At 39.0% G+C, this 72,089-nt stretch overlaps 1 long non-coding RNA gene across 1 annotated transcript; it reads right to left on the bottom strand.

Moving 5' to 3' along the window:
- Window positions 1-62,204: 62,204 nt before the first annotated feature.
- Window positions 62,205-63,039, bottom strand: LOC138908732 (uncharacterized). Its single transcript, XR_011415135.1, has 2 exons — window positions 62,968-63,039; window positions 62,205-62,608 (listed from the first exon to the last, which is right to left on the bottom strand). It is a non-coding gene; the product is annotated as an uncharacterized lncRNA (long non-coding RNA).
- Between the last annotated feature and the right edge of the window lie 9,050 nt (window positions 63,040-72,089).

Raw genomic sequence — 72,089 nt, 5'->3', positions numbered from 1 at the left:
GAAATAAAGAGATTGCCTCTGTGAAAGTGCTATGGCAAAACCAACAGGTTGAAGAGGCCACCTAGGAGGCCGAGAAAGAGATGAAGAAGATGTACACTCATTTGTTTAAATAACTATATATTTAGGTAGTTGTGTTCTATGAAAATGTTAAGAGCTTACCTTCTATGAATTATGTATCACTTGTATAATTGATGTTAAGGGTGTTCCTTTCTGGTAGTATATTGCTTATGAGGCCATAGTTGGTGTTATTTTCATGTTATGTTACGTCGTTGGATTTTGTATATGCTGTTAGGATTTGTTTCTGGGATTCTCTGATAGGTGGATAGGCCTAGTTATAGGGGAAACTCTACCGAAATATTTGGAAATTTAGGGAGTTAGTAAAAATTTGGAACTGCTGGTGTATGAGGTAATAGCTGAATCATATTGGATGTTGATGGTTGATTTTCAACCTCATTCGAGGACGAATGATCCTAAGCGGGGGAGGGATGTAAGGCCCCATAAAAATTTTACCTAGAACCCGGGGTTTTGTGGTGCCGAGGTAGGCTTATGTGTTGGAGGTTAGCTCGCCGCGGTACAGACTTTTTGGGTTGCACAGTACGTCACGGAGTTGAAGGAAAATTGTTGTAGAACATGGCATTTCTACGGTCCATTATGCGACCGCAGAACAACTCCACGGAGCGCAGATCCGCCACGGAGTGGAGCAGAAAAATGGGACAATTTTGGAGGTCGTTTTATGGTCAACTATGCGACCGCATAATCGTTTCGCGGGCTACACATACATCGCAGAACAACTATGAGAAAAATTAGGAGGAAGATTCTGCGATGTACTATGCGACCACATAATTGATATGCGGGCCGCAGATCTGTCGCAGACTAGACCAGGCCAGCCTAGTTTTGGAGGACCATTTTGCGGTCCACTTAGCGGGTCGCATACCTTATTTGCGGTGCACTTTGCGACCGCAGAGTTGAGTTCAGAGGGTATATTTTCTAATTTTATAAGCATATCTCATTTTTCCAAAACAACCTTGGGGGTTATTTTAGAAGGTTCAAACTTCTATTTTAGAGAGAGGAAAGTACTTTAGAGTGAGAGAAGGAGTCCCTAAGCTATTTGTTCGTCAATCCTTGCTCAAGTCTTGGAGAATTAACAAGTAAACCATGCTAGCTGTCTTCTAAAGAGGTAAGGTTCTAGCCCTAGCTTTCCATTTCGAATTTGGGGTAGAAGACGGGTAATGGGGAGTGTGATTCTTGGGTATGAGAGTGATATTTATGCATGCGTGTACCGTCAAGGTTTGTGAAAAGGTTGTTGAGATCAAATGGGTAAATATTAGATTGTGGGATGAAGGAATCCACCATATAAGAACCTTGAAATAACAACGCACGCCTAGCATTTGATAAAATACATAAATGAGCTGAACCTACGTATATCTTTCTAATTATGGTTCAATTTTATCATGTCTCTAAATAGATCGAAGTTTCTAGGATTTTCGGATGATAATAGTAATTTAAGGAAAGCTCAAAGCGAGGTATGTTGGCTAAACTTCTCTCTTAGAATGGAATCCCAAGATGTTCTCGTAAGTCTCAAGTATGATGGGCCAAGTTCTTATTTCTCACGTTCCGAGTTATTCATTATAAATTTGACTTCCGAATAAATTTTATGTCGAATGATATATGTTCAAAATGTGTTCCGAATGCTCTTATCATATTATGTTATCCTTCGAGAAGGTGTTCAAAGTATGGGTTGCGTATTAAAGTGTTATGGATTCGAATCATGTTTCAATTGCAAGTTATCATGTCAAATTGTGGAGGAAAACTCAATGTGCTAAGACTCTTAATTTCTCATATGTGTACTTAAAGTCTTGATTAGAAATGCCTTATTGTTGACAATCCATGATGATGTTTGAAAGTGAAAAGAGGTAAGCATGAAATATGAAATACGGCCAATGTACCAAGAATGATATTACATTTATGGCCATTAGTGCAAATGAAATGAATAGATCTGTAAACAATTATGAAATGAGCTGAAAATCCTTTATATAATAAATATTTTGGGAGTAAAGTTAGTCTCCGAGGAAGGGTAGGTTGAAATAACCTAACCCCGAAATTACATGTACCGGTGTAGGAGTGATTGAGGGTTAAATCCCCGTACTAATATGTTGAGAATATTCCCATTAAATGGGATGAGATTGATGTGTTGAGATTATTCCCCTTAAATCGGATGAGATTAATGTGTTGAGATTATTCCCCTTAATTGGGATGAGATGATTGCTAGCAGAGGGTGATGTCAATCCACACGGCATTGTGGTTGCTGATCGGGTAGAGATCAGACGCCATGCCGCGCACATGGTGGTGATTGTGATTGTGATTGGATGTCTTTGGGTAAGACGACATAGCCGATCAGGCTATGATCAAACTCTATGCTAAATTCACAGTGATATATCGGTACTAAAGAACTCCTAACCTAAAATATTGAGATTTACTTAAGAACTTATCTTGCTCCTAACTTGATGCTTTGGTATTGTTTGAGGCTTCCATTGCTCCTATGAATGTTTCTCTTGTATTGTTCCTCGTTCTATTGAGAGTGCGTTTAGTCTTACATACTAGTACTATTCCATATGTACTAACATCCCTTTTGCCGGGGTGCTGTATCTTTGATGGATGCAGGCGGTTCCATAGCAGGCGGCATTGATCAGTGATAGCGGTACACCTTCTTCCCAGCTGGCTTGGTGAGCCCCACTTCATTTCGGGGTCGTGTATCTCTTTTTCCTTGTGTTATGTTTGAGGTATAGTCGGGGCATTGTTGCCAGCACTATCACGGTACACTTTTGTATCCGTTAAAGGCTCAGTAGACATAGTGTGGATTGTATATTGGTGTTGGTAAAGTCAAACTAATAATGTTATAATTGTATCACATGTTTCCACTTCAAAACTATGAATGTGTCATGTAATATTTTGGAGACTTATAAATGACGTAACTAATGGTAATGAATTGGTGTTGCTCATATGATCTTATCATGGTCCAATTGATGAATTATATCTTCTCTTTATTCATAGGTAAGTTCCGGTAGAAAGTATCAAGAGGGCTTGCTTGACCGGGTGATCTCGATTGAGCGTCGGTCGCGCTCCCCGATGTCGAGGCGTGATAATACCATGCATAAGTATATGCATACATAACATCATCAAGCCTCTGAGGGCATCCCATCATATCATTTTGGCCTTTGTGGGCGAAATCATCAACATATACCAGCTGATTAGGTGGTGGTGCATATATAATTCCATAATCTTTCCCCATACCACATATACATATAATATACGTGTATATAACGCCATCTGGTCATGGGTCAATGTACATGTATAAATGAATGCAATGCATAATGAAGTAAGTCAATAAGATCTCTAGAAATGTCACAAGATCATTATGCCTTCGGATAAAATTTTTCAACTTACGTATTTTCTAATGCCCATGAATAGACTATATAATAATAGGACACATGGGGACTCTAGAACATAGGCACCCCAAGTACTTCTATGAATAGAGTCATTTATGAAAGTTGCGCGTTTGCTTGTTTCGTTTTTATCATATGGGTCATGCCAAAAGGAAAGAAGGGATAACCTTAACATACCTTAACTGTAGAGTCTTTAATACCTTCCAAGCAATTCTTCAAACAACACAACTCAATCTACCATAGCATAAGGAGATTCAAAATCAGTGCTGAGTAAAGGCTAAGTGCGCAACTTAAACTAGTAGCTCGTTTATTTAAATTTGGGGGGCATATCCCCTGTAACAAGGGCCTCCTCCGATACCATATACCAACAACAACAACTAGAGCAATACAATAAGAACAATATCTAAAATAGGGTACAGAATATTTCATTAAGAAGTCAACAACATATCACGACGAGCGGCAAGCTCTGATTGAATCCCTTTAGCACCCTTAAACCCCATTATCATTCATTCATGAACTTAGTAATATATCCAGTATAATAACCAATTCATTTTAAAGGATTTCCAACATTGTACTCAATTTCAAAGTTACCCAAAATAGCCCAATACAAGATAATATCACAGTGGAAAACTTCCAAGTGTTTTATAGCCATTTTTGTTTCTAGTTACCAATTTCCTCAACAAGATTGACATATAAAACCAACATAAACATACTAAAAATATCATAGCCAACTTATTTTCCATAATTTCTAGCCACTTAAAGTCCATAAGAGCAACTTTCAAATCAATCCATCACGAACAACAACGTCTCAAGCTAATCCAAGTACTATCTTGTAGTTTATCAGCCTAACAGCTTAACCACCATACAAGCAAGCTTAAGCACAATTAGTAGGCTGTTATACTCATCTTATCCAGTATCAACAACTTGAAATTTCATCCAAACACAGCCCACAGTTATCCTTAATGACAACACAACCTTGGAGAGGTGCTGTTCTTCACTAGAACTAACGTTTTATGTTGATATATGATGTAATCACTTTGGAATCACTTCAAACCATTATGGTATCTGTTTAGGAGAGTTAGGAGGAGTGTAGGGACGAGGTCAAGTCGAAAAATGAGAAATAAAGGTCGTCCAAATAGTTTTTAAAGTGAAGTGGGTCGACTACCGCCAAAGTGGGTCTCATTGGGATCTGCTGTGCACTCTTTCAAAAATGCGAATATCTCTCTAATCCAATGTTGTATCGAAGAACGGTTTAATGAGTTAGAAACTAGACTCGTAGATCTTCAATTTGATATGTGGATCATTCTGTAATTCCAAGCATATTAGGAGAAAAGCTTTGCTGCATCTGACCTAATTATCAGCACATTATGAGTGTAACTTCTGATGACCTTTGCCAACTTTTGTTCCACAAATCGCTTGACATCAAAACGTAACACACGACTATCATATGACTAAAATAACTCATAACATAACCTCTTTATCAGGTTAAGAACCCTAGTCTCACCCTAAAGTACGTAATATAACATTCCAAACTTATCGACTTTAAAACTTATTTTTTATTTAGCTTCAAAGCTTTCCAACCCTCTGGGTACTTTTTATTCATGATCTTAAAGATTTGTAACCTCCAAGGTAACATGATTAACTTACTTTATGTACTTTCAAAAATTATATCATTTCTGAGCTTACATCAATTGTCTTACGACGTACTCTTATATATGAAAACATGGGGTGTAACATCATTCCCCCCCCCCCCTGGAACATTCGTCCTTGAATGTTGACTGATGCACTTTTCAGTCTCATAACCTATAGCTCTTACGAATTCTTTAATATTGTCCTTGCCATCTAGGCAAGTGTTCTATGAATAAATCCCTAGGCTAGGGCATTCCCCCCTTTAGGCCTCTTTCTCACACAATGAGTTGTGATCGGAATTCTCTCAATCTCGTAACTATTGCTACCTTCTATCAGGAAGTCTGTGTGACTTTGTCCTTGTATGTGCGCCTATGCGACTCTTATCTCCTTTTTCCTCCAGCTTTTAGCCAATCTCTAGGCCTCACTTTCTGAACATATACAGACCTATGAGAAGATGTCCCTTGGAATCTATAGGTGTATTGAAGTTCTTCGCTCGGTTCTTTGTCAAACTTACGACTATTGATATATCTTGTTTAATAGCCTCAACTATCTATGTTTATGGCTTTACTACATCTAGGTAGGTTATACTATACCATAACATTTACTTCGGTTTATTATTACCGAGATCTGCTACCCAAATCCAGGTTACTCTTTCGCTGCTTATCCTATATGTATAAATCTAAGTCCTTTAATGCTTCCTCATTACTGTTCATCTTACGAATGACTGCCTAATCCCATCTTATACTTTGTAACTTTTATCCATCCATTGTTGATTCACCTTAATTTTGATCTATAATATACCACTGATAACTTGAAATGTCTTACATAATACATTGTCACTAGGGTTCACGTCTCATCGTGGAACATCTGAAGTTATTTGTTTGCTCCACTTAGCGACAATACTATATTTCAATAACCGTATTTCATATCATCCCGATGTGATTCATCTTATGGGGGTATTTTAATCCCGTGCAATTCATGAAATACCTTTTGTTTAAATAATTATTCAATCAAAGGCCTAAGCGTCATCCTCTTATCTATCCCAATTACACCATTATTCTACTACCAGTGAAGCATTCAATCTCTTCTAAATGCAGCTAGTCTTAGACTCCTCCGAGTTCATTCACGCTATACTGAGCTTTCTATAACTTACGGAAACCATCAACTCTCTTATTTTGATGGGCTTAATTCCGAGGCCTTACCTATTCTTGTCACCTTCTCACTCACCTTTTCTTATCCTTACTCCTATCTACCTAACCTTGTCTCCCTACCATATTTTAGCCTGCGACCTACACATATCTATTTATACTACTCGTAATCTTCCTTTAAATTGCTAGCACCATAAATTTCCTTTCGTGCCTTCTCAATTGTCTTTAAATATGAGCAATTACTTTTCTTGGTTGTTCTGCCACTTGCTGCATAGATACTTGGCTTATCTTAGTGCAATGAATATTGGAATTCCATGCAACCCATGTGATCTCAAACATTACTTTTGATTTTTCTTCCCAGTCATTAGTCACGATATGTGCCACTTTCTTATGGAGTACAATGTTGTAGTGAGACTGTTGTTACAAGATCATTTCTTCTTCAACCTATGCTTAGGTTGAAGCCTTCTCCCTTATTTCCTCAGCTAGTCTTTCATGGTAGTACTTAGGGGAGATCCTCTGACTCCTGTAGAGCTGTAAGCTTATTACATCGTATACCCAAAGAAGTTTTTCATGCTCTTACTCGCCTATAATTATCCTTAGTTACTTACCTCCACGTCCTTGTGCTAGTAAGGTTGCTTCTTAACTGAAATTTTGACTATCTCTCTAGTGGCACTTTCTTTTATTTTCGTAACACATATGGTACCTTTAACTACCCAACTCCTATCCGAATATTTCTCAAGGATCATGATTTCATCATATTTGCGAGACTGAATTCCCTATGTTGGGTTTCACTACATTTTTCTTGCATGATCTGTTGATTTATCTATGACCTCTTGCCTAGCCATAATTAGGCTCTTCCTAAATTAACTAAAGTCTACTCATTAGTCCATTCTAGTATCTATATTCTGCGTAATTTCTCTTGAGTTATGTCCTTTGTCTTAACTTACCCCTCGCACTGGATCCTTATGTATCAAGTATTCACTTATTTATCAATAACATTTGGTGTTGTAACCCTTACTGCCTCTCCTCGGTGTCGCGCTTGCAAAATATTATGGAGTCGTATCAAATCTGTAGGATCTGAATAAGTGCAATCTCATTCCTTTTGCCTTTCTACCATATTCTTCTTTTACTATTCCATAGTTACCTGAACCACATAAATCTGACTTAATACGATATCAAACCATCTCCCCCCTTTAGGAGAGTACTAACATTTAATGCTATGAAGATTTACCAATAAATATTTTACCTCTATATCATTGGCGTCTTTTCACATCTTCACGGACTATTACTCTCCTTGCGGTAACCCTTTTGTACCAGGGATAACTGAATTTCTTACGCACGAAGGTGACACCAAGTGTAACTGGCACACTTAGTCCCTTAAGCTCAACTCTGCTCACAATGCTTGCTTTAGGGAAGCGTCTTCTTCCTAAATGACCTTTAAAGGTTATTATTTTGTTGTCCATTCTGTTATTGTCGGAATACAATCTCTGAAATTGTCACGATGTCGACTATTATCAAATCCTCCAGTCCCTAATTTATGTTCGGTCTTATCTTGTTTACTAGACCATACTAATTTTTGTTACTACCGGGGGTCTAACTTAGCCTTCTGGTAATCACGTTTGAGTCATCAACTCATTTCTTGAAATTAGGATATGACCTTTCGCCTATACTCTTTTATTTTCTCGAAGTCTGTCACCTCTTTTCTTTTCCTTCACTTGACTATAGACTCTGTCATTGTGTCATATTTTGATTTACCGTTATCACCCATTTATCACATCTTACTCATAATGCTTCATTCACTCTCCTTTTATTCTCCTGCTAATATTTCTATCTATCACCTTATTCTAAAAACTTCAACAAAACATTCTTTTGCTTTTAGCTCCTCATGCTCTATCCACTAGCTCTTCGGGTCGCCTAGCATTCTCTCATTACTAGGGGCAGGAGCCATACAAAGGTAAATATTTATCCCTTCTAGGATTCCAATGCCAATCTTCTAAATTTTTTCTTGACATTCTAGTATGTCATATTTAAATGTACTATTCTAGAGTGCACCATCTAGGTGTCTCAAAAGGAGAACTATTACCACGTTTGCAATATCCTTCGGAAATGTTAGCTAATGCTAACAATCCATCCACCATTTTGGGTTACTCTAACCCCAGCTGGATCCTGATATCCCATCCTTCTCTTAAACAATGTTTATTAGCTCCCATAGGGCATAACTAAGATGGGTGTGGCCAATTGTACATACCTATGTTACTGTTGAAAGTAACTTAGAAAACTTATATTTCTCTGCCTGAATTGTAAAAACTGATAATCTTCACTAATTGGGTACCTCGTACCCTTCTTCACCTTGCTTCTTTTACTTGTTGAAACTTGTATCTACCTTTTGATTCTCTTGTTGCTTTTTAAACCAAATGGATGGATAGATATTCATGCCTTAGGGCTCCTTGTCAAGAAGCTTACATGCCTTAGTACACACATAATCTACTGAAGACCTTACATTTGCTCATCATAAGCATGATGCAAAATCGAGTTCCTCTAACTCAACTCGTGCACAGCCACATTAAATCTCTTACAAACTGTCTTTGTTGATGTAGGTATCATTGTATTACGAATAAAGTAGAATTTAGGAGTTTGAATTCTTACAACTAAGCTCTACCACACGATCTAGAGTAAGAAGAAGGAGTGACAGTCCTATATGCCCTATAGCCTCCTGCTTATAAGTGTGGTGCACAACTCACCCATAAACAAGACTCTACTAGACACGACTTGTAGACTCCCTAGGACAGAACTACTCTAATACTGAGTTTGTCACGAGCCAAATCGTAGGGCCGCGATGGGCACCCGGTGCCTTACTCAACCGAGTACCATCGTAACATATCTTTCTTATCATACCATCATGGGTAATTGGGCTAGAAAGGCCCTCATGAGATAACCAGAATAAAACATAAGGAAAAACTTGAAAAAGGACGACCCAACATGATATACAAACTAATACATGTGACATGCGGACCTATAAGGCCAACATGATCATTTTTACACTCAAACCATAGGCCGATAAGGCCATACAAGTATCCATTTACATAACCCTATCTACAAGCCTCTAAGAGTACATAAACATCATAATGGTCGGGACAAGGCCCCGCCATACCAATCATTATATGTCCAAAGCATACTGACCAAATACTCAACTCCAGAGTAAGTGGAGTGCGCCAACACCTTCCATTGAGTAAAAGAAATGAAAGAAACATGGAGTAAAGGACTCAACTTATAAATCTGAACAGCTCTCTGAATCATGAAACATTTATAATTTCATGCATATGTGTATAAATGTTATGACATACATAGGTATATGCGTACATAACATCATCAAGCCTCTTAGGACATCCCATCATATCATCTCGGCCTCTATGGGCAAAATCATCAACGTATACCAGTTGATCAAGTGGTAGTGCGTATAACACCCTAACCTTTTCCCATACCCCATATACATATAATATACACGTATATAATGCCATCTGGTCATGGGTCAACGTACATGCATAAATGAATGCAATGCATAATGGAGTAAGTCAATATGATCTATCGGAATGTCATAAGATCATTATGCCTTCGGATAAACTTGATCAACTTACGTATTTTCTGAGACCCATGAACAAACGAAATAATAACACATGGGGAATCAAGAACATATGCACACCTAGTAATTCTATGAATAGAGTCATTTATGAATGATGCACGTTTGCTCATTTCGTTTTTATCATGCGGGTCATGCCAAAAGTATAGAAGGGATAGCCTTAACATATCTTAACTCCGTTGAATCCTTAATACCTTCCAAGTAATTCTTTAAACAACTCAACTCAATCTACCATAGCATAAGGAGACTCAAAATCAGTGCGGAGTAAAGGCTAAGTCCGCAACTTAAACTAGTAGCTCGTTTATGTAAATTTGAACGACATCTCCCCTATAACAAGGGCCTCCTCCAATATAATATACCAACAACAACAACCAGAGCAATACAATAAGAACAACATCAACAGTAGGGTACAAAATATTTTATTAACAAGTCAATAACATATCATGACCAGCGACAAGCTCGGATTGAATCCCTTTAGCAACTTAAAACTCATTATCATTCATTCTTAAACTTAGTAATATATCCAGTATAATAACCAATTCCTTTTAAATGATTTCCAACCTTGTACTCAATTTCAAAGTTACTCGAAATAGCCCAACACAAGATAATATTACTGTGGACAACTTCAAAGTGCTTTATAGCCATTTTCGTTTCTAGTTACCAACTTCCTCAACAAGATTGACATGTAAACCAACATAATCATACTAACAATATCATAGCCAACTTACTTTCCATAATTTCCAGCCACTTAAAGTCCATAAAAGCAACTTTCAAATCAATCCATCAAGAACAACAACATCTCAAGATAATCCAAGTATTATCTTGTAGTTTATCATCCTAATAACCTAACCAACATACAATCAAGCTTAAGCACAGCTAGTAGTTTGTTATACTCACCTTACCCAATAGCTAAAACTTAAAATTTCAGCCAAACATAACCCACAATTATCCTCAATGACAACACAACCTCAGAGAGGTGTTGTTCTTCACTAGAACTATCTTTTGATGTCGAAATATGGTGTAATAACTTTGGGATCACTTCACACCCTTATGGTATCTATTTAGGAAGGCTAGGAGGAGTGTAGGGACGAGATTGGGTTAAAAACGAGAAATAAAGGTCGTCCAAATCATTTTTAAAGTGAACTAGGTCGACCACCACCTAAGTGGGTCCCATTGGGAGCTGCTTGTGCAGTCTTTCAAAAATCCGAATATCTCTCTACTCCAATGTCGTATCAATAAATGCTTTAATGCATTAGAAACTAGACTTGTAGATATTCAATTCGATATGTGGAACATCCTGTAGTTCCACGTATATTAGGAGAAAAGCTCTGCTACATTTGACCTAATTTTCATCACATTATGAATGTAACTTCTGATAACCTTTGCCAACTTTTGTTCTACAACTCGCTTGACTTCAAAACGTAACATACGACTAGCATATGTATAAAATAACTCATAATATAACCTCCTTATCATGTTAAGAACCGTAGTCTCACCCCAAAGTACATGTTATAACTTTCCAAACTTATCAACTTTCGATGAAACTTATATTTCGTTTAGCTTCTAAGCTTTCCATCCCTCTTGGTACTTTTTATTCATGATCTTGAAGATTTGTAACCTCCGAGGTAACATTATTAACTTACTTTATGTACTTTCAAAAATGATCTCAGTATGTGCAACTGCTCGGCCGTAGTATGCTCGCTCATAGGAACTCGTCCATACTAGGCTCGGTATCTCGGCCATTCTGGTCTCACTCATAGGTTCTCTTCCACAGTAGGCTCGGTATATAACTTATCATCTGATATGAGATTGCCCAATAGAGGCCTGCCCAACGATTATAGCTCGGTGGTGGTGAAAATCTATAATACCGTATATATATAGACCCTCTGATCTTTTGATTGAAAGAAGATAATACATAAATGAATATAAAGTGTGATAAGGGAGAATACTATAACTTATAAGACTAGGATAATGGAAACAAATTATGGAAAATGAACTTCTTATATCTCTTTATCAAACGCATGTAGTTATTGTATCATGCAAAAATGAAGGAAAGGGTTAGCCTTAACATACCTTTGTCGTTTACTTAACGACTCAACATACTATGCTCGTAGTCTTTCAATCTATAAAATTAACATTAGGGCTAAGATTAAACAATTGAAAGACTTAAAACACACTACTTAGCTAGTGGCTCATTTCTAGAAAATTGGGCAGCACTTCCGCTATATCATTCACTTCCTTTTAATTCAAACAAACATGAAACACAATAAGAAAAATATCAACAACAACGTATCCGAGCTACTACATCAAGAACCAGCCAAAATGTAGCACAAAAAAACCTCCAAAATAGTCCCATATGAACTAACATCTCAACAACAACTTTCAACCATTATTTCGCAAGTTTCGTTATTATACGAGGCACTGAGGGATTAAATTCATCCAAGACTAAGTCTAAGAGGATAAAACTTACGTTATAACATATGATCAGCCTTAAACTTGAGCTTACTTCACAGCGAAGAAACTTTAAAATCATCAATAGCGAGGAAGGACTTGGTTCCACTAGTTCCGCAAGAGTTCTGACATTTGTTTTGTGTTGTTTCCCTTTGGTTTTGCTCCAGAATCATGTGAGAGCTATAATTTTACCTTAAACAATAAGAATCAGTCCAAAGCCGAAGTTAATTTACATGGAATAATCCTCCAAAACAGCCACAAGATAAAGAGCTACGGTGTAGCAAGCACTACGAGATTTGTAGCGCTAGATTCATGTTTTTATCTTTGGTTTACACTCTAGATTTGTGGAGTCTACTTTAAGAGTGTTTTGGGGGAGTGTAGGGTATGGTTGGGTCAAAAGATGAACCCAAATGATCCTTGCCCCAATCTTTAAAGGTCGGAGAATCATCCACCATCTAAGTGGGTCCCATAGGGAGCTGCTTTTGCCGTCTCGTGAAAGTGCGTATATCTCCCTATTCCAATGTCGTATTGACAAATAGTTTAATGTGTTGGAAACAAGGCTCGTAGATCTCCAATTTTATGTGTGGATAACCCCATAACTCTAAGTATATTGAAATAAAAGCTTAGTGACATTAGACCCAAATTTTAGTAAAACTTATGAACGTAACTTGTGACGTCTTTCATCGACGTTTGTTCCACAACCCGCTTGACTTTAAAACTTAACACACGATAAAATATCTCATAAAATAACCTCCTTATGATGTTAATAACCCTAGTCTCTCCCCAAAAGTACGTGTTATAACATTCCTAACTTGTCGACTTTCGACAAAACTTATTTTCTTCAATTTGTTTAGATTCTAAGCCTTCCAACACTCTTGGTACTTGTCGTTCATGATCTTATATATTTGTAACCTCCAAGATAGCATGATTAACTTACATTATATACTTTTAATAATGATCTCATTTCAGAGCATATATCAGTTGACTTACGACGTACTTTTACTTCCGAAAATACATGAGGTGTAACATCATTCCCCGCTTTGGAACATTTGTCCTCGAATGTTGACTGATATCAGTCTCCAACCCTCACAATACTTCCTTAACACCTGCTTTAACTCATCATTATATTTGTAAAGGTCCTTAAACTCTCCTGCATATATTGATTCACTTAAAATGCATTCCAATATGAGAGTACGGGGTGAAACATCCTTCCCTCCTTAAGAACATTTATCCTCGAATGTCAACTCTCAGAGACTTGCAAAATTTCCGCCAGTGTCTCTTATGTACACTAAACTAAAACTAACCTGCATACAGCCAGAAAATATGCTATACATGCCACACAAGGCCAATGTCTATAAATAGCAACACTTGGCCTCACACGGCTATAAATCATAAGTAGTGCAAGTCAAAAATAAGAGCTCACCTCACAACCTACTGGTTTGAATATCGCATCTCGAGCCATGTTGATACCCAGTTTAGCCCTCATGTTTCTATAAATGTCATGTATACTTTCAAAATATTAGTTCTTGCATTATTACCAAATTTACAGGATTCATATAAGAATTTTCTATTATTATTAAAGCTTAAAATTGATTTTCTCGCATTTAATTTTTTAAATATTTATTAAGTATCCCTTCAAATTATTTTGGGATGATATAATCATCCAAATTTATTATTTATACCCACATTCATGTTTTATAACATTTTATGTCCATTTCATATAATTACATTTTCGCATTTTTTGAGCTATTTACACATTTTTTGCAATAATAGCCTATACTTTACAATTAATTGCATTTTGTCATTTTATTCAAGGTAAAAATAATTTTTTTATATTTTTATAACCTTCATCTATCATTTTAACATATTATGTTGCATAAATAATATTTTTATATTTATTTAGCTATTTTATTAAATTATTATTTTAAATTTATTGTATTTAAAATCCAGCACAATGCAAGGCTAATTTCGGACTAAAGCTTAGCCCAATTCCCCCTGGCCCAAAACCAAACGAATCTTTAATAAACCCACTCGGTACCCATTTTAAATGACCCACCCATTCATCTTTTAAATCATGGCCGTTGATCTCTCAAGATCAACGACCCTCGCTCACCCAATCCCTTTTAATTAACCAAACCCGGAAATCCTACCTCATATCCCACCTAACAGCCGCCCCAAATCCCCTGAACTTTCCTATTCTCTCTTCTGAAGAACCCTAGCCGCCTCTCCATCAATTCCCTCTCCTAATCCCGTTGATAATGGTATTCCACCATTTTTTGCTTACCATAACTATGTTTCTCCGTATCTGGTCACACGTTTATGGTATTACTTAAGTATTTGCCCAATTTTGGCATATACCATCTCTATATCAGACTGGAATCAACATCAATCTTGGAGATTTGGATAATATTTTATCCATATACATGAAGAAAGGCATGATCCTTCATACCGTTGGCCTATTTTGAGTATTAAACCCTAACTAGGGTTTGGAGTTCGATTTATTTCCTTTCCGGTTACTTTCTGATTGCATGCGATATTTTACTCTTTTTGTTCTTGTTTACTTGATTTATTTCCTTGTTTACTTGCTTGATTCAACACTATATAAACCCCCTCACACTAATCAACTACTCCTATTTGTTTTCATTGCACTGCCTCGCCTAGATAACATGCCTTTAAGAGTACAGTGTTATAAAATCAAGTCCGATTGCCAATGGATAGAATTCATGCCTATAGGATGTTGTCACTCGCTTAAAAACTTGTTTATGAGATCAACGTTGTTAATACTAGACTTTCAAGTCTGTTGTATTGCCTAAGTTATCAACTATTAGAAATCCTGCCTATAAGATACTATCACCTTCTCCATACACATGTCTATAAAATCAGCACTGGTAATTTCATAATTCTGGGATCGTTTCATTGCGCAAACAATTAGAAATTATGCCTATAGGATTTAAAAATCCTGTAGTCTGCCTAAGAATTTCTCTAAAAATTGTAGTACTGCCTGCATGATACCAGGAATCAGAATCATATAGAAATCATGCGCATAAGACTTAATGACTCAAATACGTCTTAATCCTGAAATTGTCTACTGTGTAGCCTGGAACTTGTTTACGTGCTTTGTTGTTACGTGTGGACGCTAACACGAACCACTCTTTTCCATTGTGTGCAGTCCTACTTGTTTTAAATGCGCGATTAGTTTTATCATTTTGAGCAATCTAGGTAAAGTCTAGAACCACATATAGGTTGCGGTTTAGAATTGAATTAGAGCGCCGTTAAGTAACAACTTCAACATAGTAATTGAGTAGCAGGGGATGATAGTTTGTGCCCACTGAATAATATGAGCAACCCCCTAGCTTAAGGGAGTTGCAAAGTATTATTTATGTTGCACGGGATGATCCTATATGCTAGAAACTTAGGACCCCTCTTTATTTATATACTTGTTATTTACCCTTAGTCATCTAACATAGCCCAATGTAGTTGCATCCTTATAATCATTAAAGATTTGTACCGATTCTCATGTGTTATGATAAGACTCTTCGACTTCTATATTTTTCTTTGTTTATTCGATCACCTAGCCTAATCACATTATCCACCAAATTTAAAACTCGGCCGGAACCCACAGTTGTGGACCTCGAAGAGTACCTAACACCTTCTCTTTGAGGTAATTTGAGCCCTTACCCGATCTTTGGTGACACAGACTAGTTAAACATAGTTATTTGCAAATAGGTGCCCTAATGCACCTTAAAAATCGTTAGGTGGCGATTCTTCTCTTTTAATCCCTCCCTTTAAAAATGTTGTCACATGTCAAAGACCGCTTTTGCGAGAAAATGGGGCGCAACAGCGTGGCGACTCTGCTGGGGATACACTTAGGCTCTTACCATAACGGCTTTGACTTATGTGGATTATTTTCCTTATTTTCCTATATTTTTTTAGATTGCTATGACATGCACATCCCTCCCCTTACTCTTCTTTATTTGTTTTGATTGCTAATGACATGCACATCCCTCCCCTTATTCTTCTTTATTTATTTAAATTGCTATGACATGCACATCCCTCCCATTATTCTCCTTTATTTGATAAGGCATGTATGACCTCTATTCATTTCCTTTATCGTGTCTAAGATTACTATATCCTGATTCTCCCGTCCCTATTTACCTACTCACTTCATTACGTCCTCGCACATTTTCATGAGCTAAACTGACTTCTCTTTTTGTCTTTATTTTCTTTTCTCTTCTTTTCATGTTCACCTTTACTATGTTATTTACTGCTTTTATGTATTCTTATCATGTAAATACTTGGCAACGTGTTACTATAGCATGCTCCACATCATACTCCACTCGTGCCTATTATCAACATAGCGGCGCTTGATGAGCGGCTGCGATTTCCTGAAATCACCCTTTTAAATAAAAGGCTTATTAGCGGTAGACTAGTCGATCAGCGGTGCAGTCAACGGTCCCGTGCCTTTCCCTTTCAAGTTGTCAACTTGAGAGTACCAGTCTAAACCCTTCAAGAAACAACACTCCGATTTGAAATGTATATGCATCATGCTAAACCTAGTACGGATTGAGATGCCATTGACGTAACGACCCACTCAGATAAAACGTTGTCCAAAGTTCGGCGGGATTTCCACAATCGTAATGGACATTATCATATTATGTGCATCACTTGGATAAAATGTGCCATCATGTTGATCATTACTGCGTAAGTAGTCGAATATGGAGGGGGAAAGGGTTAACCTTTGTTTGTTTGCAGAAAATGAAGCACGAAATTCCCAGGTTTGGTATGGTGCAAAACATCCCGGCTTTGCTACTTGACTGGTAGAAAGACTTTGCACCTTGTGATAAAAATCATGTGAGGAGAGTACTTGGTAACCTGCCATCTTTGATGAACATTCGACCAAATAGGCAACTAATCGAGGCCACTACTACGTTCTGGGATTAGAAAAGAGTTGTTTTCCGATTTGCAATATAGAAATAACTCCTCTCCTAGAAGAAATAGTGGGTTTCTCCAAGTTGCCATGGGATAGTCTAGGACTACTGGTGCCAAAAAATCGCATTCCCCGCGATTTTCTGAAAATGTTGCGTTTTAATAAGAATGATGAATTGCTGTGTCTAAAGCAGTCACACATCCCTTTTGAGTTTCTCTACGAGCGTTATGGGCATAAAAAATCAAATCTCGTTCATCATGACGAACTAGCCATTACTTCCTTAGGATGGATGCATCACCGAGTTTATGTGTTCATTGTCTACTTCTTAGGGTTGTTGATATTTCCGATGCAAAAAGGAAGGATTCATACTCGCTTAGCCATGGTCGCTAGGACCTTAATGGAGGGTATCGAAGGACAAACTTACGCTATCATTCCCATTATATTAGCTGAGATGTACCGTGCTCTGGATCAGTGCAAGCAGGGATTCAGACATTTTGAGGGTTGTAATCTATTGCTACAAGTTTGGTTGCTGGAACACTTTAAGAGGAGAGAGTACCTTCAAGAGCTTCTGCGAAGACCACTGCATGACTACATAGCCAACCATTACCCAAAGAAAATGATGTTTATTCCAGACAGGTTTGTAAAGCCTAGAAATATTGTAGGTTGGGTGTGTTTCTTCAGCAATCTAATAGACGAGCAGGCGCATTCGATGTTTGAATGGTTTCCTAGTAGTGAGTTCATCATCAGATCAAAAGGGACTACTCACTTGGTCCTAATCGGGCTGCGAGGCATCTATCCTTACACTCTTATAAGGGTAATGAGGCAAGCTGAAAGAAAACAATTCATACCTTGGGTTTCCAACATGGTCCAATACAAGGCAGATTTTAAGGGAGATGTCATCCCATTTAAGTTCGAAGCACAACACATGTGGAACCAAAAGATCATCGTGGAAGGAGAAACCATTGAGCCAGACAGGTATCACCCCGGCCATATGCACTACTATCTATCATGGTTAGAAGACGACGTAGTTGGGGACATCAAACCAGGAGTCAATCTAAAGGATAGGATCATAGATAAAGTGGTTGAGGCAAAAGTGAAATACAAGAGGCTACGCAAAAGGGTGTCCGAATCCAAAGCTAAGCATCTGGAGCAACATAAGGCAAACATGGAGGTGTTAAGGGAATGGAAAGAGATTGCCACTAAGTCGATGGAAAGATTAGAATACTTGGAGCAAGGACTGATGGAGCTAGGATGGAAGATGAGGAAGAAACATCGGGATTGTCAGGGCATGGACGACGATGAAGGAGGAAAGCTAGCAAAGCTTACTTATTGTTGGACATGCGTGATCTGGGGAACATGATTGATGAGATAAAGAGAGCCAAGCATGGAGAAGGTCCTTCAGGGACAAAGTAGACTAGGAGCTGATGTTCGTTACTGCTTTCTAGATTAGATTTAGATTTCGATGTAATAAGGCCTAATGCCATTAGTGACTTCATTACTATTGTTGATTTAGTGAAAGTTTGTTTTGGCTTATTTTCTCATTAATGAAATGAAGCAAAGTTGGCATCAATTTTCTCCAAGTCTATGCGTCTCTTAGGCTTACCTCAAGCACAATGAGGTCCCACAAATTAGGACGTGAATTATTGCATGACTTCTTGAAACATGTTTAAATATTGTGAACACTCTTTATTTCACCTTACTGATTTGGTTACCTTGTGTTTTTTCTTTCTTTTTGATTATTCCCATTTCCAAAGGTTGGTTCATGCATACTGGCATCATCAACATACCACACTAGATCCAGAGGTCCTCCTCCGCCTAGTGTCCCTAAAAGCAAAAGCAAGGGCAAAGGGAAAATGGATAATTTAAGTGGTATCCGGAAAGATAATACTATTGTGGCGGAAATTGTTGAAACTTCGGATGGTAGAAGCACTTCGGGGTAGAATGAGTTGGTCTTACGTTTGGAGCAAAAAATTCTGGAACTGCAGGGCGAGCTTGAGCAGGTCCGAAATCTGTCAAATCTTTCCTTTACTCTCAATGTTTCCGACATCAACCAGCAAAACTCGACTAACCAGAACCAAACACTGCCACAAAACACACAAAACCATAATCCACCACCCATAGCTCCAAATCCTCCCGCACCACACCAATATCATAATCCCGCACCTCCCCAAAACCTTAAACCACCACCAATGCAAACCCCTCGACAATATCACCATCATCAAACTCAATACCCGCAAACCACTACTTATCACACTCCCCAAAATGCACTGTAACCTATTCCCGATCCATAAAACTCAACCAACGACCACCCATATACCCAAGTTCCAGGAAATCATCAAAGCAATCCGATATATGTGGAAACCGTAACCCATACCCCGCAGCAAATCCTATACATACCCGAACCGACTGAGAAGGACCTGCTCATTAGAAACATGGTAGAGGAACTCAAGAAACTCACATGTAGAGTCTAGAGTGTTGAAGGTGGAAAAGGTGTTGAAGGTCTGAATTACGAAGATCCGTGTATTTAGCCAGATGTGGAATTGCCAAAGGGTTACAAACCTCCAAAGTTTGAAATGTTCGATGATACTGGTGATCTGAAGGTGTATCTATGAGCATACTACGACAAGCTTGTAGGAGTAGGTAAGAATGAACAAATCTGCATGAAGATGTTCATGTGAAGTCTTACAGGAGATGCCTTCTCTTGGTATATCAGTCAAAACCCAAACAAGTGGAAAAATTGGGTAAGTATGGCATCAGACTTTACGGACAGATTCAGGTTCAACACAGAAAATGTGCAAGACGTTTTCTATATTCAAAATCTCAAGAAGAAGTCGACAGAAACCTTCCGCGAGTAAGCTAATCACTGGAGATCAGAGGCCGCAAAGGTAAGGCCAGCACTCGAAGAAGAATAAAGAACAAGTTCTTTGTTAGAGCTCAAGATCAGTAGTATTATGAAAGATTGATGGCCATCGAGAATCACAAGTTCTCAGACATCATCAAGTTGGGAGAGAGAATATAAGAAGGAATCAAGAGCGGGATGTTGACTAATTTTGAGGTGCTGCAAGCCACAAATAAAGCCTTGCAATCAGGAGGTATTTCAAAGAAGAAAGAAGTGGGTGCTATGATGGTAGCCCAAGGCCCTAAGTCTCCCCTTACAAACCAAACACCTCTACCCACATATCAACGCTCACCCCCAAAATACCAATACCCTGCCACAACCTACCATACCTACAACACCCAACCTGCATATTACCATTAACCTTCACCCACCTGCCAAAACTACCCAAAGCCATGTCCAAATTCCGATCACAGAACTCCTAGACAATACACCCCAATTGCTAAAACCATAGCCCAACTGTATGAGAATTTGAAGGCTGCTGGTTACGTAACCCCTTATTCCTGCTATTATTGTGGAAAATCCTTCCCAATGGATCAATGTAAGGCCCCGTGAAATTTTTCCTAAAAACCGGGGTTCCATGAGCCCATTATTTTGAAGAAATACGCATTTCTGCGGCCCATTATGCGGCCGCATAATCACTTTACGGGCCGCATAATGGCCGTAAAGTGAAGCGTTATCTGGACCATTTTTTTATGTCAATTTCGCGTCCGCACAACCATTTCACGGGCCGCACTTTGATCGGATAATCAGCCTTGGAATTTTGCAGAGGGATGTTCTGCGGCGCATTATGCGAGCGCAAAACAGGTTTGCGGGTTGCATAACAACCGCATAGTGAAGCAGGCTAGCCCAGTTCTGGAGGCTATTTTCTGCGGCCATTTCGCGGACCGCAGAATCATTATGCGGTCACATATGCGACCGTAGATCCTGTCCCGGTGCTTCATTTTTGGGTTTTTATAACCCAACCCTACTTCGATAAAACATATGCCATAGTCCATTTTGAGCAAATTTCTGATATTTCTAGATTGAGAAAGAGTGCTTAGTGTGGGGGAGTAACCTTTAACCTATTATCCATCAATTCTTTCTCAATCATTGAGGGTTAACAAAGAAAGTCTTCATCCTAAAGGTAAGAGTCTATGCCCTAGCTCTTAATTTCAAAAATTTACAAAAATGGGATAATTAGTAAGACAATTATTGGGTGTGGGGGTTGTTATCTTGTATGCATGTATTCTTGAACATTGTGGGAAGGTTGTGAGCTAACAAATGGTAGAGAATGGGTTGAGGAATGATAGAATCTTTCCTAAAAGGGCCTTAATAATATTAATGCCCACCTAGTGTTTGATAATGTGCTCAAATGAGCTAGAATCATGACCATCTTCCTAATTTTGGTCCAACTTGTTATATTTCTAAAATAGATCAGAGTTGCTGAGAATTCCGGAATGGTTTAAAGTTTAAATGAAGCTCAATTGAGGTATGTTTGCTAAACCCCTGTCTTCTTAGAATCGAATCCCACGGTGTTCATGTAATTGGTGTAAGTCCCAAATTGATCATTATATAATTGGCTATTCCTAATGTGTTTATGTTGAAGGATGTATGTTCAATGTTTATTATAAATGCTTCATTATGACATATTTCCATTTAAAGATCTGTTCAAAATGTGGAATATGTGTTAGAAATGTTAAGACTTCATGTCAAGATCGAATAAAGGTTGTTATGCTAAATTGTATAAAAAGCCTCTATGTGCTTATGATTCCCAAATTGCTCATATGTGAATTTAATGTCTTGGATGAGAAGCCTTATTGTTCTTGATAATGATACTGATGTTTGAATATGGAAAGGGAAACTGGAATTATGAAATACGACCAAGTGCCAAGAATGGCTTTATAATTGTGGCCGCTCGTGCCAATGAATTGAAAAGATGTAAAAGAAGTATGAAGTGAGATGATTGATTGAAAAGGTAATGTCTCGGGTGAGACGGCCTAGCCGATCGAGCCGTGATCGGACGCCATGCCGCACACATGGTGGTGACTGTGCAGGAAATGATAATTGAAATTGTGGTTATGATTGATGTCTCAAATGAGATGATCTAGTCGATCGGGTCATGATCGGACTCCGTGTAGGAATACAGTGGTATTGTGAATTATGGTATATCGGCTCTAAAGATCACCCAACCTAATAACATGGAAATTGACTTGAAAACTTATGTGATCCTTAACTTGATGTTTTAGTATTATTTGAAGCTCTTATTGAATTCTTGACTGTTCCCCCCTTGTATTATTATTCATTCTACTAAGATAGTGTTTAGTTTTACATACTAGTCAACAGTACTAACGTCCCTTTTGCCGGGGGCGCTGCATATTTAAATGGATATAGGTGGTTCCATAACGGGCAATGTTGATCAGCGATAGCAGTGCACCTTCCTCCTAGCAGACTTGGTGAGCCCCAGCTCATTACGGGGTCATGTATCTTTTGTACATTTTGTTATCATGTTTGGAGGTAGAAGCCAGAGCCTTGTTGCCAGCACTATCATTGTACTCCTTTGTATCTTTTAGAGGCTACGTAGACATTGTGTGGGTTGTATGTCGGTGTTGGAGGAAGTCAAACAATTCATGTTTATGTTTGAATGAATCACTTGTTCCACTTTAGAATATAAAAAGGTGTGTATTTTGAGATATTAAAGATGAAGAAACTAATAGAAAGGTTTTGGTATTGTATTCATGAACTCCCTATTGCCTAATTAATGAAATTGTGTCTTCTCTTGATCATGGTGAGTTGGGTAGAAAGTATCTAACAGGCTTGCTGACCGGGTTCACTCGGTTGAGCGTCGGTCGTGCTCCCCGACATTGGGGCATGACAATCAACCCCAACAAAACATGTGGTTATGATTCAGGCATGAAGGGTCATGCCATTGACGAATGATGCACGTTGAAAGACAAGATTCAGACGTTGATGGACACTAAGGTTATACAAGCAAAGAAAGTTGCACTGAATGTCCGCAATAACCCTCTCCCAGATCACAGAGGTGAGGGAGTGAACGTGATATAAACTGACGAGGAATGGGATTAGGAAGGGTCCATCGGACTCATTTGAGAGGGGGACACTCTTAAAACATCTCCGGTCACCCTCACGCTATTTGTGGTACAAATCCAGGCACCATTTGAAGTTGAGGTAGATACACCCTTCACTATAATGGTAGCTCCCACACCATCGTACAAGTATGATGCCGTCCCATGTGATTATGTTGCGGAAGCAAGAAGAAAGGGAAAAGCCAAAATTGAAGAAACAGGTGTTGCACATGGTATGACTAGAACTGGCAGAGTTTACACACCTGAGAATCTGGGAGGAACAAGCAAAGAAGCTGCACCTAAAGCCTGTTGTTGAGACTGGCACTGATAACCTTTGGAGGAAGATACAAGCAAGGGAATATTCCATTGTTGACCACTTGAATAAGTCTCCTGCTCAGATATCCATTTTATCATTGTTGCAAAATTCAGACGCACACAAGAATGCCTTGATGAAAGTGTTGAGTGAAGCTTATGTATCCATCGGCATCACTAGTGGAGAGATGGCTAACATGGTCGGGCAGGTACTGGAGAGTTACAAAATCACTTTTCACGAAGATGAATTACCACCAGAAGGATTGAGTCACAACAAGGTGTTGCACATCAGAATGCAATTCGAGGACAAGTTCATTGCTAGGGTCCTGATAGATGGAGGTTTGTGTCTGAACATATGTTCACTGACCACTCTGAAAAGATTAGGTAAGGGCATGTACGAGGTATGAATGGGAAGCATGAATGTGAAGGCATTTAACGGATCTCAGAGAGCCACTATTGGGAAAATAAACCTTGATCTACAGATGGGCCCGACTTGGTCTAGATATATCTGCTACTTACAACCTATTGTTGGGACGACCATGGATACATGCAGCTGGGGCAGTGGCTTTTACTATGCACCAAGCTGTGAAGTTCGAATGGAATCATCAGAAGGTGACCATTCATGGAGACGAAAGCAACCCTGTCTACACTAATCAGACCGTTCCAGTCATCGAAAATAGGAGGATGTTAGGTGGAGAAGCATATCACCATATTGAGCGGGTAAACACAATTGAAAAGGATCGATGGTGGAGAAGGAATATAGAAAGCATAATGTTGTGGACGGGATATGAACCAGGCAAGGGTCTCGGTAAAAAGCTTAAGGGGATCACTAAACCCATACAACCACAGTATCATGGCACGACCTTTGGACTCGAGTATGAATATACCGTACAAGAACATCCGGATTGGACACCGCCATGGCGTGCCCATTATCATCCACTGGAACAACCCATACCACCTCTGCACCAGACATTCCGTCTGGCTCACATAATGTGGGGATCCGAGGAAGATGAGATTTTGGCCGGTATGAGGAAGCTATTTTTTGGATGAAAAAGACATGGACTGCAGTGCAATTGTTGAGGAGGAGGAAGAGAAGAAGGAGGAGGAAGATCTTACCATTTAGACAATGGAAGAAGGAGCTGCTCTCAAGAACCGGACCGCTGCACCATCCCGGGCTCGCCGAGTTACTGGGTAGTGTAGCAAATTAGCATGGCTTGATTTCAAATTGTTTTGAGCATTTAAGACATGTTCAGTATTTTGTTTCGAAATAATTATTCAAGCCATCGAGTCCTACTTGTTGACATTTTAATATTTTATTAATGCATTACTTCTTTTCATATTTATTATTATTTTTCTACATTCTTTTCAGCATAATTATTATGTATCCTGATGAGCCTACGACTGTGACATGTAATGAGACAACGCCACATAAGGACATCGATTCAAAAGATCTGGAAGATTATGTAATACCTGAGGAAATTGTCAAAGAAGTAGACAATTTTGTAAACAAACCAAAGTCTAATTTGGAGCAAATTGAGGCCATTAACTTAGGGTATTCTTAAACAGTCAAGGAAACTCGTATAAGCATTCATCTACCACCGTTAGAGAAAGAAGAGTATGCTAGATTCCTAAAGGAATATGTAAACATTTTCACATGGTCCTACGACAATATGACTGGGTTAAGCACATCCATAGTAGCTCACAAGCTACCCACCAATCCTATGTATCCATCGGTAAAACAGAAGCTCAGGAAATTCAAGCCGGATATGAGTTTAAAGTTAAAAGAGGGGGTCACCAAACAAATTAAAGCCGTGGTTCTCCAAGTGGTCGAATACCTAACCTGGTTAGGCAACATTGTGTCGATTCAAAAGAAATATGGGAAAGTTAGAGTTTGTGTCGATTACCGAGATATGAACAGAGAAAGTCCTAAGGATGATTTCCCATTGCTTAACATACACATACTAATCGACAACTGTGCCAAGTATGAACACCAATCCTTTGTGGATTGCTTCACAGGATATCATCAGATCTGGATGGACGAAGAGGATGCTTAAAAGATTGCCTTTACCAAACCGTAGGGGATATATTGTTACAAAATGATGTCGTTTGGTTTGAAGAGTGTTGGGGCCACCTACATGAGAGCCATGACGACTATCTTCCACGATATGATACACAGGGAAATAGAAGTATACGTGGATGATGTTATCATCAAATCTAAAAGGAGTTCGGATCACATTGCAGACTTGAAGAAATTTTTTGATCGGTTTCGAAAATACAATTTGAAATTGAACCCTGCAAAATGTGCCTTCGGAGTCCCTGCTGGAAAGTTATTAGGTTTCATCGTCAGTCGTCGAGGTATTGAGTTAGACCCGTCAAAAATCAAAGCTATCCAGGACTTGCCACCGCCAAAGAATAAGAAAGATGTGATGAGTTTTCTAGGATGCCTCAATTATATAAGCCGTTTTATAGCACAATCAATGGTGATATGTGAGCCAATCTTCAAAATGCTGAAGAAAGATGCTGCAACAAGTTGGATCGAAGAATGCCAGAAAGCCTTCGGTAGAATCAAGGAGTATTTATCTAAACCGCATGTGTGGGTCCTGCCAGAACCAAGAAGAATTCTACTACTTTATATGTCCATGTTGGATGGAGCCTTTGGCTGTGTTCTAGGGCAACATGACAAAACTGGGAGGAAAGAGCAAGCGATATATTATCTGAGCAAGAAGTTCACGCCTTATGAAGCCCGGTACTCTTTGTTGGAACACACTCGCTGTGCTTTGACATGGATAGCCCAGAAGTTAAGACATTATTTCTGTGCATACACTACATATCTCATATCAAAGATGGATCCACTAAAATACATCTTTCAGAAATCCATGCCTACGGGTAAGTTAGTTAAATAGCAGATATTGCTGAGTGAGTTCGACATCATGTATATAACTTAGAAGGCAGTCAAAGGGCAAGCATTGGCTGATCACTTGGTAGAAAATCCCGTAGACGGAGAATACAAACGATTGAAGAATTATTTTCCCGACGAAGATGTGTCATTTGTAAGAGAAGACATTATCGAAGCATACGACAATTGGAGGATGTTCTTCAACGGAGCAGCAAACTTCAAGGGCGTGGACATCAGAGCTGTCTTAATATCAGAAACCAGTCAACATTACCCGGTATCTGAAAATCTCAGGTTCCTGTGCACCAACAATATGGCAGAATACGAAGCCTGCATTTTGAGACTCAGGTTGGCCGTCGACATGAACATTCAGGAGTTGCTGGTAATCGGAGATTCTGATCTATTGGTGCACCAGGTTCTAGGAGAATGGGCTACTAAGAACACCAAAATATTACCATACTTGCATTGGGTAAAAGAGTTGATCAATAGGTTCACAAAGATATAATTCAATCATGTTCCAAGGAGTCAGAATGCGTTTGCATATACGTTAGCCACCTTGTCTTCCATGATACAACATCCAGCCAAGAATTTCATTGATCCTATCCCAAAAAGATTCATAAGCAGCCAGCTTAATGTACTCATGTTGAAGAGGAGTTTGACCGAAATTCATGGTTCCACGGCATCAAAGAATACTCGAGAAAGGGAGAATATAGAGGGAGTGCTACACACACTCAGAAGCGCACGCTTCGAAGATTGGCTAACCATTTATTTCAAATCAGAGGAAATCTGTATTGAAGGACTCCTGATTTGGGACTGTTGTGATGTGTTGATGCCAAGGAAGCATCTAGATTGCTCGAGGAAATACACGCCGGAACTTGTGGACCTCACATGAACAGTTTCATTTTGGCCAAGAAGATATTAAGAGCAGGGTATTTGTTGATGACTATGGAAACATACTGTATCAAATATGTTCTAAAGTATCACCAATGCCAGATACACACTGATATGAGATGAGTACCGCCCAACAAACTCAATACAATAAGTTCATCCTGGCCTTTCTCTACTTAGGGCATGGATGTCATCGGACCAATTGAGCCCGCTGCTTCAAATTGACACAGGTTCATTTTAGTGGCTATAGATACTTCACAAAATAGGTTGACGTCGCATGCCATAAGGCGGTAACCAAGAAGGTCATAGAAGAATTTGTCCGGGACCGCATTGTTTGTCGATTTGGAGTACGTGAGTCAATCATTACTGACAATGCCGCCCATCTCAACAGGGATCTGATGAAAGCCATGTGTGAAACATTCAAGATCAAGCATTAGAATTTTACATCATACATGCCGCAAATGAATGGAGTCGTAGAAGCCGCCAATAAGAAAATCAAGAAGATATTAAGGAAAATGGTGGACAACTACAAACAATGGCACGAAAAGCTACCATTTGCTTTGCTCGAATACCGCACCATAATTCGTACATCCACTGGGGTAACCCCCTATCTACTGGTCTTTGGTACTGAGGTTGTTATCCCTACCAAAGTGGAAATTCCTCCTTAATGACCATACAAGAGGCCGAGCTCAGCGATGCAGAATGGGTACGGAACCAGTATGCACACAACTAGCTCTCATTGATGGTAAAAGAATGAACGCAGTGTGTCACGGTCAACTCTACTAGAACATAATGGCAAGAGCTTTCAATAAAAAGGTTAGGTCAAGGTAATTCACACCGGGGCAATTGGTGCTAAAACAAATCTTCCCACATCAGGATGAAGACAAAGGGAAGTTCTCACCCAACTAGCAGGCCCTTATATGGTTTTCGAGTACTAACAGGAGGAGCATTTATACTTACAGAGATGGACGGAGAGATTTGGCCAAAACTTATCAATTCGGACGCAGTCAAGAGATACTATATTTAAGAATGTGTTTGCACTTTCAATTTGATGTAACCTGAACTATGCTTGACCTGATTCCCGTTTAAGAGGGGATACATAAGAAGCCTTGTGGGTTCAGTCACATCAAAATAAAATCCTCATTCCCCTCTATGCTCAGAAACTGGTGCAAGGTCTCGAGTTTGCCCGATCTCATAATATTCGGAATCGCCAAGGAACGTATCGCCAGAACTATGCATTTAAACTGGGGCAGAATTTTGAGGAGGATCCTCGAAATTCCGAGTTAAGGAAGTTGCACTGTCTCAATGTGTGTCACAGTCACCAATTCGACAAAATTATTTGCTCTCATGCATTACCACGTATTTCGAACAACTACATTTTTATATAAACAATTTATCACAAATGCATGTTTTTTGAAAATTTCATTCTTTCTATAGTAGCTAGACATTATCGGGGATGACTCAAATAGGACCATCAGACAGGAACAAAAGCAAGACATGGAATCGAGAACAAGAACCAACCTTTCCCCCTCCAAACTCACAATTTTCCTTTGGATGCAGGCATAATGGATATAATAGGAACGTCCGCAAATATATACACACAACAAGATCACTATCTTCACACCGACAAAAGCCGCCAAATGCAAACGCATCAAGCTAAGAAATAATTTGCCCTCTCGCATTCAATCATTGCTTTTCTTGCATAGGGCTAAGCACTACCCTCTCGCATTCAATCATTGCTTTTCTTGTTTTTCTTGAATTCTGTCATGCAGCAGTAAAATGGGCAGCCGCGGTGCCCCACGCACCACAGTAGTGATGTTTTCTCAGAGTACGGGTTTTTCTTGCATTTTGACGTCCAGACATGGTCCTCGACCCCCGAAAACGATCCTAGCTTAATCCCTTGGGCTTTTACTTAGACTTCAAATCTCCAAATCAATCAAATTCATTCCATAACATCTACATAGCTCGGAATCACTCCAATAATGCATAGAACATACAATAAGTAGAAAATACTAGCGATTAAAGCTCAGAACGGATAATGTATAGTAAATTTAAGTGAAATAAGCGAATAAAATACAGGATTATAGCCTACCATCAGGCTCAACCCCACACATGTGCGCCACCCATTGCACGTAGATATCAAGGATAACTCAGGCAACTAGTGCCTTAAACAAGTATAAGTAAGATACTTAACTAAAGAAAGCCAACACCTGCACTCTAGAAATGCCATCACGCACGAATCGATCTCCGAGCAGCTCGAAGCAAGCCAAAAGCAACTCAAAACATCAAATAATGCTATATGAAACAAATCCAAACGATAAAGGTCGAATCTTTAATCAAATAATCAAAATCAACCATAGTATTAACCCGGGCCCGCACCCCAAAACCAAACAAATTCATAAATTCCGACAATCCATCCGAATACGAGTCTAACCTTAATAATTTCATCCAATTTTGACTCTGAATTGATGTTCAAAACTCAATTATTCACTTTAGAAATGTTTAGACAAAACCCCCCAATTTCCCTTTTACTTACCCCAATCCAATTGGAGAAAATTGCCTAAAATATTGCCCATATCAGAGCTCCCAATCTTAAAATGTGATAAAATGAAAAAACCCTCGATATATAATTAGCTGCCAGTGAGTTCGCATTTGCGGTCAAGAAGTCGAATCTGCAACACCGCTTCTGCGGTACAATTCTCGCATCTACGAGTATCCTTCAACAGATCACCCATCGCATCAGCATCAAACCAGCCGCATTTGCGGCTCCGCAGGTGTAGTTCCTCAAGCGCAGAAGCAAAATTCCTCAGTCGGGCCAAGCTCCGCAAGTGCACATCCCCTATCTGCAGGTGCAACTTCGCATTTGTTTCCAATCCTTTGCAAAAGAGAAACTCTCCTGGGCACCTCCTCTGTGAAGAAGCGATCCTTTCCTCATATAAGCAGATCCACACCTACGACTAAATCTGCACAGATGCGAAGAACCATAATCAGAAGTGCCCATCATGATCAAAATAATTTGAAAGTCATCTGAAACGTACTCAAGCCCCTCGGGACCCCGTTCGAACATACCAACAAGTCGCAAAATATAACACAGACCTACTCGAGGCTTCAGATCCCACATAATATCATCAAAGTCATAAATCACACTTCACATCAAGCTTGATGAACTATTTCAAATTTCCAAATTCTAAACTTACGTCGAACACATCTAAACAACTCAGAATCACCTCAAAACTTGCAGACGAGTTCCAAATGACATAACAAACCTATTCCAACTCCCGGAATAATAATACCAACCCGATAATATCAAAATCAACTTCCGGTCAAACCTATAAATTTTCCAAATCTTCAAATTGCTAACATTTGCCTATTAGAGCCAAAACTTTCTAGAAACATCCAGTTGCAAATCCGAGCATAATCCCACGTTCAAAATTACTATCCGGACCTAACGGAACCATAAAACTTCAATTCCAGGTCAAATACACAAAAGCCAAATTTGGTCAACTCTTGTTTGAGAATCATTCTTCCAAATCAATCCCGAACCACTCGAAAACCAAAACTGGCAATACACGCAAGTCATAACACACCGTATTTAGCTACTCAAGACCTTAAACCACCAAAATGAAAGCTAATTCTCGAAACGAACGGTCGGGATGTTGCACAATCAATAACAAAAATAAATTATTAAGCATTTAACAAATTTTGATAATAACATGAAAGCGGGTATTGGATGGAAAGAGGTGCTCAAATTGACCTTGGTGCTTAATCTTTTTTGAAATGCTTTCCAAACATGCACCATGAATCGAGGGCCTTTGTTAGATATGATTGAAACTAAAGTACCATGCAATCTGACTATTTCTTTGATGTACAATTGCGCATACTGCTCTACTAATCTTTTGTCTTTACTGGTAGGAAATGGGCGGACTTTGTGAGTCGGTCTACCATAATCCAAATTGACTCATGCTTATGGTATGTGTGAACCAGACCTACTACGAAATCCATATTAATCATCTCTCATTTCGAATGTGGTATCTCTATATCCTGAGCTAGGCCACCAGACCTCTGGTGCTAGGCTATGACTTGCTGGCAATTCAAACATTTGGCCACATGATCTGCTACTTGCTTCTTCATGCCTTTCCACAAATACAACACTTTCAAGTCCAAATACATTTTGGTAGTACCTGGGTGGATAGAGTATCTCTAGCTCTGAGCTTCTTCTATTATGGCCTTTCTAAGAGCATCTATATTTACCACACATAACCGATCATTCTACTTCAAAACTCCATCACTTCTTAGAGTGAATGCAGTAATTTCTTTGTTTCTGATTCCTTCATCTAATTTCACTAACTACGGATCTTCATGACCCAATTTCACTAATTTCTTTATTTCTGAGACCAACATATCATGACCCAAAATCCCACGAAAGGTCATAATGATTCCTAACCGGCTCGCTAGGCAAGCCACACTCAATCAATCAATAATGAAAGTAGATTATTGTAACGACCCAGACGATTATTTTGAGAGTATTAGCCTCGATCCACTATTTATTGCTCCCTATATCTCATTTTATGGCTACTTGACTTTTCGGGGTGCTTGCTGTCGGATTCGGGAGAGTTTTAGAGTGAAAATGGGACACATAGTCCCTAAATTGGAAGTTTAAGTCGTAGGAGTCGACCGTAGTTTGATTTGTTTAAAGATTACCCCGGAATAGAATTTTGACGTTTTCAATAGCTCCGTATGGTAATTTCAATCTTAGGAGAGTCTTCGGATATTGATTTCGATATCCGTAGGTCACTTCGGCATTAATTGGCGAAAGTTGGAAAGTTGGATGATTTTTGAAAAGTTTGACCGGGAATGGACTTTTTGATATCGGGGTCGGATTCTGATTCTGAAAGTTGACGTAGGTCTGTAATGTTAATTGTGACTTGTGTGCAAAATTTGAGGTCAATCAGACTTGATTTGTTAGGTTTTGGCATCGGATGTAGAAGTTCGAAGTTCTAAAGTTTATTAGGCTTGAATCGATGCGTAATTCATATTTTTAGCATTGCTTGATGTGATTTTAAGGCTTGACTATGTTCGTATGATATTTTAGGACTTTTTGGTATATTCGAACGGGGCCCCGGGCGTGATTCGGATTTAATTCGGAACAAATTTTGGATTTGTGCAAGTGCTGAAGCTCCCAGCTTCTGGTGTCATCGCATCTGCGGTGGGGTTGGCCGCAGGTGCGGACTCGCAAAAGTGAGCATTTGGCCGGGTTTAATTAGTGTTTTTAATTAGAAAATTGGGGAAATTTGAGAAAACTTCTTAGGCTAAAAATTAGGGATTTCAAAGGCGATTTGAGGTCGGATTTGAGTAATTCTTGTATGGTTGGACTCGATATTGAATGGGTCTTCGGTTTTTGTAATTTTGGTCGGGTTCTGATGTATGGGCCCGGGGGGACTTTTTGGAATGATTTTTTAATTCTTTGCTAAAGTCATAATTTCGTTATATAAATTAGTTTCCTAGAGTTATATTTATAGTATAAAATGGTTTGGCTATATTCGAGCCGATCGGAGTTAAAAAATCAAGGGAAAGGTCTTCTTATCGATTGATTGGGCGAGATTTGAGGTAAGTGATTTGTCTATCCATGTGTGCAGGAAATCCCCTTGGGATTTGGTATTGTTGTGACAATTTGTGATATGTGAGGGCCGTGTACGCGAGGTGACGAGTGCGTACACAGGCTAAATGTTGAAATTCTTATTTTATTTAAGTAGTTTACATTATATGCCTTAACTGAGTTACTTTAGCATGTATAGTCATCATGTTTAGCCTAATTTCACCTGCCTACGTGTCTTTTCTCTTATTTGCAACTTGCATTATATATTTAGTTGAATTACCTACTTTCTTGATTTCATGTTTCTTGTTTAGCTGTGGGATTCTTTATTTGAAATTGCTATTCTTAAAATATCATTCTTTCAGTTGTTATGTTTGGTTTCCGTGATTTATTGCTGAGATGACTGGTTGCAACATTTGGTTGTTGCACGATGTTTCTGCCGTGCGGTTGTTTTTGTTTGCACGAGGTTTCTACCGTGCCGTTGTGATTATTGATACGCATGCGGTGGTATAAGATCTGGGTGTTGAAACGCATGCGGTGAGATAAGGTGGGCTTGATACGCGTGGCTAGTAGGGGAACTACTAGAAGTCATGCGGTGTGATAAGGTTGGCTAAAATGCGGGATGCTATTTCGGAAAACTAATTTTCAAAACAAACAATAAAGGCTCTCGCGGTGATATAAGGAAAGATTGTGAGATATTTACTTTTGAGACTACGAGACGGTACATCGGGAGTGCCCCTGTTGATTTTCTCTATTTGTTGTATTGTTGTCATTGTTGTTGTTGTTCCTTAGCTTGAAAGATTTGCCTTTCCTTTCGTGTTGTACTTGTCTTCCTTGTTTCCATGTTTTTACTTTTGGTAAATTCACATTGTTTCTCTTCTCTGTCATTTCATTATATTATTATATCTTCTGCCTTGTTTCTTATTATTTTTAGTAGGGCCTGCCCTGACCTCGTCACTACTCTACCGATGTTAGGTACGGAACTTACTGGGTCTCGTTGTGGTTTACTCATACTATGCTTCTGTACATCTTTTGTGTATATCCAGGTACTGCCTACCAGACCAGGTACCAGTGAGCTAGTTTGTATGTGGAGACTTCAAGGTACATTTTCTAGCGTCCGCAGACCTCGGAGTCCCCCTCTATCTTTATTTTGTTGTTTCCTTATCTTCATTAGACTCTGATGTATAGGGATATTTAGTGTTTCTCTTTAAAGCATGCGACTCATATCTACCGGATTTTGGGAGTTGTTATATTGGAATTGTAGTTTTTGTTTATTACAGATGTTGATATTTTGAGATTTGGCTTAATATTTCAGTTATTTCGCATACTTAATTAGGCTTACCTAGTCTCTACGGTATCCTGCGGAGGGAATTTGGGGTCGTAACAATTATTAAGCCTTTAACAAAATTATGATAATAACATGAAAGCGGAAATAGTCTCAAAACCAATATCATAAATGCAAATATTTGAGAAAGGTTCTAACACGACCACAACTGTCTACATTGCCCAAAATCTGGTGTCACAACTATCACAAGCATCTAACAAGGATAAAGAGTGCTAACTGAGCAACAATGTATGTCTGAGAGAAATAGATAGACGGAAAAGATATGTAGGGAGAAGGACTCTATGTGCTACGAATTGGTTCAAGTAAAGCAGCTCACTACAAAGTCTCCACTAGATCTCCTACTCTGCCGGATGAACACCACAAGTACCAGCCTCAGAACCTACACAAAATATGCAGATGTATAGTATGAGTATAAAGCATGGCATCATAAAATACGATACGGAATAAAGCATGGCATCATAAAATGAGTGCGAAAGCTAAAAAACACAGATTGTATGGTATTTAGGCATACTTTATAGATAAAGGAGATCAAATGAGATATCAACACCTCATTCCTTACATCAAAACATAATATATGTCAACAGCATTTATATAAACTTGTTGCATGAGTCAATGTGTGTGCATGTGTGTGTGCGCGCATGCTCAGGATCCTTTCTCAACACCTCACGGGAAATATTTATGTGCCTGACACAGGCTACGCGTCCAACCATGCAATGAAACTCCAGATGCCTATGCTCACAAGGCCCAAAGTAACATGAGTAATAACGTGAATTCGGAGGGACGGATCCATATCCAAGTATTGATCATTTTACAATTAATGATAATTAACTAATAATTATAATCTTCTCAAAGTGTCCATAGTGCCAAAATCCTAAACTTTTCACAATAACCCATTATCCACTCATGCATATGTGTATAAAATAATATAAAAAATAAGTATCAGACATAACAATAAGAATGCAGATAAAAGCTCATATGGACAAAAGATGATTATGGCTAATCATGTAATTTAATTTATCACACTGGCTCAATTAGCTATTAAAGAATGCACGAGTTTAATCATATTACTTAACATGAGTCCGTTAAGCCGTATAACCATCGAATCATGGAGCAAATAAGACAATTGTATGACTACAAATTAGTAATAAACCTCAACATAACAAAATAATTGTTTAATCTCAATTCAACAATTCATAACCTAAATCATGCTCCTAAATCATAATTATAAATTTTCACATAGTTATACAATTAATTGAAACATGGATTATAATTTCACATAATCGAAATAAGGCAGAACTCAAGCCAACACTATAGGATACCGTCATAATATAGCTACTGCATATACGCTCACCACCTCGCATATACGTGGGTACTAAATCGAACAACATGTAAAAAAAAGATCACCTATGGAGAGAATTCCCTCTCACAAGAATAGACAAGAGACTTAACTATACCCGGTTGATGTTTGGCTATAAATGTATATTTTTAGTGCACTACTTACCTTATATTTCAGTGCTTTAGTGATTAATTGTGCGATGTTTAAGCTTAATTGATTTATGTTTATGTGTAGGACTATGGGAATACATAAAGGAATGAAAGTTGCACAAAAATATGTTGAAGACACAAGAAAAAAGTACGAAAATAGGCCTCACCTGCTCTAAAACCCAGTCCACCAGGCTACAGACCAGGCCTCGCCTCCTCAAAGGCCTGGTCCCCAGTCCGTGAATAAGTTATTTTATACTCGGTTTTGGACTTGGAGACTCCTAGCCTACCCTATAAACGTGATTATTAAAGGGGTTGGTCAATTTTGGAGGTAAGAAAAGGACGATAACACAAACCACATTTGGGAGGAGGCTTCTAACTAGTTTTTCTTCTCTTATCTTCGTTAGACTTTATAGTTTATTAGTTCCAGAATTGTGGGGTACTACATGAACGTTGTAGTTTGAAGCTTGAATTGTTCTTATTATTTTATCGTATTGGTTTATTTATTCAATCTTGCACTTAATTATTTGATTGCTTGATCACCAATTGAATACGAATCTAGGATTGAACTCCGGAGAGGGGATTCTAGATTGCGTATAAGATTAAGTAGAGCTAGATCTTGAACCTGAATACTGGGAACGAATTTGCGGTTAGGATACGGTACCCCTAATCCCCGCTTGGTTATAATACGAGAATTATTAATGTGTTCTTGTTAATCCTAATTCCATAGGAATATAAGCGTTATGTTAGCTTGAATAGGCGAGTAGTACTTTGGGTGAATACTACGAGTAATATTAACACTGTCAACTAATAAACCAGATAAATTAATTAGACAATTCAAGTAGAAAACTCAACGGGATTGTTAGCCAACCCATAGCTCTATAATATTTTCTCCCATTGAATTCGTCTCTAAGATTGCCGACTTGTTTTCTGTAATCGGTAGGTTTGCTACTCAAGATTAGTTTTAGTTAAATATTCGTGCTTTAGATAATCGCTTGAATAGATTAATTGTCTTAGTTTAATTAGTAAATAGTTAATCACAAGTCTATGTAGGTACGATATCTGGACTTATAATCCTATATTACTTGTACAACCACGTAGACTTGCGTGTTTTGGGAGCAACAAGCTTCAATCCTCCAAAATAGTCTTACCTCTCAAATCAGCATCCAAACGACTCTAATTTAGTTAAATACAATAAAATAACGTCAAACAAAGCCGTAAGAATTAATTCCAAATAATAAAGTTTCAATCTTTAATCAAATCTCCAATAGTCAACAAAAGTCAAGGGCCCACATGGTCAAAACCTTAGTCAAGTGATAAATCTTGACTATCTGCGGTAAAAAATGTTGCTTCCATGATAGCAAGCTCGCATATGCGAGCTTCCCTTCTGGCCAAACCTTGCACCTATGACTCTCCAATCTCTTTTGCCATCTCGCAGGAGAACAAAACCTTTGCAGGCACTGTAGCGCATCTGCACAAAAACCTCACCCATGCGTCTCCAAACTTGTACCTCGCACCAGCGACCAAATACTTCACAGGTGCGACTTCGCACATGCGCTCCTTCTTCTATATATGAATCCAATCCCAAGACCACACGAACATCGCAAATGCGACAGTCCCATCATTAGTGCAACATCGCACTTGCGCTCAAGCCTCCGCAGGTGCGATGCACCTGAACCAGAACTGCCAAACCATTCCTAAATTATCCTAAACCATACTGGAACACACCCGAGTCCCCATCCAAATATACCAACAAGTCCTAAAATCCTATCCACACTTATCCAAATGCTCAAAACACCACAAGTAACATCAAAACAAATAATCGACGATCAAAATTAATCTCTTAATTTTAAAACTTTCTAACTTCGCCAAACATGGTTGCATCATGCCTAAAAACTCTGGATTCCAACCAAACTTTGTACACAAGTCCCAATCAACTAAATGAACCTATCCAGGGTCCCAATACACCAATCGGATTCACACAACATAAAAATCAACTCCCGGTTAAATCTATAAACTCCCCAAACCTTCAAATTAATAATTTTCGGTAAATAGAGCCAAAATCTCCTAGGAACCTCCAAATCCAAATCTGAATATATGCCTAAGTCCATAATCACCATATGTGCCCATTTGAATCATCAAATCACCAATATGAGGTGATTTATTCAAAAATTAAACTTTGGTCAACTTTGGCAACATAAGCTTCCAAAATGACACTAAGTGTCCCTAATCACTCTCAACCCTTCCCGAAACTAAACCAAACATCTCCGCAAGTCACAAACAAAAAATAAACATACAAGAAGCATCAAATCGGGGAATTAGGTTCAAATACACAAAATGACTGGTCGGGTCGTTACTAGTTTTGAACATCGATTTGAGGTTGAATTTGGAAACAAAATATATTTGGACTTGGGAGGTCATGGGTGACCTGATATTATATTAAATTTTGGTTTTCGGATATGTTGATTTGGGTTGACTTTTACTATTTCTTTCTAAATTCATGTAATATTGAAGCTTTTTAGATTGGAATTGAGTCCTAAATCTTTGGTTGACTTCTTTGTGTGTTGTTTTTATATATTTGGGTCATTTGGAGGAGAATTTTAATAAGCTACTCAAGAGTACTAGTGACCGGGGTCTAAGCTCCCCTTCCAACCTAAGATGTGCCTGAGACAACTAGAACCACTCCACCATTGGTCAATTCATCAATAAAGCTAACCATCTTAGCCATGGCCTCCTGAATTACTGGGTCAACAACGAAGTTCTCTGGATGATAGGTGTGCACTGGAGCCCCAACATGCTCATATATAAATTGATCCTCCACCTGATTCACAGGTAGGTCTACTGCTACTGCCCTAGCATGGCCACTAGCCTCGGTGGATACTCTACCTTTAGCTGTGACAGTGCGGCCCCTAGCGGGAGCGTTGGCTCTACCTTGGGCCCTGCCTCTTCCGGCTACGTATGGTTCTACTACCTTTTCGGCACCATCTGTGAGAGAATAGAAGAGAAATATTTAGACTTAGACAATAATCAACGCACGATGAGGAATCAATAAAGGAAAAGTTTCCTAAATCCCTATTGCCATTCACAAATAGATACTGACGTCTCTGTATCAATCCACAAGACTCTACTATGCATGATCGTGATTCGTGAGACCCTTAGAACCTAAAACTCTATGACCAACTTGTCATGATACAAAATCCCACCAAAGATTGTGATGGCTCATAACCCGCTCACTAGGCAAGCCACACTCAGTCAATCAATAACGAAAGTAGATTATTATACCTTTAACAAAATTATGATAATAACATGAAAGCGGAAATAGTCTCAAAACCAATATCATAAATGCAAATATTTGAGAAAGGGTCTAAAAATGAGCATAACTATATAAACTGCCCAAAACCTAGTGTCACAACTATCACAAGCATCTAACAAGGATAAAGAGTGCTAACTAAGCAAGAATGTCTGTATGAAAGAAATAGATAGAAGGAAAAGATAAGTATGGAGAGAGTCTCTATGTGCTACGAATTGGGTCAAGTTAAGCAGCTCACCACAAAGTCTGCACTAGATCTCCTACTCTGTCAGATGAACACCACAAATACCAGCCTCAGAACCTGAACAAAATAGGCAGATGTATAGTATGAGTACAAAACTATGGTACCGAGTAAATATCAAGTCTAGCATCGAAGAAGTAGGGGCAAGGGATTGACATGACACTCACTAACAATCCAATAATTAGATGGGAGCATAAATAAGATACGGATTAAAACATGGCATCATAAAATGAGTGTGAAAGCTAACAAAAACATAGATCACATAGAATTTAGGCATACTTTATAGATAAAGAGATCAAATGAGATATCAACACCTCAATCCTCACATCAAGACATAATACATGCCAACAACAATTATATAAAATTGTTGCATCAGTCAATGTCTGTGCATCTCTCTCTCTCTCTCTCTCTCTCTCTCTCTCTGAACACCAAAATATATATATATACACTCACAGGATAAATCCATGTGCCCGACACATGCAAGGCGTCCAACCATGCACAAAGAATCCGGATCCCTATGCTCACAGAGCCTAAAGTAACATGGGTAATAACCTGACTTTAGAAGAACATATCCATATCCAAGTATTGGTCGTTTTACAATTAATGATCAATATCAAATAATCAACATCCGTTCAAAGTGTCCATAGTGCCAAAATCCTCAACTTTCCACAACAACCAATACTCCACTCATATATATATGTGTATAGAATAATATAATAAAAAGCATCCGACAAAACAATTAGAATATGGATAAAAGCTCGTATGGCTAAAAGATTGGTATGGCTAATCATGTAATTCAATTTATCACAACAACTCAATTGGCTATTAACGCATGCACAAGTTTAATCGTATTACTTAACGTCTGTTAAGCTGTATAACCACTGAATCATGGAGAAAATAAGACAATTGTATGACTACGTATTAGTAATAAAGCTCAACATGACAAAACAATTCTTTATTCCCAGTTCAATAATCTATGACCTAAAATATGCTCCTAAATCATAATTATAAATTATCACGTAGTTATAGAATCAGATGAAATATGCATTATAACATCACATAATCCAAACAAGGCATAACTCAAGCTAACACTACCAGATACGGTCATAACCTAGCTACACATATTCGCTCATCACCTCGCATATATATGGCTATTAAATCGAGCAAGAAGTAGCAAATATATCACATATGGGACGAATTCCCTCTTACAAGGATAGACAAGAGACTTAACTCCACTCGGTAAGCTTCAATCCTCCAAAATAGCTCTACCTCTCAAATCAGCATCCAAATGACTCGAATCTAATTATATAGAACAAAATAACATCAAAAAAAGCCATACAAATTAATTCCAAATAATAAAGTTTCAATCTTTAATCAAATCTCCAATAGTCAACAAAAGTCAACCTAGGACTACATGGTCAAAACCCATGTCAAGGGATAGATCCTAACTATCTATAACCCCACGAGTCCAAATATCTGATTAGATTCCAAAACTACGTCCAAATTAGTACAACCCTGCTCCCTCCTCCCCCCCCTCCCCCCAAATTACACTCTCTTAAATTGTAGACAATAACCTCAAAATTTCTCTTTCAAATTTCATAATCTAAGTGTATCCATGGGAAAACAAGATATATAATCAAAAATCAAATATAAATAACCTACCCTCAAAGTACAAGTGAAAATCTCTTTCAAAATTTCCTCTTACGAGCTCCAAAACTCCAAATTATGAAAAATGAGCTAACCCTCAAATTATAACACACTACCAATCATTACGCATTTGCGGTAAAAAATATTGCTTTCGTGACAGCTAGCTCGCATCTGTGAGTTTCCCTTCATTGGCCTGCGACTCTCCAATCGGTTCTGCCATCTCGCAAGTGCACAAAACCTTTGTAGGCGCGGTAGCGCATCTGCACAACAAACTTCGCCCATGCAGCCTCACATCTCCAGGCCTGGCCCTCACACCTGCGACCAAATTCTTCGTAGGGGAAACTTCGCACCTCCGCTCCTTGTTCTATAGATGTGTCCAATCCCTAGACTACACAAACATTGCAAATACGACAGTCCCATCGCAAGTGCGACATCGCACCTGCGCTCAAGCCTCTGTAGGTGCGATGCACCTGAACTAGAACTGCCAAACCATTCCTAAATGATCCTAAACCATACTAAAACACAACCGAGCACCCTGGGCCACCGTCCAATTATACCAACAATTCCTAATATCCTATCCACACCTATCTAAATGCTCAAAATACCATAAATAATATCAAAACAAAGAATCAATAATCAAAATCAATCTCTTAATTTTAAAACTTTCTAATTTTTCCAAACATGTCTTCATCATGCCTAAACATTCCGAATTCAAACCAAATTCTGAACACAAGTCCCAATCAATTAAATGAACCTAACAAAGGTCCCAAGACACCAGTCGGATTTCGATAACATCAAAGTCAACTCTCAGTCAAACCTATTATCTCTCCATACCTTCAAATTTCTAACTTTCGGTAAATAGAGCCAAATCCTCATAGGAACCTCCGAATTCAAATCTGAACATATGCCTAAGTTCACAATTACCATACTTACCCATTGAAATCATCAAATCACCAATCCGAGGTCGTTTATTCAGAAGTCAAACTTTGGTCAATTCTAGCAACTTAAGCTTCCAAATGAGACTAAGTGTCCGTAATCACTCTCAACCCTTCCTGAAATAAAACCAAATGCTCCCGCAAGTCACAATAAAAAATAAACATACGAAAAGCATCAAATAGGAGAACGAGGTTCAAATACACAAAATGACGGTCGTGTCATTACAGGTTTTGAACATCGATTTGAGGTTGAATTTAGAAACAAAGTATATTTTTGGACTTGGGAGGTCATGGGTGACCAGATATTATATTCAATTTTGGTTTCCGGGTATGTGGATTTGAGTTGACTTTTACTGATTTTTTCTAATTCATTACATACTGAAGCTTTTAGATTGGAATTGATTCATAAAGCATTGATTGACTTCTTTGAGTGTTGTTTTGATATATTTGGGTCATTTGGAGGAGAATTTCAAGGGAAAAGTGATATTTGAGGGTTTTAGCGATTCTTGAAGAAGGTTTCAAAATGGACTTATGTGTTACATGCTACGTGATTTGAGAGTGACGTATATGCGAGGTGACGAGCTTATATACGTAAACCAAGGCTATTCCATGTTTGGGGTAGTTTTAGACTTCTTTATGGTCGTTTGGTTGTGTGTACTTCTTGACTTATGTTTTATTTGATTATATGACTATGTTAGCCTATTTGTTCTTGCTAGAAATCATGTTTAGTCTTATGACATCTTTTTTGGACATGATGGGCTACTCTATAGATGTTGATGTACTTGTTTTAGCCGTAGTCATACTTTATATTATGAATACATCCACATCTCTATTTATCATGTCCTTGTGCATCTTATTTATTATCTCTTGAGCATATGCATACATACTTGGATATGAGTTCTTGATACGAATTGACATGACTACGGTACATCAGGACATTATGATCGGATTGATATTATGGCACGATGGGTTTTTGTCACAATACAAAATCCCACCAAGTTCATGGCACCTAACTCAACCTGCTAGGTAAGCCAACTAACATATAACATAACTCGAATAGATAATCATCAATAAATAGTAAATAAGATTTTGAAAATTAAATACAACTATCATAAAGACTGGTAGTACAAGTCAAATAAGAATAAGAATATGAATATAATTCTACTATAAAGAAATATTACATCATTTGTTTGAGATATACATAAAGAGGAATATAATTCAAACAACCACGAACAAGTAGTAGCTTGTATCTGGAACGCTAGTACATCTTTAATGCTAGACTTCATTGTCCATATCAGCTCAGCTCCAAGATCTACACGCAAGGCGTAGAAGTGTAGTACGAGTACAACCGACCCCATGTACTCGATAAGTATCTTGACTAACCTTAGTAAAGTATTGATGAGGTTTTTAAGTCAAACGATACCCACTTTAAATAACATGTGCAGCTAAATAACATGTATAATACATAAAAACTTCCAACGAAATAGTTATAGAACAATTGATATTGATAATAAAAAATAGTTATAGAACAATTGATATTGATAATAAAGGTGCACAATTTAAGAAGACATAATAAGCTTATTTTTCAATTAAATAGGTCAAAACATATACAACATGCACCAATTCTGCATACAAATGAGTACCAAAAGGCATTTACTCAAATACTTCAATATGAATATAAGTAGTCTATCCATATCAATTGCCAAATGCCATCTATATTAAGACCTTTACATGAGTCCAACACTCCAACGTATGATAATGATTGTCTCTTTACCCCAATCTGACACCTTCCATGTGTCCAACAACTCACTAACAAGTCCTCTGCATATATAAAATGCATCAACTAGCATATATAGAAGATATGCATAAATAAAGCATGTAAAATGCATGAATATGCACAAAGGATTCATTTGAATAATAAAAGTTTACAACTTTATACTTAATAACTCATCATATCGGATCCCACATCACAATTAACCAGAAATATGCCGGTTTCTCACAGTCTCCGTGTATACCATTAAGAGAGAAACATGAGAGGGTGTCCCTAGAGGGATGGATCCATATCAACATGCTGCAGGGTAGATGTCACACCTCCTTTTTCGGGGAAAGAAGTTATTTTTACTTTAAGTGACACTATTAAAAAGGGATTATTTTACTTAAGAGTCGCCACTTGAAATAATTATTTAGGTATCCCAAGTCACTATTTATTTTAAAATACCAATTCAAGTAAAACTGACTTTGTTTAAGTCTGCGAAAATACAGAAGACCGGGTAAGAAATTATGTTAATCCGAGAGAAGGGTTAAGGCACTCACGAGTCCGTGTCATGATCGCTTTATAATTATACTCGGCTTAACTATTTGACTATTACATGTTTGAAACCTTTGTGCATATTTTACCTTTTACCGCTTTTAAATTAATTGATCATTATAATTATGAAATTATCTTAAAACGAACCATGTGCGTGTATTCGTTTGTTTGGTATGTAAAAATCATGTCATGCGTACGTGTACACAATTAATAACAATTAATTATTAAGATTGTTACACCCAAAGTTACTCGAACGCATTCCTTAGTTTTAATTTTAGAAATCGTAATTATGTCACGCGAACATGTAATGATGATGATGATTTGATTAAGAACGTGCCTAAAAGCATACTAACGTATTTATGAGTTATTTTCCTAAGCTAATTTGGGATTGTTGTGAGGTCTATGAATTATGAATATGAAATGGTGAAAGAGGTGAAAGGTTTAGCTAACATGATTTAGATCAATTATGTGTAAATTACTATCCAAAGATAAGTCAAAAACTGTAATTAATTCTTAGAACTAGTCATGGTAACAGTGATGAAAGAAACTAATAAATCATTCATCGTGCTGTTCTATAACAAGAATGTCCAGCGTAGCGTATGAAATTAAACTGATGAAACTTAATCTCAAAGCTCATTTTCTCTTCCATTATCAATATTATTTAAATCTCAAAGATGCAAAGTAATACTAGAATTAAAAAACAGAAAACTATGGAAATGATTAAATAAAGCACAAATATCACACATGTTCACTCAAACATTTAATTAAGCTAAGCTCAACAGTACGTGGGCATTAAACTAATTTCACATCAAACGAATAAACAAAAAGCAGTAAAAAATTTAAGTAAACCAAAAGGACTAACAAGTCAAGAGAACAGTAGAACATATAATTAAGGAGAACTAGACAAAAGCAACAATATTATTGAAAACGTAAAATAAAATATGGACCTTTATATTGTGAAATCTGATGCCAACCATTTTGAAACTCAAAAGCAGTGAAAACTTTTAACCAAAGCTTCGAATAGAGACTGCGAACCTCCGCCGACGAACTTCAAACGGAAACAGCAACCTCGAGCAAGACAAGACAAATTCCCAAACCTCGTTTTAACTCGACGAACCAAAGCGGAGGAGGAAGGAGGTTTACATGGCTGGTTCGAGCCTGTTTTCCATGGGGTTTTGGGCTATGTTTTAGCTGGGTTCTGATGATAGGCTATAATCTTGTATTTTAGTCGCTTATTGCACTCTAATGTACTGCACTTTAATTGAGTTTGAGTGTTAATTACTAGTGTTTTGCACTAATTGTGTATTTTATTTCTTGTAGGAGTGATTTCGAGCTATGTAGATGTTATGGAACTAATTCGAACTCTAAAGTCTAAGTAAAAGCCTAAAAGAATAAGCCAGAACAGTGTTCGGGGGTCGAGGATCACTTCTGGGCGTCAAAATTTAAGGAAGAATAATCTGCTGAAAAAATTCACTGATGCTACACACCCTGCTACGCACAGTGCAGAAATCTGTCAGAAAATAGCAAACTTCAGAGACTGGATTTGGGGTATGTCAGAAAAAAGCACTAATTCTACGCGCCCTGCTACGCACAGTGCGACGCATGAAATACAACAAGTTTGCAAGTTTTTCTATTTCAGCTAGGAAATGGTGATTTCATTTGGGCCCGACCCTACTTGATATAAATACATGGGAAAGCGGTATTTTCTGGACTTTTGACAAAGCTAAGACCTAAAAAGGCTAGAGAGAAGGTGGAGAAGCCAAAGCACAATGGATTCATCATTCAATCCTCACTCAAGACAAGAGTTTGGATTGTTTAATGCTTTTCTTTATATTTGAGATGAATTACTCCATATCTATGGGTAGTTCTCTTTAGGGATTGATTGATTTGGTATTTTGATGATTGTTTGTATATATTAACTCTAGTTTTTATGTATTGAATTATTTTTGGTATTTTAATTATTGCATCTATATTCACATGTTCATGTAATCGAGAGAGGCATAACTTGTGATGTTTTTGCATCATCTTTTTGGTTGAATTCATTGATTCTTCTTAGTTATCGAAAGAGGCTAGTTGAATTATTGTTTAGATCTAGTTAGGAGGATAATCGAAATAGGTTCTCCTAAAACCAGCTCACTACGAATCCGTGCATATCTTCACCGAGCATAAATTGGTTCATATTGTGAGGTTGAGACTTAATCGAATCCGTGCATATCTTTAACCAATCCCTGTGGATACGATAATTTTCCATACTATCTTTGACTAGCGAGCATATTTAGGTGTGTGTTTTGAGCTCGTCAGGTTCGGACTGGTTTTCAAAGGCAGTACATTGCTGGTTATTGAGGTGTTTCCAAGGCTGAAGTTGCTGAGTTTTGGGGTTGTTTTTTTGGGGATTTTGGGGCTGAGTTTTGGGACTGTTTTCAGCACGTTTTCGGAGTGGTTTTGGCCTTTTGGGTGACATTTTGGGGTGATTCAAGGTGTTTAAAGGGCTACTTTAATGAGGATTTACATAGTTTTGGGGGATGGTTTCAACTCGAGTTTTAGATCTGACAATGGTGGTTGTTTTCAATCGTTTTTGGCCTGCTTTTTGCTGGGATTTTGGTGGTATTTATTGGAGTTTTTTGGGCAATTTTGAGGAAGGAGCTTGGCGTTAATGGTGGAAATGAGAGGGGAAGAAGATGAGTGTGTGGTGAGGAAGAAGAGAGGGCTCAGCTACTGTTTTTGCTCTTAGCGTTTTCTTTTCTTATTTTTGTTCGATCCTCTCCGTCTCCCTGTAGTGAAATGGCCACGCATCGGGTGAGGGGAAAAGAGAATTGGAGAGCAAGAAATTCATGTACAAGTGTAAAGTTTGTTAGTAAAAAAGAATCTTTGCAACTTGGCCATTTCTAATTGGTTCTTGTTTTTTATTTCATTTTCAAATTCTTTTTTTTAAGACGAATAAAGAAAAATACAAGGATGAAATATTATCTAAAGTATCTCTTAAAAGAGAACATATTTTTTTTTTGAATTTTTCTTTTCTTTTGCAAATGAAACACATCTAATATCTAAAAATGTGACTCTTTTTGTGTGATTTTAATTTTATCAAATAAACCTACTAAAAAGTAAAATGGAGGGTAAAATACCGAAATCAAACACAAATATTTAAACACTAAAAAGGTGGTAAAAATTTAAATATGATCAAAAATTATGTGCTCACAGTAGAAACTTCATTCCATAACAATAACAATATTACAATAACTGCACGGTAGAAACGTTGTGGCATAATTATCCAAACTGCATGGACAACTCATGTGTCATAATCTCAGTCTATAACAAAGAACCATATGCAAATGTATATGCATATGAATATGAGATGATCTATATACATGATATGTGCATGTGTATAATGTATGATTGCAATTCCAATATGTAATCTACCCATCAAATGATCATTATGTCCAATTAAGCTTCAAAGACCTAAACATGATCTCTAATATGAATGAGGGGACTCAAGTGGTCATACAACAAATTAAGGCATATCAGAAGAATAATAAGTACGGATGTGTGTTCATAATATATGACTACGGCCAAATCAAACACATCAACAACCTCAAGAATAGCTCATCATTCTCAAAATAAGGTATCATTAACCTAAATATTATCTCTAACATTGTTTATTGTTCTCATGTAGTCATTCAATCAAATAAAATAAGAACAAGTAGAACATACAATGAAACAAGACATAAAGTATTCTAAAATCTATTCCGAGCATGAATAACCATGGCACATGCATATATGCTCGTCCCCTCGCATATACATCACCCCTGCATGTAGCAAATAATATCGTTTATTAGGACAAATTCCCTCAAACCAATGCTAGGCAAGATACTTAAATCATCTGGGCTAGTCCAAAGCTCCACAACCGCTTTTCCTTGACTAATCACCTCTAATAGTCTCAAATCTCACCAAACATCATCCAAGAAGTCAACCAATGCCATAGGAAGTAAACTCAGTCAATAAAGCTTCTATTTTTGATGAAGTCCCAAAAGTTCAACAAAAGTTAACCCGAGTATGCATGCCCCAAATCCAAAACCAAATCTCGATGATACATAATCTTCTTCAAATATATAATTAGTTTCCAAATACGGGTCAAAATTGGTGGCCAAATCCCCAAAATACACTCTCTTAGGTTGTAGACAAAAACCTCAAGTTTTACTTTAAAATTCCATGTTTTAGGTGTTAAAGATCCATGTATATTCTTGAAATATAATCACAAATAAGTAGATATCACTTACCCTCTTTCCTTGTATGAAACTCTCCTTGAAAATATCTCCCCTCTCTAAGACTATAATTCAAAAATTGAGAAAATGAGCTTACAAATCCCGAAAACCAGCTATATATACTGCCAGTCAAACCCTGCTTCGCGAACGTGTCCAAATCATCGTGTTCCCAATGCACAATCTCTTTCCACTCTTAAATTCATGTTCGCATAACCTTCTTTGCGAACACGTAGAGCAATCCAGCCCCAACCAAAACCTTCTCCGCATTCGCGGAACAACCTTCGCGATCGCGTAAGCCAGTGGACCATTCCCTTACACGAATGCGTAGAATAAATTCCTTCTATCCACTCTCTTCTTCGCGAACGCGAGACTACCCTTGCTAACGCGATACACATCTGACACAAGCAAAAACTAGCAATTCCAACTTGGTAAGAAATTGTCCGAAACATCGCCCGAAACTCACTTGACCCTTCGGGACCCTATCTAACCATTCAAACAAGTCCATATACTTCCTACAACCTTACCCCAATGCTCGAAACATCAAAAACAACCACCACACCAAGATCAAAGAAAAAATTCATTTTTTAACTTTCGAACATCACAACTTTGTCGAATGTGTCTGAATCACACTTAGACATTTTGAATTATAACCAATCCTTACACACAAGTTCCATTCAACAAAATCAACCTTATACAAGTCCCTGAACAACAATCGGAGTCCGATATGATCAAAGTCAACTATGAATTAAATCTATGAACTTTCCAAATCTTTAAATTTTTAATTTTCGACAAATAGGGCCAAAACCTTCTAGGAACCTCCGAATCCAAATATGACCATATGCCCAATTCAAAAATCACCAGATAAACCTATTGAAACTATCAAATTCTCGACTCATAAGCCGTTTATTCAAAAATAAAACCTTGGTCAACTCTTCCAATTTAAAGCTTTCAAATTAAGAATTTTCTTTCAAACCACCTCTGAACCTCTCATAAGTCAAATCCAATCATACTCGGAAGTCATAATACAACATATGAGGCCACTAAAGGTCTCAAATGACAGAACAAAATACTAGAACTCAAAACCGGCGGCCGAATCGTTACGTTCTCTCCCGCTTAAATATATGTTCATCCTCAAACGTGCCAAGAATCATTACAAAGCTGACATACCATGGTATAAACTCTTCATAAATGTACCCATTGGTAATCTCACATCATCTCAATCCATTTAAGCCCATTAGCACAATCTTGAGAGCAGATGTTTCCTTCAACCTTGACCCATAAGCCCTTGAACCAAATTTCACTATCCAAAACTCCCTCCAAGATCCGCTTCTTGTATTCATGCCTTGTATCAATCTCCACAAGTTGTATCAAGCCGTAAATGTACTCAAAGATGTAACCACACGATGTGCCACATAACTCATATGTCCATGGCCATATCTTCTGCCCGCAATAACTACCATTACAAAACTCGGTACCAGTAATATGCCTCACATCAATTAAAATGTTGTTCCAATCATTCGCAATACTGATGATGATGAAATAAACATGTAGAAACTCATAGTCACCCATATCAACAAGTCATGGAGTTCTCTCGTCCGAGAAGAACCATTGCTAAATTCTAAGCTGACTAATGGAATTCTTCTTCCAAACATACCTTATACAAATCTGATTACACTAATTCCAGACCTAATAACGCGTCTCACCCAGCACAAGCTGGTTGACATACAGGCCACACTAAATGCTACCTAGAACCTCATATGACACGATCCGTGCACCAAACAAGCAACAACTTGAATATGCCCAATAATGGAAAGAGAAACAAATACGAGAACTATCGAGCAAGTTTGACAAATATAACAATAAAAGCATAAAGCTATAAACCCATCCAATAAAGGAAAATCGAAACATATGAAGTAGCCACAAGGAATCGTATCCAAACAAAATACTATTGCATCATGCAACTGTCACGGCAATTTCGTAATGGCACCTAGTCTCTAAGACTAGGTAAGCCTAACATACATGAAGAATTTAACGAAAATAGTAATAAAACATCCAATTTAAACCAATAGCTATCATAAAAAAAGTCTCTGCAATAGAACTGAACATAACACCCAAAAATTAGTAATACCGAGTCACAAGCTCTACAGGAGTATACTGAAACATCTCTTTAAAATAGTATCTGTAAAAGGAGAATGAAATAGAAACTAAGTAGAGGGCCACTCTGAGGCCTGCGAATGCCAGCAGTTATACCATGAAGTCTCCGATCCAAGCTCAACTCACGATGCCTAGCCTGGTATGAAGTACCTAGATTCTCACAAAAAATTATGCAGAAGTTTAGTAAAAGTATACTACAACGATACCCAATAAGTATCAAGCCTAACCTCGGTAGAGTAGTGACGAGGTAAGGTCATGAAGCCTACTGGAATAAATAAAGAAACTGAACTGGTATAGTATAGTATGTAATGAAAACAATGGAAATGATACAATGAAGAAATATAACAAGAATAGCTACACTAGAACTAAGGCAATTAAGACATCACGGAAGAAACACATAACAAGAATGCCAAGGAAATGATACAACCAAAACACAAGTGATATAAGTGAATTGTATCAATAAGAATCACTACCGAGGTACCGCCTCGTAGCCTCATTTCACAACTCAAATCACAATCATTCCTTATACTACTGCGGGAGCCTTGTATTTAGTTTGGAAAATTATTTTTCCAAAATAGCTACTCGCATTTTAGCATAGTTTATCACACCATGTGGCTTCAAGTAGTTCCCCTACTAGTAACACACGTATCAAGCCCACCTTATCTCACTGCGTGCGTACCAACCCCAATCTTTATACCACCGCATGCGTATCAATATCACAACATATTACAAATCGCACCTCAAGTGCCCAAAACCACCACTTGACAAAGAAGTCAACAACAATAATATTTTCACAGTAAATATCCCATGGCTCAACCATAATATGTACAAGAGTATCAACAATAGCAACCAAAAGTGAATATCTCAACAAAAATATTGTTTCAATAATTTACTGTCACGACCCAAATCTCACATGTCATGATGGCACCTATCACACTACTAGGCAAGCCGAAAATCACAATAAACCACGCATCTTTAAACTTGAAAGCATAATAAAAAAAGCTTAAAAGTAAAATCTCATAAATAACTGATAAAAAAATACCGCGACTCAACAACAATATCCCAAAATATCCGGGTGTCACTAAGTACATGAGCATCTAACTGATAACATAGTATGAATACTAAAAACTGTCTAGAAAGATAGAACATTACAATTAGCTGAAAAGAAGAAGACTCAAAGTCTGCAGACGCCAAGGTAGCTACCTCAAAAGTCTATGATAGATAAAGCTCCAACGCTAGCAACCGCCATGCTCATAAGTACCGGGATCTGGACACGAAGAGCAGAGCGTAGTATGAGTATAATTGAGCCAATGTACTCAATAAGTAATAAGACTAACCTTGGGCTAAAAGCAGTGACGTGCTGAACCGATAACTCAAATCACAATCATTCCTTATACTACTGCGGGAGCCTTGTATTTAGTTTGGAAAATTATTTTTCCAAAATAGCTACTCGCATTTTAGCATAGTTTATCACACCATGTGGCTTCAAGTAGTTCCCCTACTAGTAACACACGTATCAAGCCCACCTTATCTCACTGCGTGCGTACCAACCCCAATCTTTATACCACCGCATGCGTATCAATATCACAACATATTACAAATCGCACCTCAAGTGCCCAAAACCACCACTTGACAAAGAAGTCAACAACAATAATATTTTCACAGTAAATATCCCATGGCTCAACCATAATATGTACAAGAGTATCAACAATAGCAACCAAAAGTGAATATCTCAACAAAAATATTGTTTCAATAATTTACTGTCACGACCCAAATCTCACATGTCATGATGGCACCTATCACACTACTAGGCAAGCCGAAAATCACAATAAACCACGCATCTTTAAACTTGAAAGCATAATAAAATAAGCTTAAAAGTAAAATCTCATAAATAACTGATAAAAAAATACCGCGACTCAACAACAATATCCCAAAATATCCGGGTGTCACTAAGTACATGAGCATCTAACTGATAACATAGTATGAATACTAAAAACTGTCTAGAAAGATAGAACATTACAATTAGCTGAAAAGAAGAAGACTCAAAGTCTGCAGACGCCAAGGTAGCTACCTCAAAAGTCTATGATAGATAAAGCTCCAACGCTAGCAACCGCCATGTTCATAAGTACCGGGATCTGGACACGAAGAGCAGAGCGTAGTATGAGTACAATTGAGCCAATGTACTCAATAAGTAATAAGACTAACCTTGGGCTAAAAGCAGTGACGTGCTGAACCGATACGGTACCTGCGCTCACTGCTGGTATGTTAGACTCCGGAGGAGCGGATCCTGCCCAAGCTCTAACAAAACCTACTGCGGTACGCAGCCCGATCCCATCATGAATCAATAATACCTGCTGCGTTGTGCAGCCCGATCCCATCATGAGTCAATAATACCTGCTGCGGTGCACAACCCGATCCCATCAATATCACTCACAAATAGGCCATCGGCCTCACTCAGTCATCAATCTCTGGAGTCTCTCGGGCTCACAACACTCATGCCATTCATCCCAAAACAATGGTACATGATGTGATAATAAATGGTAACAGAGATTGCGTTATGATATGCAATGATGAGTGCGACTGCAAATAACTCAACAGCAAAAGAACGAACTCTTTGGGTCTCAACAGAACTAGTGCATAGCCTAAACATGATTTCTAACATAAATCACATCTCAAATTCTCTAACACATAGAGTAAACATGAGTAATAGTAAAATTCAGTGACTACATAGTTTCACGAGATTGACCAAGTCACAATTAATACGGAGCATGCCCACACGCCCGTCACCTAGCATATGCGTCACATCAACACAAATCACATAACACGTATTTCAGATATTCATACCCTAGGAATCAAATTTAAAAGTGTTACTTACCTCAAACCATGCAAATATCTACTCCAACAAGCCCTTGCCTTGCGATTCGGCATCCAAACGCATCGAATCTAGCCGCAAACAACTCGATTCAATCAACACAAGTTATAGGAATCAATTCCATATGAAAAAGCTAAGTTCTTTGAATAAAAGTCGTCAACCCGGACCCACATCTTGGAATTCGACAAAATTAACAAAAACCGAACATCCATTCAACTACGAGTCCAACCATACCAAAATTAACCAAATTTCGAAACTAAATCGACACTCAAATCCCCAAATCTTACTCTCGAATCCCTAGTCTTTACTTCCAAAATTCCATCTTAAAAACACATAAACTAGGTGGGAAATTCAATGGGTATTCAATATTAATGAATAAAAATGATCAAAAGTGAATTACCTCTTGAAATATAGTGAAATCTCCTTCAAATATTACCTTAATTCGAGCTCCCAAAGTCAAAAAATCAATAAAATCTCGGAACCCTTTGACTATATACACTGCCTAGGCATTTTGCTTATGCAGGCAAAAAATCCGCATCCGCGGAACCACTTTTGCCGGTAAAAACTCCGCACCTGTGGAATTCACTTAATCCCTCAAAAATCCACACCTGCACTCCAAGGCCTGCACATGAGGAGAAAAACCTTGGAAGAGGCCAAAGCTTGTATTATTGATGTTAATGCCGAGATTGCTAAGGCCCGAGAGCTTGAGTGGCTGCAAAAAATGGACTCCCGACGCAGTCTGATGCTCCAGTTCTTCTGATTCTAGTTCCGAATTTTCAGAAACTGAAGAGGGATCAGAAGGTGATGTGGCAGAAGACCAAACTGGGGAAAGCGTTGAGCCATCGCCGGAACCACCTACTCTTCCCGGCAATGCGGATACTTCTTTTTCTCCTGGTCCCGGAGGCGCTGCAGTTTACCTTTTCCTTTCCTTTCTCATTTTGTACTTGTAACGTTTTGGCCCGCTCTTCTGAATAAAGAAATATTTTTTGTTCAAATATTGTTTGAGTCTTACTTTCATTTGAATATCCATGTAAGCTTTTAACTTTTGCATTTGCTCAAGCATTACGCGTATGTTGTTCAATTCACACTTTATTATGTGTAGTCTCGGATGCCTTTTCTTCGAAGCATTTTGGTTCCGAGTATTACCCCTTTTACGTGAGGGTTTTTATGAATTTTTTGCGTAAGTTTGCTTTTTGCATCCTTTCCATATGCGGCTTTGGGTGTATTTTTCCCCGATGGCATTTTGGATTTCGGGCATTAATTCTTCCGGGACCAACCCTTTAACGTGAGGGTTTTTATAAGAGAAGGCCCTCTTATGTTTACAGTGCTCTTGAAGAGGACGTCTCCTGTTCATTACGGCACTAGCACTTGAAGTATTTGTTTATCTTTCAAATGACAAAATCAGCTAATCGCTCAGACAAGAAACAAGATAAAAGCAAAAGGATTTCATTTTATTCCTTCTATTTTCAGAAATTACATAAGCATTTTGCTATGTGGAAAAGAAATTGTCATTACTTGTGGTTATCTTGTACAACTTGTTTCTACGGGGCTGGTTGCGTAGTCCCCGGTCCCGATGATGCATTTTGTTTCCAAATTTTTGTTCTCGGTTGACGTGGCAGTCATTGTTGCCGTATCCTCATATCATCCCCCCCCTCCCCCCCCAATGTTTGAATGCGAAGAATGCAAATTGGAATACTGGAAGTCTTGTATATTCGTAGGTCCCATCAATGAATTGCCAAGTAATCCTTCACTCGGCAACATATCTTGTTTCCCCTTAGGAATTCATGCTATCGAGCGAAAGAATACCTAACAGTCCTCTGGTGGTTTGTGCCCGTGAACGGTCGGGTAACCTCTGTTCAGTAGCAAACTTAACTTCCCGATGGGAATTTGCTATCAAATCAAATATTACCTAATCGTCTCCGAGTGGGAGCTTGTTCGTTTGCCTTGCTATCAAAGATCTTATTGTTGATGTCTTCGTAGTATGCTTTATGTCGCTGCCTTATTAAAAACCTTGCCAGAAAAACCCAATTGGGATAAAAACTGAATGAAGTGAAAAAGAGTGCAGCATATACTTTCTGTTTGAGTGTTGTTCATCCGCAATAATATCTTTTGAGGTGTGCCACGTTCCAGTTGCTGGGCAACTTGTCCCCATTCTGGTTCTCCAATTCGTATGATCCTTTCCCAGTGACAGCTGAAATCCGGTAAGGACCTTCCCACGTTGGACCTAGCTTTCCCGTGTTGAGCTCCCGGATATCTTGTGTTACATTCCTTAGAACCATGTCTCCTACTTTGAAAAAATGGAAATTGGCTCTCCGATTGTAATATCGCCCCATCCTCAACTTTTGAGCTGCCATTCTTACATGCGCCAAGTCCTTGCATCCCTAAAGTAGTTCCAAGTTGATTGGAATCGCTTCATCGTTCGATTCTTCATTTTCCTGAGAATATCTCAAAGTGGGGTCGCCCATTTCAACCGGGATTAGGGCTTCAGCACCGTACACGAGGGAAAAAGGAGTTTCTCATGTACTTGATTTGGCCATTGTTCGGTAGGCCTAAAGACCTACGAGCAACTCTTCGAGCCATTTGCCTTATACTGCTTCCAACCTTTTCTTGAGGTTTTGAATGATCACTTTGTTTGTTGACTCCGCTTGACCATTGGCACTCGGATGATAAGGTAAGGATGTGATTCTCTTTATTTTCGTTCTTTGAAGAACTTTATAACTTTTGCACCGATAAACTGTGGCCCATTGTTGCATGCTATCTATTTTGGTATTCCAAACCTGCAAATTATATTTTCCCACAGGAAATCGACCACTTTGCATTCTCTGAACTTGTGATAAGAACCTGCTTCCACCCATTTAGAAAAATAATCAGTCAAAATTGAAAGAAACCTTACCTTTCCGGGAGCCGGTGGCAATGGTCTGATTGTAAGGGTTCTTCCGGTTGATTTACTAGTTGTTACACCCTATATTTTCGTACGTAAAAGTACGTCGTAAGCAAACAAATGTAGGAGAAAAAATGAGATCATCTTCGAAATTATATAAAGTAAGTTAACTATCTTACTTCGGGGGTTACAAATATTAAAGATCACGAACAACAAGTACAAAGAGGGTTGGAGGGTTCATAAGCTAAAGGAATTGAAGAAAATAATGTTTCATCGAAAGTCGACAAGTTGGGAATGTTATAACATATATTTTTGGGGCGAGACTAGGGTGCTTAACATGATAAGGAGGTTATGTTATGAGTTATGTTAGTCGTATGATAGTCGTGTGTTATATTTTGAAGTCAAGCGAGTTGTGGAACAAAAGTCGATGAAAGTCATCACAAGTTATGTTCATAAGTTTTACTGAAATTTGTTCAAAATGTAACTGCGATTTTCTCCCAATATACTTAGATTTACGGGGTTTTCCACCCATCAAATTGAATATCTATGAGTATATTTTCTAATACATTAAACCGTTTGTCAATACGACATCGGAGTAGAGAGATATATGCATTTTTGCGACACTGCACAGGCTGCTAGGTGACAAGTAGGTGTGTCACCTACTTGCTTAAATGAGAGTCCGAAATTGGGCCAGTTCGGGTCGTCCAAAGAGACATTTTAAAGTAAGTTTACTGCTCTCTTGTATCCATTTTTTTCTGTTGGAGATGTATGGAAAGTCGTTCTATAATTGTAAGAACTCACGGGACGGTGATAGGAAGTCGTGAGTTTGAGTTATTCACTTGTAGCATATGTTTTGTGTTTCTTTTGGATTGCATGTTTTACTACTATTTTATGGAGTTTTGGAGGAGGAAGGGAGTGGAGAAACACCAAATAAATGCAGGGTGGTGGGCTGGTCGTAACATTTTCGGGTTGTTTGACACTACTACCGTGGTCGTTTTGTGTATGAAGAGATTGGGGTGTGTTGGGCTGTTTTGTAGTATTTTGTGGTGTGTATAAGGTTGGAAAATAATGTGTATTTGTTGATATTGTTGTATTCTTGTGTTGTTGGTGTTATCTTTAATTTGGAGGATGTAAGGATTATTGGGGAGATGCTGCCCGTTTTAATACAAAATAAGCTTGTCGTTCGTTGTGCGATAGTTATACCCTTCGTAACTTAATGATAGTATTATTATCGTTGTTGTAGATTAAGGTGTGAAGAGGCGAGTTATACTTGGTGATTGGAAATATTGTGATAAGGTATGTTAAGGCTAAACCTTTCTTCATTTTGGCATGATCCAGTAACTCCATGAGTTTGATAACGAGGCATAAAGAGAAGTTCGTATTCCTGAACTTATGTACATTATCCTAGTCTCATAAGTTACAGTACCCTTATCGGGACATTATATTCAGTTAAGTATTGTCTTCTTCCAGTCAACAGGGCATAGGGTTTATATATATATATATAGTATTATAGTATTTTCACCACCATCGAGCTTTAATTAATGGGCAGGCCCCTATTGGGCAACCTCTGATCAGATGGTAAGTTATATACTAAGCCTACTGTGGCCGAATGCCTATGAGAGAGTCCAGAACGGCTGAGATAACGGCTGAGATACCTATCCTAGTATGGCCGAGTGCCTATGAGCGAGCCTACTATGGCCGAGCAGTTACACGTACCGAGCCTTATAGGGCCGGACATTTATTTTACTTACTATATTGAGAGAGTTGAGTCAGTATCAGCAGGTAAGTGTATCTCTAGATCATCTTTGACTCCCCGTTACTTTCAGTTATTATATATCAGTTCAGTTTTAGATTTAACTTATTTTATTATCTTACATACTCGGTACGTTATTTCGTAATGACGTCCCTTTTCAGGGGACGCTGCATTTCATGCATGCAGGTTCAGATAGATATACAGGTAGACCTCCTCAGTAGGTGTTGCCCGAGTTCAGCTTGATCAGTAAGCTCCACGTCCTTCGGAGTGGCCGGGTCTAGGGTTTGTGTACATATTGTGTATATATGTATATATGTTATGGGTAGGTCGGGGCCCTATTCCGATCACAGTACATCCATCAGTAAAGGCTTGTAGACATATCCTGTCAGTTAGTGCAGTATGTTGGGCTTGTAGGCTTTGTATGTATATTTTGTTGGTTTGTCAGCTGTAGTAGTTATGACGGCTTTGTCGGTCCAGCTTTATATTGATGTTTAGTCAAAGCTAGTTTTCCTTCTGTTTTATATGTTGCTTCACAAATTGTCTTGCAATGTGGCCCCATGGCCAAAGTATGACATTGTATGTTCAGAGTCCCTCAGTCGCAAGTTGGTACGCTAGGTTAAGTGAGGCACTGGGTGCCGGTCTCGCCTCCAGGTTCGGGGCGTGACACTAGTGATGCATAGCGTTGGCACTTATCACATTTTCGTACGAAAGCTTTGGCATCTTGTTCCATGTGAGGCCAATAATATCCTGCCCGTACCAATTTCAGCACTAAAGACTCTGCGCCTAAGTGATTGCCGCATATCCCTTCGTGGATTTCTCTCATGACATAGTCAGCTTCTGATGCTCTTAAACACTAAGCCAGCGGGCCTAGAAAAGATTTTCTATACAATTGGCCTTTTCTGAAGCTATAACGTGGAGCTTTGGTGCGTAACGCTAATGAAACTTTGGGATCGCCGGGCAACTTTCAGTGCTCGAGGTAGTTGATTATTTCATTTCTCCAGTCCCAGACCAGACTAGCCGAATTCACTTCATATTAACCATCTGTATCGAGAAGTGAACTCATCAGTTGTACCACTACTCCGATCCCTTTATTTCCGTCGATAAGCCTAAGGTTGCTAATGCGTCCACTTCTGCATTATCCTCTCTCGGGATATGAGTGATTGACCACTCACGGAATCATGCCAAAAGAGCCTGGACCTTTATCACGTATTGCTGCATATGTTTTTCTTTGATGTCAACGACCCCATAAACTTGATTTACCACCAGTTGTGAGTCATATTTGATTTCGATAACCTCAAAATCAAGCCCCAGGGCCAATTCGAGCCCTGCAATCAAAGCTTCATATTCATTGTTAGTTAAAGGAATTGTTCTGATAGCTTGCCTTAAGGTTTCCCCCGAAGGTATGATTAAAACTATTCCAAGCCCGGACCATTTTAAGTTTGAGGGTCCATCCGTAAATAAGATCCAATCCCCTGATGTCGATTCCAACACCATGACTGCACCCTTGGTTGCCAAAGGTAGCGATCCCGGACTAAAATCGGCCACAAAGTCAGCCAAGACTTGTAACTTAATTGCAGTCCTCGATTTATATTCTATATCGAATTCACTCATTTTGACGGCCCATTTGGCCAATCTGCCTAAAAATTCGGGTTTATGAAGGATATTCCGCAAAGGAAAAGTAGTCACCACAACTATTAGGTGGCATTGAAAATTGGGCCTCAGCTTCTGAGCGGCGACTACGAGAGCTAAGGCCAGTTTTTTCAGATATGGGCAGCGAGTTTCTGCTCCCATTAAAATTTTGCTAACGAAACAAATTGGAAACTCAGTACCTTCATCCTCCCTGACTAAAACCGCACTTACCGCAACTTCTGAAAACCACGAGGTAGACTAGCAATGTTTCTCCTTCTTTTGGTTTCGAGTGCAACAGAGGGATTGGTAAGTACCTCTTCAGGTCTCTCAAAGCATGCTGGCACTCCGGCGTCCATTCGAAATTGTTCTTCTTTTTGAGTAATGTAAAGAAGCGATGACACTTTTCCGACGACCAGGAAATGAACCTGCTCAAAGTTGCTAACCTTTCTGTGAGTCTTTGGACTTCCTTCACGTTTGATAATTGATCTGAGATATTGTCTATGGCCTTGATTTTATTGGGGTTTACCTCAATTCCCCTTTGTGAGACCAGAAACCCCAGGACCTTACTGGAGCTGACCCCGAACGCTCACTTTTCGGGGTTAAGTTTCATGTTATGCTTCCTCAGGATATCGAATGTTTCCTGCAAATGCTTAAGGTGGTCACCTACATTCAAAGACTTAACGAGCATATCGTCTATAGAAACTTCCATGGTTTTTCCTATTTGCTTTTCAAACATCTTATTTATGAGCCATTGATAAGTGGCTCTGGCATTTTTCAACCCGAAAGGCATTACATTGTAACAATATGTACCGAAATTTGATATAAATTATGTCTTTTCCTGATCTTCCGGGTTCATCTTAATTTGGTTGTACCCGGAATAAGCATCAAGGAAACTCATCAACTTGTGCACGGTCGTGGCATCAATCATTTGATCGATATTTGGTAGTAGAAATGAATCTTTTGGGCGCGCCTTATTAAGATCTTTATAGTCTACACACATACGAAATTTATTGTTCTTCTTAGGAACTACTACTACATTGACTAGCTAGTCTGGATATCTTACCTCTCTGACCGAACCAATTTGAAGCAAGCGGGTTACCTCTTCTTTGACGAATTTATTACTGGCCTCGACAATAGGGCACTTCTTCTGTCGTATCGGTGGTATGTTGGGGTCCAAACTCAGCTTGTGCACGACTATTTCCGTCGGGATACCTGTCATATCCTCGTGCGACCATGCAAAACAATCAGCGTTAATTTTAAGGAATTCAATAAAGCCAGTCCTGAGTTCGGGGTACAGTCCTATTCCCAAGTGAAATTTTCTTTATAAGAATTCTTCGAATAATGACACTTGCTCTAGCTTCTCCGCCGTGGATTTTGTTGAGTCCGTTTCATCCAGAACATAGAAATATCTCGGCAACTGATATTGTTCTGACGATTCTACCCCTGGAATAGTCTTTTCTAACTCGGGAGTAGGCGTTGGTTCCTGTAATTGCTATGTCGTGCGCTCCTTCCCTTTGCTACTGGAAACTGAGATTGCATTCATCTCCTTTGCTGTCGGTTGGTCACCTCTTATCTACTTGATTCCTTCGGGCGTCAGAAACTTCAGCAATTGGTGATACGTCGAAGGTACAACTTTCATCTCGTGTAACAATGGCCTTCCTAAGATGATGTTGTATCCGATATCACCATCCACTACTTCGAAGAGAGTTGTTTTCATTATTTCTTCAGCATTCGTGAGCAGCGAGATCTCTCCCCGGGTCGTCACGCTTGCAAGGTTGAATCCAGTGAGGAATTTTGTCGCCGGAATAATGCTTCTGGTGAGTTTAGCTTGTTCCAATACTCTCCATTGTATGATATTAGCCGAACTTCCTGGATCCACTAGAACACGCTTGATTTTAAAATATAACACAATTAAAGATTTTAAAATCTAACACATTTAAAGATATCTTATTTGAAGCACCTGACAGCGCCTGCTTCAGTTCCACCATAACCTAATCCTGCCGCGTGAGATGGCCTAAGATGATTGAGTGTTGCTCTTGCAGGATCCTCATAGCATCTGCTACATTCTCCTCGTCAGCATCATCCGTAGTTGTCTCCCAAACCCGTCGAGGGTATCGCCTGTCATGCACCGGTGTGGCGTCATTCCCCTCATTGCGGGTGTCACTGATCGAATCCTCGAAATGAGACTGATCCCCTCGAATTTCATGGTTGCGTGCAGTGTTATCGTTAACAGTGTTATCTAAGACAAAATAATCAAAACACGTTATTAAAAAAGGCAATGATTAATTTAATTACACGGCTGTCTAGGCCCCACGGTGGGCGCCAAACTGTTTATTCGTAAAACGGTACAGTTGAATTTATACGTGGTTTATATAAGAGTGAACTAATTTGATCCTGAAATAATATAATAATCAAAGAAATACACAATACTTAACCTTGAAATATAGATGAAATAACAAAGATAGTGATTCCGTGAACGCGATTTCCGAACACAGCAATGATGAGATAAAAAAGTAAAAGAGTGAAATTGTATAAAGCTTTGTATCGAATATAGTATATGTTCTTGCTAGAAATTTCGTGTCCTTTGCAATGGTAAGTGAGCTCACTATTTGTAGCTATGCCTAGAGGAAAAGGTCCTAGGATCATGCCCTCCTTTAATGCCAATTATGCGGGCCATTAATGAAGATGTAACGTTGAGCGTAAATGCCAAATTCTTTGTAACGGGCCGTCACTCTTAATGCTGTAAAATATTCCTTAGTAAATGCTACCATGCGCAGAGCATTTATTACACTTTTATGAATGTTATATGTTCCGGTGGCAAGCGCAGTGGCTGCGTTCGGTCCTCAGCCATTCCACCTTGGATTCCACGTGTCCTGCTTTTAGTCAGCCACGTGTCATTCATATTTTACCCTATACACATAATGTAACCTAAATTAGAAGTGAAAAATACCAAATTATAACATAACCGATACAAAATCAGATTATATCATTCTTGCAAATTATAGATCATTATGTAAATATTGGGAACCAATCATCACCTAATTACACCCACATCACTACCCAAATGATTAGATAGTGATTATTATCCCTAAATTGAAGATAGCAGAAACGAATTGCACCAGATTAAGTATTCCAACTCCAATACATTATATCCAATTCAACTACTAGCCAATCATTATCAAATTAGCGGCCTATATTCCTTTATCTTTCACATTATTAGTTAATCAAAATTAATATCAATCGAACAGCATAACTTAGTTAAGTATTACCTGAACTTGTGTTTCTCCTCGTATTTGGTATGGACCAGTCGCCGTTAATTTGCTCAGCCGTGCGTTTTTTTTTTCTTTTTCTTCCGTTTCTAGTAATTGGGACTTAAGTTTCAGCTATATACCCTATGCAATCTCACCTAACTAACTACTAAACGGTGGGCCTGGCCCACTTTATATCTTTATAATAGTTAATTAAACTCACTTACTTTTAATTCTCAATTTATAATGTGTAATTAACCCACTAACCACTTATTTAATACACTATATTATATATTATAATAAATTCTCTTTCACTAGCCTAGGCCCAATAACAATATAAAAAAATTTAATTCTTCAGTCCCACAATTAATAAGTATACAACAATCCAAGCTCACCCGGCGATAGGCTGGCGATGCCAGGCCTGAAGCCAGGCTCACCCGGCGATAGGCTGGCGACGCCAGGCCTAAAACCAGGTTCACCTGATGAGGAAGCTACAGTAAACCCCAACCTTCGAGCCACTGGAGAAATTTTGGCCTATGTAGATGGTGTTCCGGCGTATGTCCATGAGCTACAATTCAAGGAGTATGAACAGGCTGATGAGCGGGCAATTGTTCCAAGAGCATCCAGGGAAATAGAGGAAGTGCCTATGGAATCTGGCACTGATCAAACCATGCAAATACATCTTAATGTTCTAACTAAGACTCCTATATAACATTTACATGATTTAGTTACACACAATGTGACACCAATTGATGAAGACTTATTGAGATAAAATCCAATGGAAGATGAAGGAGATGATGAATCAACTGCCGAAAACTTCAAACAAGTGGCTGGGGAAGGGGATTTATCACCCACAACTAGTGCTAAAGGAGGTAAAAAAAACTAAGAAGAATCAGAGTAAAGATCCACCACAACCTTCAAGAATAATGCCCAGGAGGGCAGCTTCTCTATCTAGATGATGATCAAAACATTAATATGGAACATAAGGTCTGTGAATACACAACAGACCTTTCCTAGGGTGATCAATATGAATAGGGAGCATAATTTTTGTATAGTTGCATTGATGGAGCCTTTTCAAAAGAAGGGACTCATTGAGAGATATAAAAGGAGGTTGAATATGGAGACTGCTTATACAAATATTAATGGGCAAATATGGTTGTTCTTCGATGCAGTTGTGGAATGGGAATTAGTGGAGGATACTGAGCAACAGGTGACTGTGAGAGTGTTTCACCATGACCTGGGGCAGCACATGATGATGACATTCGTTTATGCAAAATGTTCAGCAATTGAGAGGTTGGAGTTGTGGGATCACTTGTATTATTTAGCAAGTGATATGGAATTACCATGGTTGGTAGGAGGGGATTTCAATATGTTATTGCATGAAGATGAGAAAATAGGGGGACTTCCAGTACACCCTCCTGAATATGAGAATTTTGTATTTTGTGTAAACTCTTGTGGTTTGTTTGAGCAAGGCTACAAAGGAAGTCCATTCACATGGTGAAATGGGAGATCCAATGCTGAGTGTATATTCAAGAGATTGGATAGGATCTTTGCGAATTTGCCATTTCAGAACATGTTGCCAACTATTGAAGTTGAGCATCTAATCAGAACTGGATCAGATCATGCACCATTGCTAATGACATGTGGGGTGCAGACAACCAAGTTTGTCAAGCCTTTCAGATTCTTGAACTTTTGGACAAAGCATGCTACATTTATGGATGTGGTGAGGCAGAATTGGGAAGCTGATTTCATAGGGGATCCGTTTCTGATGTTCAAGCAGAAAATCAAGAGGGTGAAGGCAGCACTCTCAAAATGGAATAGGGAAACATTTGGTGATATCTTCAAGCAACTGGCTATTTTGGAGGACATTGTTAGGGTGAAGGAGATGTTGTTTGAAGAAGAGCCTACAACTGAGAATAGGATTGTGCTTCAAAAGGCTCAATCTGAATTGAAGAAATACTTGAATATTGAGGAGCAGTATTGGAAGCAAAAAGCTGGGATGAATTGGTTTGCTGAAGGAGATAGGAATACAAGTTTCTTTCACAACCATGTCAATGGCAAAAGAAAGAAATTGCAACTGAAGAGGATCAAAAGTGGCAGTGGGGTATGGATTGAAGACCAGGAGCAATTGGCTACAGCTGCAGTGGACTTCTATCAAAAACAGTTCACAAATGAAGGTGATGCTTCTGAATTTCCCTTGCTCAATAATGTACCTTCAATGGTCACTATGGATCAGAATTTGGAACTTAGCAGATTGCCAACAATTGAAGAAGTAAGGGCAGCAGTTTTTGAGCTTAGTGGGGAGAGTGCTAGTGGTCCTGATGGATTCACTGGCCTGTTTTATCAAACATGCTGGGATATTATTGGTGCTGATATACACAACATGGTGCTACACTTCTATGGAGGAGCTGCATTACCTAAATCCATCACTCACACCAATCTAGTGTTGCTGCCCAAGAAACCTAGAGTCGAGACCTTCTCTGACTTAAGACCTATTAGTTTGAGCAACTTCATTAACAAGGTTTTGTCTAGGGTGTTACATGACAGATTGGAGATTTTTTTGCCATCTCTAATAGTTCCTAATCAATCCGGATTTGTAAAGGGTAGGAGTATATTTGAGAACATCTTATTGACTCAAGAAATTGTCACTAACATAAGGTTAAGGGGAAAGCCAGCTAATGTGGTGATCAAGCTTGATATGGCTAAGGCCTATGATAGGGTCTCATGGAAGTACTTATTGCATGTGCTAAGGAAGATGGGATTTTCTGAACACTTCATTAACATGGTGTGGAACTTGATGTCAAATAACTGGTATTCAGTATTGGTGAATGGGCAGCCTCAGGATTCTTTAAGTCGACAAGGGGTGTGAAACAAGGGGATCCCCTATCTCCAGCATTGTTCATTCTGTCAGCTGAGGTACTTTCCAGGTCTTTGAATAAGCTTTTTGAAGACAAGTCATTTGTGGGATTTGGAATGCCTAAGTGGTCTGATTCTTTAAACCATTTGGCGTATGCTGATGATACGATAATCTTTGCATCTGCTCATCCTCCCTCTTTGAGCAAGATTATGGCAGTGTTGGGGAACTATGAGAAGATATCAGGTCAGATGATCAACAAAGATAAGAGTTCATACTACATGTATTCAAAGGTTGCTAATGGATTGTTTCAGGCAGTTGGAGCTATTACAGGATTTGCCAGAGGTAAATTCCCCTTCACATATCTAGGGTGTCCTATTTTTTACACTAGAAGGAGGAAGGACTATTATGAGGAGCTTATCAAGAAGGTGAAGGCTAAATTGCATTCATGGAAAGGAAAATTGCTGTCATTTGGAGGAAAGGCAACACTCATCTCTAAGTGTATTGCAAAGTATGCTAGTTCACACGTTATCAGTCCTTGATCCACCAAACAGCATCCTGGGGCATCTACATAAGACTTTTGCTAGGTTCTTTTGGAGCACAAAGGAAGAAGGGAGAAGCAGACACTGGGCTTCATGGAAAAATCTTTGCCTTCCTAAAGAGGAAGGGGGATAGGTTTTAGGTCCTTAAATGATGTCTCAAGGGCACTGTTTGCTAAACTATGGTGGAGGTTTAGGACCACAAAATCTTTGTGGTCTAATTTCATGTGGAATAAGTATTGCAAGAAGGAGCCACCAACTGTGGTGCATTTTAGGGGAGGGTCTCATGTTTGGAGACAAATGCTGAATGCTAGGGAAGAAGTAGAACATGAGATCGTATGGGAATTGAAGAGTGGAACAACTAATATTTGGCATGAAAATTGGACTGGATTGGGTGCACTTTATCATGTATTGCCTGAAGACTTTCCAATCAATGAAGGTCTTCAGGAGGTGGCAGAACTGCGGCAAGTGGAAACATGGGATGATCAGCTACTAGATCAAACTTTCAATGAGGAAATTGCAGAACATATAAGGCTAAATGTGCACTATGAAGGCAGTGAGGGATATTGGGATAAGCCATACTAGATGCCAACTCCTTCAGGCAAGTTCAGTGTTAGCAGTGCTTGGCAAATACTAAGGCATAGAGCAGATCCTAATCAGGAATTCAAGTTAATGTGGATTAAAGGTTTGCCATTCAAGATATCCTTCTTCTTCTGGAGATTGTGGAGGCAGAAAATAGCCACCGATGACATGTGGAGGAGGCAAGGGCAAATGGTGATGTCTAGGTATTGGTGTTGTCAGCAGCCCCAAGAGGAATCCATTGAGCATATATTTGTCACAAGTCCTACTGCTTCTAAGGTATGGAAATTGTTCATGGGGGCTGCTGGAATTTCTGTGCAATTGATTCAATTGAAGCAGATTATAAGGCATTGGTGGTATGCTCAGTGTTGTCCGAAATTAAAGCCACTATTTCAAGCAGTACCAGCTATCATCACTTGGGAGCTGCGGAAGAGAAGAAATGCAGGTAAACATGGTGGTTCAATGTCTACAAATAGGGTGATTCATGAGATAAATAGGACATTGCATCAACTTGGAAGGGTGAGGTATGCTTGGATCCCTAATATTCCATTGTTATGGCCAGACATGATTCAATACTTTGAAGGATGTAAACCTATATTGATCACTACAAGAGTAACATGGCAGCTTCCTTGTCATGGATGATACAAATGTAATACTGATGGAGCTTCAAAGGGCAATCCTAGACCTAGCTCCCTAGGCTTTTGTGTGAGGGATGATGAAGGTGATGTGGTGTATGCTAGGCAGTAGACCTGGGAGTTACAACTAATGTGGTGGCTGAAGCTAAGGCTATTCTTCAAGGGTTGGAATATTGTGTGGAGCATGATTTTCACCCTCTCATACTGGAGACTGATTCATTGGTGATGAAGAAGGCGATAGAAGGGGAATGGGATCCTCCTTGGGTAATTGCATAGGATGTGAAGAAAATTATAGAGATGAAGGACAACTTCAATGTGATCTTTTAATATGTGTTCAGAGAAGGCAACTCAGTGGCGGATTTTATAGCTAACATTGTATTCTCTTTTGCAGGTACATCTGAGTTTCATTCATTCTCTGAACTGCCTAGTGCAGGGAGGAGGTTGATCAATCTAGACAAATCTCAATCACCTAACCTTAGGATTAGGATAGCAAAGAGAAGAACCCCAGACTGATGGCTTCACAATATTGGACTCTGAAATTGATATGTCCAAATGCTAAGGACGATGCTGAACCCATCATATGGTATTTTGGAGATTGTTGAATCATTTCTCAGTGGTATTAGCATGCTTTCAAGCTCAATCTGAGGATGGTTTAGCAATGTTTTGAATGATGTCTACATTAAAGGTTCTAGTAGGGAAGGATCTGTGCTTACAAGATAACAAAAAGGCACAGGCTGGCCTTTGCCTTGCAAAGTCTTCTTAAAGCCAGATCATTCCTGGCTTTTGCCTTGTAAAGCCAGCCTAAAGCCAGCTCATCCCTGGCTTTTGCCTTGTAAAGCGAGTTAAAGCCAGCTCATGCCTGGCTTTTGCCTTGTAAAGCCTGGCTAAAGCTAGCTCACGCCTGGCCTTTGCCTTGTAAAGCCTGCTTAAAGCCAGCTCATGCCTGGCCTTTGGCCTGCAAAGCCTGACTAAAGCCAGCTCATGCCTTGCAAAGCCTGCCTAAAGCTAGCGCATGCCTGGCCTTTGCCTTGTAAAGCCTGCCTAAAGCCAGCTCAAGCCTGGCTTTTGCCTTGCAAAGCCTGCCTAAAGTCAGGCTCCTCTTCTACACATTAATCTTGATGAGTGAGCACATGATTAATACTTGAACAAAATCAATCCACTGCATATGGAGATCATATAGTAGCGACACTTGGAGGACGATGCGGACTTCAACTCTGCGGTGGAGATGTTTGGAATTCATTTTAGACTATGGACAATATACCCCGGCGCCTGGTGAGAGCTTGATAGGTGCTGCTTGGTATTTGCCAATGACAATTGGATTCACATACACTAATAGGAGAAGGAAGTATTCAACTTATCTTGTTGTAATAGTTAGTTAATTAGATTTTAGCTTTTCTATCTTTTTTAATAGCTAGTGGCTTCATGCAACTTCTATTTTAGTTTTTGGTTTGGACATCTTGTAAGCATTGGACCCATTTTTGGGATTTTATTTATATATTAGCCCTTAGGCAAAAAAAAAAAAGGTATTAGCAAAAAAAAAAAAAATAAGTATATCAAAATATTTTAGATTATTACATTCTCCCCTACTAAAAAGAATAATCTTCCTCGAATGTTAAGCAAGCTATATACTAGATGTATACGATCAAAATCGAGCTCACCTACGACATGACAGGTCAGGCCCAAAATGTGGCGATAAAGAACTAAAGATCGACCCCAAGTCCTACTGGGCTAGAGCCCGGGGGCAAAACGCCTGCCTTCGAGAATATCGAGATCGTGATCCTGGAATCAGTCCTAGCCTCCAGAGAGCTCGAAGGAACATTGTTAGCGTAGCCAACAGAAAATCAAAATATCCATGACCGGTCGGATATTACGGTGGTAATCTCAGCACGTATCAATAAGGAACCGACAATCAGCAAATCAAGAGATTTACTTTGTCATTGTTTATTTCAATTGCAACTTAATGTATCACTTTGTATCAAGTTAATTCGCGTATCCTTAAAACCACTTACAAATTCAATTGTTATCCGATTTTGAGGGTAAACAGTTTGGCGCCCACCGTGGGGTTGTATAATAGTGATTATTTGATACAAATTTCCATAACACACACTACTTTACACTTGTTCTTTGAAGTGTCTCTAATTTCAGGTTAAAACTCAAAATGTCAAACTCTCAAACAGCGCCCCTACATGTTGACAGTCAGTCCGGTCATCACGGTGAAAATAACAACATAGCACCCGGTGATGAGGTACCGCCTATTGATCCTGTCGGAATTCCGGTCGCGGACCCAATTGATGCAAATTCACATGTGGCTATCAACACAAACCTGCCTACCGACACCGAGAATAATGTCTATGGTGGAGCCCGATCGGCAGCTCAAAATACACAGAACATTCGAGATGGGATCAATTTATGGGTGATCTTCGAAATGTTGCAGGCTCAACAGGCGGCAATAGCTCAGTTATAGAAACAAAGCCGCGCACCGAGCAGAATTGAACCCGATCTGTCCCGAGAAGTCACCCACAGGGATGAACCGGTCGCAGAGAGGTAGAATGTAAATGAATCGAGAACTAACCCCGAAATCATAAATATGTTCGAAGAACTGACAAAACGGGTAGAATCAGGGAGAAAAAAATCGAAGATAAGAAGAAAAGGTGGAAACCTACAATTCCAGGGTCGATCAAATCCCAGGAGCACCGCTGATATTGAAAGACCTGAATTCCAAGAAGTTTGTGATAAAAACTTTCCATCCGAGCGCGGCTCCAAAGCCGATCCCTAAGAAGTTCCGCATGCCCGAGATTCCTAAGTACGATAAAACGACCGACCCAAATGAACATGTTACCTCCTACACATGTGCCATCAAAGGGAACGACTTGGAGGATGATGAGATTGAGTTTGTCTTGTTGAAGAAGTTCGGAGAGACCCTGTCAAAAGGAGCTATGATATGGTATCACAATTTACCTCCTAATTCTATTGACTCACTTGCTATGCTTGCAGATTCTTTTGTGAAAGCACACACCGGGGCTATCAAGGTCGAGACCAGGAAGTCGGACCTTTTCAAAGTAAAACAGAGGGATAATGAGATGCTCAGAGAGATCGTGTCCCGGTTTCTAATGGAACGGATGGATCTGCCACCGGTCGCTGATGATTGGGCCGTTCAGGCTTTTACCCAAGGACTCAACATTCGGAGGTCGTTGGCTTCACAACAGTTAAAACAAAACTTGATCGAATATCCGGTTGTCACTTAAGCCGATATCCATAACCAGTATCAGTCATAAATTAGGGGCGAAGATGATCAACTTGGGGCCTCTTCCAGGTCTGTCTATCCCGTCAGAACCATCGACAGAGTCAAGAGAGACATTGATCGTGAACCGAGATCAAATAGGGATCGGTATCGGCCGTACAATGGAGACGGAAGAAGCAGTGGGTATGGGCGGAACTCTATAAGAAATAAAAGGAGAAGTGATCGAGGTCAGAGCAACCGGGGACTCATGAGCAAAAACAGCTTCGACAGGATCGTCGGGCCTACAGAAGCACCGAGACTATCGAAGTACAAATTAAACATCGATGCCGCCACTATTGTATCTGCCATCGGATGCATCAAAGAAACGTAATGGCCTAGACCTTTACAATCTGATCCACCCAAAGGGATCCCAGCCTAATGTGCAAGAATCACGGCACTCATTGCCATAGAACAGAAGACTACCGACAATTAAGAGAAGAGGTGGCTCGGTTGTTCAACAACGGGCATCTCCGAGAGTCCTAAGTGATCGGGCCAAGAACCACTTCAGTAACAGGGATTCTAATAAGCAGATCGGGCAGGGGGAACCTCAGCATGTCATTAACATGATCATCGGTGGGGTCGACATTCCCCCGGGGCCGATGCTGAAACGCACCAAAGTATCCATCACAAGGGAAAAACGGACTCAGGATTATGTACCAGAAGGAACCTTGTCTTTCAACGACGAAGAAACTGAGGGGATCGTGCAGCCCCACAACGATACACTAGTAATATCGGTACTCGTAACTAAATCTCGAATTAAGCGTGTGTTAATTGATCTAAGTAGCTCAGCCAACATTATCAGATCAAGGGTCGTGGAACAACTTGGCCGACAAGACCAGATCGTACCTGCGGTCCGAGTCCTAAACGGGTTCAACATGGCAAGTGAGACCACTTAATGGAGATAACATTATCGGTGAACGTCGGCAGAACCGTACAGGAAGACAAGTTTTATGTAATCGAGGGAGATATGAGATACAATACTTTGTTCGGGAGGCCATGGATTCACAACATGAGAGCAGTGCCCTCGACACTGCACCAGGTGCTGCAATTCCCAACACCCAGTGGGGTCAAAACAGTTTATAGGGAACAACCGGCCGCTAAGAAAATATTCGCGGTCGATGAAGTGATCTCGATATCCACACTCTCGACATCGAAGGACCCTAATCGAATTGTCAAAGACGGGGCCAAATAACAATCACCGATACTAGCCCCGACAGAATCGGAGGAACGAAGGGTAGACGAGCACGACGACTACG

The sequence above is a fragment of the Nicotiana tomentosiformis genome, chromosome 3, assembly GCF_000390325.3.
Source record: "Nicotiana tomentosiformis chromosome 3, ASM39032v3, whole genome shotgun sequence".
In the NCBI taxonomy this organism is placed as follows: Eukaryota; Viridiplantae; Streptophyta; class Magnoliopsida; order Solanales; family Solanaceae; genus Nicotiana; species Nicotiana tomentosiformis.
This window is presented reverse-complemented; position numbering and strand designations above follow the sequence as displayed.